At 41.1% G+C, this 57,978-nt stretch overlaps 5 protein-coding genes across 6 annotated transcripts; 2 read left to right on the forward strand and 3 right to left on the reverse strand.

Annotated features, from left to right (window-relative positions):
- Nucleotides 1–4,183: 4,183 nt before the first annotated feature.
- On the forward strand, nt 4,184–23,191 carry LOC135239187 (SWI/SNF-related matrix-associated actin-dependent regulator of chromatin subfamily A containing DEAD/H box 1B-like). Of its 2 annotated transcripts, XM_064307696.1 has the most exons (23): nt 4,184–4,670; nt 5,277–5,403; nt 6,469–6,595; nt 7,262–7,328; nt 7,974–8,062; nt 8,963–9,061; nt 9,523–9,601; nt 10,691–11,214; nt 13,661–13,857; nt 14,318–14,408; nt 15,495–15,594; nt 15,708–15,767; nt 15,919–15,994; nt 16,786–16,921; nt 17,623–17,754; nt 18,340–18,435; nt 19,105–19,222; nt 19,818–19,933; nt 20,777–20,965; nt 21,301–21,419; nt 21,695–21,877; nt 21,999–22,108; nt 22,330–23,191. In XM_064307696.1, exons 1-23 carry the CDS (start codon nt 4,613–4,615, stop codon nt 22,389–22,391), a joined length of 2,955 nt encoding a protein of 984 aa, XP_064163766.1. In that variant the 5' UTR covers nt 4,184–4,612; the 3' UTR covers nt 22,392–23,191. The 2 variants fall into 2 exon arrangements, with proteins under 2 accessions (XP_064163766.1, XP_064163767.1); XM_064307697.1 differs by lacking the exons at nt 4,184–4,670; nt 5,277–5,403; nt 6,469–6,595; ... (2 more) ...; nt 8,963–9,061; nt 9,523–9,601 and adding an exon at nt 12,677–12,738 and having other exon boundaries at nt 11,144–11,214.
- Nucleotides 23,192–24,879: 1,688 nt separating this feature from the next.
- Nucleotides 24,880–29,275, reverse strand: LOC135239188 (galactosylceramide sulfotransferase-like). The gene is made up of 3 exons (XM_064307698.1): nt 29,140–29,275; nt 26,723–26,868; nt 24,880–26,340 (listed from the first exon to the last, which is right to left on the reverse strand). The coding sequence occupies exons 2-3, from the start codon at nt 26,848–26,850 to the stop codon at nt 25,194–25,196; spliced, it is 1,275 nt and encodes a 424-aa protein (XP_064163768.1). The 5' UTR covers nt 26,851–26,868; nt 29,140–29,275; the 3' UTR covers nt 24,880–25,193.
- Nucleotides 29,276–31,382: 2,107 nt separating this feature from the next.
- Nucleotides 31,383–32,359, reverse strand: LOC135239189 (heat shock protein beta-11-like). Its single transcript, XM_064307699.1, has one exon. The coding sequence runs from the start codon at nt 32,264–32,266 to the stop codon at nt 31,643–31,645; it is 624 nt and encodes a 207-aa protein (XP_064163769.1). The 5' UTR covers nt 32,267–32,359; the 3' UTR covers nt 31,383–31,642.
- Nucleotides 32,360–34,522: 2,163 nt separating this feature from the next.
- atp5mea (ATP synthase membrane subunit ea) lies at nt 34,523–38,126 on the forward strand. The gene is made up of 4 exons (XM_064309326.1): nt 34,523–34,676; nt 35,816–35,870; nt 36,536–36,634; nt 38,054–38,126. The coding sequence occupies exons 1-4, from the start codon at nt 34,641–34,643 to the stop codon at nt 38,077–38,079; spliced, it is 216 nt and encodes a 71-aa protein (XP_064165396.1). The 5' UTR covers nt 34,523–34,640; the 3' UTR covers nt 38,080–38,126.
- A 4,017-nt stretch (nt 38,127–42,143) lies between these two features.
- pde6b (phosphodiesterase 6B, cGMP-specific, rod, beta) lies at nt 42,144–57,667 on the reverse strand. The gene is made up of 22 exons (XM_064309325.1): nt 56,686–57,667; nt 54,478–54,630; nt 53,723–53,812; nt 52,904–53,044; nt 51,975–52,049; nt 51,066–51,130; nt 50,907–50,973; nt 50,379–50,426; nt 49,555–49,704; nt 48,972–49,115; nt 48,733–48,798; nt 48,191–48,337; nt 47,704–47,811; nt 47,105–47,214; nt 46,179–46,266; nt 45,932–46,032; nt 45,006–45,113; nt 44,378–44,441; nt 43,880–43,954; nt 43,624–43,707; nt 43,138–43,294; nt 42,144–42,535 (listed from the first exon to the last, which is right to left on the reverse strand). Exons 1-22 carry the CDS (start codon nt 57,154–57,156, stop codon nt 42,480–42,482), a joined length of 2,568 nt encoding a protein of 855 aa, XP_064165395.1. The 5' UTR covers nt 57,157–57,667; the 3' UTR covers nt 42,144–42,479.
- Between the last annotated feature and the right edge of the window lie 311 nt (nt 57,668–57,978).

The raw sequence follows: 57,978 nt of genomic DNA on the forward strand, positions 1-57,978 counted from the left end.
GGTGTGTTCAATTGCTTCTTCAGTACAATTATAAGGTATGCCAATGGAAGGAAGCCATTATGAGGCTGGGATATATGAAAAAACAGACATAGGCCAAACTTAAGCTTACCAAAGTCAACCGCTTGGAACATCATTAAGAACGAGAGCACTGGTGAGCTCAGTAATCACAAAGGGCCTGGTAGGCCAAGGTGGACCTATACAGTTGATGACCAAAGAATTCTCGCTATAATGAAATAACATTAACTCTAAAACAGAGACCTGGACAGTAATATTTGGGGAGGGTTTATATTTTCATGGGAACTGTACATCATGATGCTGTATAAATGGTAGGTTCTTTATGCCCTTGACCTTATGTTTTGTCATTTTGAAACACAACCTTGTGTAGCTCTATCACCCAGTATTATCAAATTCTCAACATGAAAATTATTATTGTTATTATAATGATTTTTCACTGATCTCCCTTTTTTGTGTGCTGTCAATCCAGGGGATAGGGTGGGAGGGGTAGTTAATATGAATTGCATTACACAAATTCTGTATTGTCTGAAGGTGGAGGCAGCAATATTTGTACTGTGTCCTGTTCTATATTGAATAGTTAAAACTGACTGATAATAATAATAATAATAATAATGGTAAGTATATAAACATATAGATAGGAAAGCGTTTGTTAAGATGGCTGAATGACAGTACTGACAATGAACAATTAGAGATGGCATTACTTATTGCCTTGACAGCAATAGTGTAATAAGTAATAATAATTTAAAAAATGTATGTCTAGAACGTGAGGTGTTACACAAGGCACATGTAAAGGGGGCAATACCAATAATGATGATGATACCAGCAATAATATAGTGAGGGGGAAATGAAACATATTGTAAACTAAACCCTAATATGATTGCAGGGCCATGGAAATAATAGCTGGTGTACTGAGACACAAACGTGCACATGTACACATGTCCCATTTACCTGCGATATTCTCACTTAAAAGTGTTATTATGCACGGACAAGCCAACAAACGGGACGTGAAACCCAATAATGAAGTCAAATAGGAAAAATGAAACTACTGGTCTTTTAGCTGAAATAATGACAGAATACCTCGATGACATCAATATAAAACAGGAACCTGTTTGTAATAAATTTATTAAGACTTGCCGAAGCGTAGGTACCACAAAATAACCGCAAAACGCCGTATTTAATATTCGAATTTATTTGTCTATACGCTGTCATTCATTCATTCGGGACGGCAACGTTAAGAACAACCGTTGAGAATGAATGGGGAAAGGTAAAGGCAGAGACGAAAACGGTCTTCCTGCATCCGGGACGGAACAGCGCCGCGAAAAAATACGTGCGGCCGAAAATATATTACATCCGTAGTGTTAAGAACTACCGTTGAGAATGAACGGTAAAAGTTAAGGGAAGTTAAGCGTAACTATCCACGGCTCCCGCGCGGGAGACCGGGGTTCAATTCCCCGACGGGGAGAGCTTTGTTTTGTTACAGTTGAAGACAGGTAAATTCTCAGATTCTGAAAAGGGCTTCTGATCTGCTAATCTATGGAAAGGAAAGAAGAGTTTCCAACGTAGTAGTAACAGCATCTGTTGAAGGGGAATTGGCTCAAGTTGTAGCGTGCTTGTGCAGCATGGTGCATGGGATCCGTGCCTGTGTTTTCCGGCCATATCTGTATGACACCTCTTTTTGGTTGTTTCCTGTGTTCATTACATTACATTACATTACAGGCATTTGGCAGACGCTCTTATCCAGAGCGACGTACAACAAAGTGTATAACCATAACCAGGAACAAGTATGACGAAACCCCTAGAGAGAAGTACCGGTCCAAGTACAGGGAACAACCGCATAGTTCAACTTGGACCCTGGTGGTTAAACTGATTAACACTAACAACGAGAACGGCAACAACGCAATCTATGGAAAAATAAAAATAAATAAAAATACAAGTAGTCGTTAAGACTGGCGCATCAACTAAGTCACCTATTAAACAGCTGCCTAGTTACACCCCTAAGTTTAGTCATTTACGGGGGGGAAGGGAGGGATGGGGAGAGGTGCAGCCTGAAGAGGTGGGTCTTCAGTCGTCGTTTGAAATGGGTCACAGTCTCAGCTGTTCTGACCTCCACAGGGAGGTCATTCCACCATCGTGGGGCCAGAACAGACAGGAGACGTGTTCTGGAAGTGCAGGTGCGAAGAGGGGGAGGTGCTAGGCGTCCTGAGGTAGCAGAACGGAGGGATCTGGCTGGCATGTAGGGTTTGAAAAACTTGTGAAGGTATGCTGGGGCTGATCCCTTGACTGCCTGGTATGCTAGAACCAATGTTTTGAATTTGATGCAAGCTATAACAGGCAGCCAGTGGAGGGTAGTGAGCAGGGGAGTTACGTGGGAGTGTCTGGGGAGGTTGAAGACCAGACGAGCCGCAGCATTCTGGATGAGCTGCAGGGGTCTGGTGGCAGATGCCGGTAGTCCAGCCAGAAGAGAGTTGCAGTAGTCCAAGCGGGATAGAACCATTGCTTGGACCAGGAGCTGGGTTGAGTAGGTGGTGAGAAAGGGGCGGATTCTGCGGATGTTGTATAGGAAAAATCTGCATGCCCGGGTTACTGCTGCAATGTTGTTGGAGAGGGACAGCCTGTTGTCCATCATCACTCCGAGATTCTTGGCGCAGGGTGATGATGTCACTACGGTGTCCCCTAAGGAAATGGAAAAGTCGAGGAGGGGAGAGGATAGAGCAGGAATAAAGATTAGCTCCGTCTTTCCCGGGTTGAGCTTCAGGTGGTGATTGTCCATCCAGCTCTGTATGTCCCTCAGGCAAGCGGAGATGCGGGCGGGGACCTGTGTGTCCGATGGGGAGAAGGAGAGAAAGAGTTGCGTGTCGTCGGCATAGGAATGATAGGACAAGCCATGTTCAGACAACTGAATGTGTTAAGCCTGGGAACCAGAATTCAAGCCGCTAGAAGTGTTGAAATAAACACACCTGAAAACCATCTAAAACCATCTTAGAATCCCAGTTGGTTTTGTTTCACCCCCCTCATATGTGAAACATGGTGGAGATTGTGTTATGACTTGGGCATGTATAGCTGCTATTGCAACTGGCTCACCTGTCTTCATTGATGATGTTGCTGATGGTGGCAGCAGTGGGATGAATTCCAATTGAACATGGGTTTCACTTCATGAAGACAAGACTGAAGGCAAAACACCGTAGAAACAAACAAGAATTGAAGGTCGCCGCAGGATAAACCTGGCAGAGCATCATCAAGGAAGATACCCAATGTCTGGTCACAGACTTCAGACAGTTATCAAATGCAAAAGATTTATTGAATGCAAAGAATTTGCAACTGAGTACAAAATATGACTATTTCAGATTATGTTAATTTCTCCAATTACATTTGCTCCAATTGCTCCCTTAAAATGAGGGACTATGTATAAAAAGGGCTGTAATTCCTACAAGGATAACCTGATATGGTTGTAAATACACTCAAATTAAAGCTGACAGTCTGCACTTTAAGATCCAAAAACAACAAAAATTATGTCACTGTCAGAATACTTTCAAACTGCACTGTAAATCCATTAAAATGAAGGTGTGGGGGGCATAAATCATGTTTGTCTGTGCAAAATGTAAATGAAACGTTTCCATTCAGTAGATTATTGATATGTTTTGAACTGACATTCTATTTTTTTAAATCTTTACCTTACATTCAAAAAACCATTTTAGCAAAAAGACAAAGCAGATAATAAACAACAAATGGAAACATGAAACAAATTCACTGGGGTCAATTGTGGCAAGTTTAGCTGGAGTTTAAACCTCATGTTTAAGTCCCCCAAACCACAGAACTAAATTACAACGGGAACATCTGTCCAAATCTGTGAAATAAGGGTGAGCTCTTCTAATTGTATTGTAGTTCTGTGGTGTAGGAGTTTAAACCTGAGGCTAAACTTCAACTAAGCACACTGCAATTGATGCCAGGAGTTTAGCCACTGGTTATATTTTTTAAAAAAATTTCATTGAACCTTCATTTACCCTGGGTAGTCACAACGAGATTGACATATATTTAGCAATGAGCTCTGGAGCCTCCGTGTCTTTGGACTGTTATATGAAATACATTACATTGCTTGAAAATACAACGTATTTGTAATTCCCATTTCTCATTTAAGATGTTTTACCTTTGGCACAAGCATGACGCCGTCCTATACGCGCACATTCTTGGTTTCACGCATACCTCACGCACGCTGCTACGCAGATTTCGAGGCGACCTGGTAACATGCCGGGTTCAGCTCGCCAGTTCCGAAGCTAGCTTTCGTAAATGTAACAATAGCTATACATTTACAGAAGACACATTTATTGCACAAGTATTTCATTTGAACAAAGTTAGTTTGTTTCCAGGGCTGCTTTTGCCAGAATGATCAGTACAATGGCTACCTAAAGCTGCTAACTAATTAGCCAGATAACTGACATGCTAGGTAGCTATAGTATCAAGAAAATATTGATATAGCTGTTGCTTACAACATTTCTCTGGCCGCGCAGCTGCCCAATCTCTTCAGGGTGGAGAGAACAACGAATTCACGGTTCTAGATCGGAAATTGCGGAAGGATTTAAGAGAAAAAGAATCCCCAACGATGAAGGAATGCAAAGACTCCACCAGTACCGACTCCGAAAAGGAGAATAACATATCAGGTATGCTGCAATTGGCTAACTCTGGAGACTTGGCAGACTATTGTGTCTGATATCCAGCTAAAATACCACTGGGGCTGCTGCTTGCCATGCAGTGTGCACAATGCAACGCTGCCATATTTCAGCAATTTAGCAGTAGATGTTATTTGCAAGTGATTTAGATAACTAGCTAGCTAGCTACTTAGCCAGTAGGCATCCCACGTTTCCTACAATCACCCCCCCTCCATTCTCCGAAGACCCTATTCAGTCCCTGGCAACAGTGTAGCTGTACAATTAGACAAGTTATTTGTTATTTATTCAAGAGACAAGTATATACTATATTGGGAAAGGGTCCCGAGTGTGTATTCCTAATATTGCAGCAAATTTACATTGATATTTAGCTTCGCATTTTAACCCTTTAATCCGTAGTGTGCGCTTGTACTCCAGGTGTACTAACATGAACGCCCCCTTTGTGACAGTGTCTGTAAAAACGCATATACAAAAAGAATTGAATTGAAGAGATACCACTCTGTGAATCTAGAACGAGATCAATTACAGTCAAAGCACATCGGAGCACTCAGAGAGATTGCACACATCCCGTACCCGCTGTGTCATCTTTTTGGTCTACAGTGATCACTGTCCCTGAAACAACGGAGACCAAACGGCCGTGTGCTTCACAGCTGGGAAGAGATGTGGTGGTGCTGGACTCGGATTCGGATGATTCTGTATGTGGCGGGATATTGGTGACGAAGCCAAGGTAAGTGGGAATGCATCTCAGTTACTACGTCTGAAAGCATCTGCATCCCCTGTTTTCATAGAGACCACGTTGCTTAATAATAATAGTAATAATAATAACAACAGCTTATTTATTGAAATGACTGTTTGTTTGAAGACCACGTTGCTTAATAATAATAATAATAATAATAATAATAATAATAATAATAATAATAACTTATTTATTGAAATAACTTGTGCACATTTATCCTTAAGGCTTACATGGTGCACAGAACTACACAAAAGTATAGATTAAGCGATTAAGCAGAATTGATTCTACTAAAAGTTGTTACATATGGTTTTAAGTCAGTTTTAAACATGCATTTTAAGCAAGATTTAGAATGACAGAGAATCAGCAACTTTGACAAAATCCATAGATTATTTTTATGGATTTTAACCTTAAAATTAGATTATTCTATGAAATTGGAGCCCTAGCTGCACATACCATGTTCTCTTTGTTTTAAAATTTGTGACTGGGACAGTGAGGCGGTCTCTCATTGAGGATCTAAGGGAGTGTAAGTAAGTAAAAATCTAGGATGTTGGATATATGAGATCTCTTTATTTGTTTTGAGAAGCCTAGCAGCAACATTTTGGACAAACTGCAGATGGGATATTTTGGCTCAGACATGTTCTTATTACAGTTATCAGACAAAGAAGAAATAGAAGCATGTGACCTTCGTTCTCAGAGTTAACCACAGTCAGCCTAATCTTAGATCTATTTATCATACGCTGCGTGTGTGCTGGGGTGTACTAACATTTGTGTACGCTGCTCAAATCTCAGGCCTTTGTCAGAAAGTGGTGCCAAGGTACTTGGAGGCAGGTTTCACGTTTATGCACAAGCACAAACACAAATACGTATTTGTATTTGACCCCTAGTGTGCACACAGTGTTTTCAGGTGAAACCTGTGAGTGCTCATACCACTTTCTGGAGAATTATTATTTTCATTTAACATCGGTCACATGTTAAATGAACTGGTTTCATTAAAACTTGATTCATTAAGATTCCCAGGTCATGTCTTGCTGAGTGTTTTTGATGTGCCTTGTCGAGGGTGTGGAGGCGGAGAGAGGTGGATCCTGATGTCTCGGAGGTGATTGTATTGTCAGACGAGGAGGAAGAGGATGAGCCGTCGGGGGAGAAACCGCAGGCGGTGTCCACGCGCAGGGCCAGGAAGCAGGTAATGTCTGACCACACCTGGCCAACATTGCTGTAGCACCTGTTTTCTTTCATTTGTTATTAACCTTTTATTTAACCATAAATAGTCATTGGTGTTTTCACCTCGTGCATAGAAACCAGAGAGCAGCTCCACCAATCACAGTATGGTTGTAACAGTAAATGGACAAAGGCCAAAGGTGATCGGTGGATGATTTATGGCTGTGCTTCCTGGATACCCTCAGGGACCCTGCGGGTATAGCCGAAAACAATACACCAGTACCCCTCAACATTGTTCTGTTTATTGGTGTAGCTCCTTTATGGTTTCTATAGGAAAGTGAAGATGCCAGTGTCCTATCCTGATTGTCTTATCCCTATATTTTACCAGGAAGTCCCCTGAGATGCAAGATCTTTTTCTGAGTGATAATTGGCTGACATAGCAGCGATATAATACAGTGCGTCAAACAAGGTTTTTTTCTTGGCCTCAAAATTTGTTTTAGAAATTAAACCCAATTTCAATTTAAGTTTCTTCTGGAGATTATTAGCATACGCATCGTCTGCCCTTATGTCCAAATGTTTTCCAGAGCCAGGCATTTTTTTGCTGCTGATCCCCTAGCATAAGAATACTGCCATTTCCGTTTGGCTGTACATGCCAGTGTGCTCTGTCAGGTATTCTTTTGCTGTGTTTTAGATTTTCGAAAACAGGAACACTTTGGGCGGACCAGTGGCTTCCTGCATGTCAAAGTGTGGCTGTTCAGGTAATGGCCGTACCCAGCTTTTACATTCTCTGCTCTGAGGGTGGAATAGGAATTGAGATGCAGCTATACCATGCCTGCAAAGCTACAAAGGTTATTTTACAATTTTGCCAGAAGAGTGTAATAAATTGAACATTGTTAATGGCTCCTGGGAAAAGGGGGGAAAAAGGAGAGAAATGGGAGTAGAAATGGTGTTGCCACAAACTGCAAAAAACAAAATGGATTACTGCAATAACATGAGGTGGCAATCGTGAGGTAGAGCACAGGTTTAAAATCTTATCTGACTGAGGGACCCGCACTCAGGCTCAAAGGCAGGCAGAAGACCCCCATCACAAGTTTAAACGGGTTATATTTAAAAATGTTTTACCAAATCTATTGTCTATCAGTTCTGGCCAGGGCCCCCATACTGCACCTTCAAGGACCCCCAGGGGTCTACGAACCTGTTGAAAACCTTGGGTGTAGTGTATTAGTAAAGCGAGTGTGTGTGTTGCTCTCTGACACCATCTTACACCACAGTCCAACACCTCTCCTGCCAGGCAGGAAGCTGGAGTGGAGAGTTACACATCATGTTTATCTGTAATGGAATATTTTATCCAGTGCTTTTTTTTTTTTAATTGAGAAATTATCTGGACATGTATTTCTGTTTAGAGACGACCCTTAAGAGGAAACAGGGCGGGTCCTCTTGTGACTCCCAGGACAGCTGTGCTCAGGCCGTTAAGAAGAGGCGGGATTCTCTGGTAGGTGCCACCTCTTTTTCCAGGTTCTTTATTGTAAATTAATGGATAGGAAGATGATGGTGTTATTTTTATTACTGTTATTATTTTCAGTCTGCAGCAGCTGATGAGCAGCGATTCTGTTGCTAAATTGTGGTGGGGAGCTCATTGCTCCACTGGGGGGCCAGGATTGACAAGGGGGGGTGTACGTGATAGTGTGGGCTTTCATTACGTGGGTGGTTTTGCCCAAGAGCATTTTAAGAGAAAGCTCAAAAAATACATACATTGTCACTGACAGCCATATTCTCCTTCGTCACAGTAGTTGTACAGCGGCCAATGATAGAACTAGATCAAGAGTTTAACCACATATGTGGCAGCGCAGCATAATAGTTAGTAAACTGGGCTTGTAAAAGGTCAAAGGTTGTGGGTTCAGTGCCCTGCTGGGGTGCGGCCATTCTGCCCTTGTGGAAGGCATTTAGCATAGAATTGCATAGAATACCCAGCTCTAGGCCAATCCAGGATTGTGTGCAAAAAAAGAAAAAATGTCATTTTTGTAAGTTGCTCTGGATAATAGCCTGTGCTAAATGTCAGTGTGTGAGTAGGCCCTCACAAGCAGAATAAAACGAAATGGTTCCACAGTGTTTGAAAACTATGGCCTGTGAATGTGAATAATTAATACAAATCAGAATACAAATTAGATTATATTCATTGCAATGTCTTTGCAGATGCTCTTACCCATTGAGCAGATCCTAGCCTGTTATACATTATTTAAAAAAATAAATAAATAAAAATCATTTGCTGTAAACTATTTACAGTTATCCTGATCCGTCATCTTGTCTAGCTTGATAGGAGTTTTTGTACTAAGAGGATGAAATCCTGGCCTTGTCTATTGGTGTGTACATGCATTTTTTGACCAATCGTCAGACTGATGACTCTGAGGCGGAGGGACCAGAACCTAGCTGGAAAAATCAAGAAGACATGGTGAAGAAACTACAGAGGAAATTTCCCACCCTTGAGAAGGAAGTGAGTGACCAATCAGCTCTCAGTTCAGAACTACATAACACCAGGTTCCCATGTTCCATCAAATCATAGAAGGTCTTTTGAAAAATAAAATCAAAGAAAAATAACAAATTTCTGGATGACAAAAGTCCTCAGGTTTTTTGTTGAAAGACTTTACACATTACACAATTATGCTTCATGTCTGAGTGTTACATAATCACATACGAATTAGGCTGTTAAAACAAAGGTGATCAGAATCTACATTGGACTTGAAAAGGAAATTAATATTTTCGGTCAATGATTTTTGAGAGAAAATAAACTAGGTGGGGGTTTTTAAACTAGGCTCATTATTTAAAATGGTGGTGGGCCAACACCCTTTTAAATAGCTCTAAATTGGTGTTTACATAGCTTTTCTCACCCACCTGTAGGTGGCAATGAGCTCCTGTTAGTGGTGCAATGTGCTTGTTTTTCTGGGTTCCTTACAGGAACTTAGGGATGTGCTCCAGGAACATGATTGGCTCTTTGAAGACACACTGGAGGCACTGCGCATGTTTACTGAACCAGGTGAGATCACCTTCTGTTATTGGCATATGTGCCATATGTCATCACCTTTCCAGTGTGAAACACAAGGTGACTCTCAGAAAATTGCATCCCTGACCAACACTATGGTAATGTGAGAACTTTAGAACGTGAGAAAACAAAATGACAAGAGCAGGCCACTCAGCCCATTTAGGTTTGTTATTTACCTACAGATCCAGCACTGCATGAAGCCTGGACTTTCACACCCTCAGGGCCTCTGCCTCATCTATATGACCTGGCAAGCTGTTTCACATACTGGGAACTTACAATACTTGCAATACTTCCTGATATCAATGCCAACTGTCCCTTGTTATTCTGAGATCACCTCAACTTGAAAAGTAATCTGTAGAAGTTCACTTTAGCAGTACTTTTTATACATTTAAAAACTTTAATCAAATTCCCCCTTAGTCTAATTTTTCTGTAGAGGAAGAGGTTTGAAGAGGAAGTATTTTTATTTATTTTTTTGCCATTTTCTCCCCAATTTAGTTGTTATACCAATTCCCTGTGTGTATCGCACAGTCCTGGTCGATGCACTATCCTCTGTTGGTCTGGGGACGGTGTAGACTACCACATGCCTCCTCCGATACATGTGGAGTCGCCAGCCGCTTCTTTTCACCTGACAGTGAGGAGTTTCACTGGGAGAGTGTGACGCGAGTGGAGGTTCAAGCTATCTCCCCCAGATCCCCTCTCCGCTGAACAGGCGCCCCGACCAAACAGTAGGAGTCGCTAACGCAACGATCAGGACTCATTCCCTCACCGCCTTCCCACCCGCAACACTGCCAATTGTGTTCGTAGGAACGTCTGACCAAGCCGGAAGTACCGCTGCCAGGGAAGAGGAAGTATTTTAAGTCTTTCCTCATAACTTATATTTTATACAAGGAGCCAGTTTAGTTGCCCTGCTTTGTACTTTTTTTGTACTTCTTTGTGCTTTGTACTTCTTTCTGTGTTTGCAACAAAACAGGGTGGCCAGGTTACAGCTTGCTAAGAAGCACCTAAAAGAGCCTGAGAGCCTGCAAAAATGTCTAGTGTGTCCATACTCAAACACTTTTTTCCTCCTAACCTGTTTCCCTACAGTTGATGACTCCAGCTTACCTGAAGATAGTGCCAAGGAATCTGAAAGCCCAAATGACAGTGGACAGCCGACAGCCTCTGAATTTATACATGATGCAGAGCCAATTGCAGGCTGCAGGGATGCCAGCAAAAACAGGAGGGGGAGCATCCGTGGTGGCAGGAGGACTTCTTGCAAACCGAGGGGACGGAAAGCAGAAACTCCCTCACGCTCCTCCTGCACGGACCCCGATACGCACAATGGGGATGGCAAGCCGACCAGGGTGTCCCAGAGGACGAGGCGACCGCGGGTGATGGTGGACCGCTACAGCGGGTCGGAACGTGACAGCGCGGTCAGCAGTGACCCTGAGGAACACTCCGAGTACTCTGACTCGGATAAGGAGGAGAGGGCGGACCATGGACTAAACGATCGGATTCTGGGCTTCTTCCAGGAGGCACTGGTGGACGAGCTGATGCTCATAGTGGGGTGCTCAGCAAAGAAAGCCCAAAAGATCGTGGATCTGCGGCCCTTCGGGACTTGGGAAGACCTGGTGAGATAATCTGAAGCTTGCTTCGCTTGTCCTGTCCACCTGGCGCTGAGGCCTACGGCCCCCACGGGGTGGCGTGTGATTGGCTGTAGCGTCGCCAAGGGAGGGAAGAATCCATTCGGCCGGGATGCATGTGTCCCATAGAGCCATTGCGCACCGGTCGCTCCTTTTACTCAGTCAGCCACATGCAGTCTGTTTGCTGAATTGAAATATCATTCTCCAGCGCTTGCCTGTGCAATCTCAGCTTTAAACTTTGTTTAATAAGATAAATGTCTTATTTAAATTTTAAAATGTATTTTCAAAGAAGTTGCGTTCTTGTGCAGGCCTTGCCATTTGAGCTGTTATTTTTATTTCAGCAGTAAGAGGGGTACTATGACATTGGCATTGGATAATGCCTTATGTTGGATATGCAGGGGACAGATAAATGGGATTATGCAGCGCTGCAATTTTACTAAGGCTACAGTACTGAAGTAGAAATTTGATTGCCTAAAAGTTATGCACTAAAGGTGATAAATACAATACTATAAAATATACTATTTATATATATAATATTATGTATATAGTATATATATATATATATATATATATATATATATATATATATATATATACACTATATTTTTTATATTTTATATATGTATATAATATGTAAATACACTACAATCGATTTGACCATGTAGATCAAAGTTAGATTGTTTTTTCAGTGAGACCTCAGCCTAACTGCTTGCATGACAGGTCAGCTCTTGATGTTTGACACGATTTTTGAAGCTTGAAAATAGTCCCAGTCAATCCAGAGAAACCAGAAATCAAGCTGTCCTCTCCTGTGTAGCCAATGAGGATATTATTCCTCACATTCAGGGCTGAACCATGAAAAAAATACTGAATAAAAATTAAAGCCACATTTTGCACAGCCATTTGCGTGCAATAAAACCGTATACAGAAGCATCATTAACAGAATAAGGCTATATGTGCCAGACACCCAGTCTGTCAGAGTGAACTGGAGTGGGAAGTCGTATTTTCGAAGTGCTACACGCCAACATTCAGATATTCATATTGTACTTTTTAAGGGGCCCTCAAAAATATATGAAGATAGGACTAATAGGTTTTTCTACAAGCCTGCAAAGGTAGTATAGAGTTATTTAAAGTATTCAATGGGTTGATTATTAAGTCCTGGAGGCATGGTTACAGTAATTGTGCATGGAGTTGCCTAAAGTGGTGTGACCAAATGTGAGATCTTTTCATGGGGCCCAAAATCTCTGCCAACGCCCCTGCTTCTCCTCCTGCCACTTTCAGTGCTACTACTAAAGTAACTAAACTAACCGGTTGTAGTAATATGTTACATTATTAAATAAATATTAATCCTTTGGAAACAGAGTTTCCTTTGGAACTGTGTAAACATGTTAACTTATTAGCTAGCTAAAAACTGACGTTACCAAACTAATATCTCTCCATCCTTACAATATAGCTAACAAACTACATTTACTCTCAGAATTTGATGAGCCACATCCACTGCCAGATTTTGTTATGGTAAGTATTACTTACTTTGCTTGCTACAAGCTCCTGCAATTTGAAAAAGAAAAAAGAAAAGAAAACCCGGTCTTTCAATAGTTGCGTATGCCATAATGAACTACTTTCTGGCCAGAATTTTTTGGACTAGCAGTAACCACTTGGAAAAAGCTTTGCTCATTCTGACTCACTTAGAGCTGTTATGCCTGCCTATTTGTCAATCTCTGTAGAGCCTAGCTTATTTTAATGCTGAAACCATTTTATTCTGTGTCAAATATCAAAAGCTGTATTTACATTAGCTGTCTTGTGTAGTTATGGCCATGCTACTGGATATGGTTATACACCTTGTTCTTCAGCCCATGCACCGTATGCACGCACACGTGCACACACACACGCGCACACACACAGACAGCTATTACAGCTAGATAGATAACTAGCTTGCTCACGTGATGTGTGTTTCCCCTAGTAGCCTTCACTCCCAGACTCCCATTTGCCTAGCTCGTAAGGCTAGGTAACCAGCATTTGAATGCATTTGTGACATTGGTAGGATCTCATTGGCCAAACGTAGCCTAAAGTGGATCCCTTTTGCAATTGACCACCTGCCTGATGCCTTGCATTCTCTATGGTTATTTCCAAATGTAGGTTTAGGCTTGCTACCGGTTGTTTGTCTCTTGACCTGCTGTGTTAGATTTCCATTGGATTAGTTTAACTTTTTAGTTTAACCTGCTAAGCTATCATGAGTGTTTTCTTTTTCCATTTTTTTTAATGATACTCTGACAAAGGCTTTGTGACAGAATACATTATTTATTTCATTAAACTGTCATTCAAAGTGTAGCTGTAATGTATGATCCCTGTTTTGTGTGGTACGGAGCATACCAGCTTGTGATGTATTTGGGTTCGTTTCTCCCGTAGCTGAGCTGGTGTGTGTGCCTGTGCTCCCCAGGTTCAAGCCCTTCACAAGGGGAATGGGCTGTCCCTGGAGCTGCTGCGGGGCTGCCGGAGGGTCATCCGGGAGCGGGACGTCATCCTGGGCCTGATGACCCGGTGCGAGGACGCTAGCGAGACGCTGACCAGGGCTGCGACGCAGGTCATCAAGGGAGGGGAGGGCTCTGCCGTGCAGCCCGAAATCCTCAACAGCAAGTGAGTTCAGTGCAGCCTTCACATGCTGCCCATTCCAGAATAAAACTGATCAAGCGATGATCAAACAAGGATACATACCAGAACATATTGAGTGTGAATCGAAGGAAGTTATACTGACGTTACAAAATGCCTTTGTCAGAGCACATTTTGAGTGTTGTGTGCAGTTCTGGGCACCAACCTATAAGAAAGATAAAGAACCTCTGGAAAAAGTGCAAAGAAGGGCAACTAAAATGGTTACTGGTAGTAAAAAGTTGCGAATAGCCAGTTTTCATCATTATTTGTTCTTATGTATTTAAGATGGATAGAATGATCTATTCTCCTCATGGATTTGTGTGTTCTTATGTTCTAGATGGGCTAAATGGCTGGTTCTCCATATTGCATGTTTAAAAAAAAATGTTTTTAGAATGTTTACAAAGCTGTGAAAGCTTACTGATCATTTTCCGTGGTGTGGTGATTTAAGGTTTCAGCTGAAGCCGTACCAGCTGGTTGGACTGAACTGGCTTATTATGCTGTACCAGAACAACCTGAACGGGATCCTGGCAGATGAGATGGTGAGGAAAATGTTTGCTTATTTGAGTTGCTATAGCATGTCTGTGTGGCCTATATGTATTGATATGTGATGGTCTGCGTTATTTAATATTCAGTATTGCTTCAGAGAGAGGAATTATTGAAATGTGTGTCCTGAAATCTTTTTTAAAGTTAAACATATGAGCAGACTGAGAGCACTACACTCCTCTCAGTGGCTGTACATGACATTCCAGGACCTGTAGATTACATTTTTACACAAAATCCCATTATACAACTGCATTTTGCACTGAAGCAATTAAGGTTAGTGCTCAGAGGTACTGCGACAGTGCCCCACCTGGGAATCAAACCCACAACCTCTGTGTTCCAAGAACAGTAGCACTGCATTCTACAGCATAGGCCTCTTTACCTAACTGCAGAGACTGGGTTTGGGTGGTAGTCACAAGCAAGACCACACTCCTTGGTGCTGGGTTATGATTGAAAAAGTGGACTCATGGACAGTGTTATATAAGCAATTACATAAAATGTCATATTGACCTTATGGTAACCTGATAAGTTTATTTCGCTGTGCTGAATGTTTACTTTTACTAGCCTATAGCCTATATCTAACTGTATGCCGTTTCACCTCATATCATGTGTCTGTTGGAATGTGAGCTAGAGGAGATAGACTCCAGCTGTGGTATAAATCAAGTGCATTGTACCTCTAGGCCCGCATGGTCAGTCTTGGTATGGATTCCCTGATCCAAACTTTTGATTGGCTGACAATTGAAATCTTTGCATATGGTGGTTAAATGAATCTCATAGGCTGGAACAACAAACAGTTCTTTGTCTCTAAAAACTATATAAACTCATGTATTGGACTTCATATAGACTACTTGTACCTCTTCCTGACCAGTCGTTTCATTAAATTATAAAAGGGAGCTTCTGACTCTGATGTTTGTTATCTTTATCTTCAATACCACCATTTTTGTGAAGAAATTCCTGCATTGGTCAGTAAATTTCCTTCATAATCTTTGATGGGAAAGCTGTAGTGTTGTTTGCAGGTGTATTGTATTTCTGAGCTCCTGATTTAGAGTAGCAGAGCTGTGTAACTTCCTGTTTCCTGTACGCAGGGGTTGGGGAAAACGATCCAGGCCATCTCCTTCCTGGCCAGCCTGTATGAAGACGGCGTTTGCGGCCCCCATCTTATCGTTGTGCCCGCCTCTACCCTGGGTGAGAGCTGGGGGGCCTTTATGGGCTGTGCGTTCCGCGGGCGGGGCGGCACACTCAGGATTTCGGGTTTGCTTACGCTGTAGTAATGAAAACTCCCCCCCCTTGCGTTGCAGATAACTGGGTCCGGGAGCTGAATCTTTGGTGTCCCAGTCTTAAGGTGCTCGTCTATAATGGTGAGTAAGATATTCATCTCTGCTATTGTCCTTTCTGCTGTGATTTTTTCAGTTACCTGTACTTTACATCCTTGATGTAAGGCCATCCTTGTAACTGACGCGTCCTGAGAAAATGGAACATGTGCAAAATGATTGACGGGTGTGTTCTTAGGGTCCATCGAGGAGCGCAAATCCCTTCGACACAACATTCTCAACAATCAAGTGGAGTACAACGTCATCATGTCTACGTGAGCGCTGTCCATTGCATGACTCAGCATTTTATGACATCCACAATTTAAAAAAATTGTTAATGTTAATCTTTTGGAAGAATGAAAATAGTTGATAGTTATAAATCCTGATCTTTGACAACTGAATAGAATGCAGATTAGCAGTCTCTGACATCTCCTGTTTTGGAGAACAGCGTTTGTTTGCCCACTCTCCCAATTTGACACAGGAGCCTGTTGTACGGTTGCAAAAATGAAAACAAAAATGCAATAATTTGGCAAAATTATGAGGAAAAACAGAGGGGTGCATTAAAAAAATTAAAAAAATAAAATACACAAAATGTAGAAAAAAGCGTGTTCATGCTTCAGGGTTTTCTGGCAGTGACCCAGATCTCCAAGCTAGAGTGGTGGCAGAGTGTGTCATTGAAATGCAAATTGGCAACCAAAATTTCTGCTGGGTTATTTATTCTGACTTTATTTGTCGAAAAATACCAGTCTTGATCATATGAGCATAGAAGCAACTTGCATACTAAGACGTGCTAAACGAAAATGGTCACAGGTGCACAACATAAAAAGTCAAGTTATGCAAACATTTAATCTCATTCGGACCTTCATCAGTGCTGTGACATTAATTGTTCAACATGAGGCTCAGTTGTTTCATGGTGATTTGAGAGTGCTTCGATATAAACAAGCAAACTGGTGGCTGGAAATTAATACCGGCTCTTAAGTTTTGGGAATTGTATATTGGGTTGTATACATACTCGAGTACCCGAGTCTGTGGCAGTGTTTCCTTACCATGTTGTTCCTCCCGCCAGGTACAACCTGACAATCGGGACGGACAGTGACCGCAGTCTGTTTCGGAAACTGGAGCTGAAGTACGCCGTATTTGACGAGGGCCACATGCTGAAGAACATGAACTCGCTGCGCTATCGCCACCTCATGGCCATCAACGTAAGTGTGTCCTCACGTGTTTATCTATATGAACATAACATTACATAATGACGAGAACAGGCCATTCAGCCCAACAATGCTCGCCATTTTCCTGACTAAATTAGTGTTCTGATTACCTACAGAGTAGATAGTATCAAACTCTGTATCAAGCCTAGTCTTGAAAATCCTCTTCTGCCTCTACTACATGATATTCACTGAGGTTGGCCATGTTGGCTCTGGGGGTATAAAGATGCATCGATCCGGTTCGCTGTTTCGGTTCAAAGGGCAACAATGTTCAATCCAAATGATACAACGTGCAGAAAATAGATCCATATGATTATGAAAATACCCGTTTAATTGCCCGTAATCTTAGGCCAGTTTTCTCTCTCTCGCAGCACTGCCAACATCATTGTTTATGTTTCTGGCTCGACCTCATCATTACTTGCAGTAGCACTGTGTTAGCTGGATCATGTATATTGATCGTTTCATATTATATCGGATTGTTTTGGACCGTATCGTAGCCAAATGAATGATGTTGTCTCAAGAATCAAATTCATATTCTGTCATGGTGAAGCCTGAGTTTCACACCCCTAGTTGGCTCCATGCTTCATCTTGATGTTAGAACACCAAGTAAAGAAATGTAAAGAGATGTGTAATTTACATAATTCGATTGCATGTAGGTATTCTCTAATCGATTTTCCCGTCTGTGCCTAACCCCCCAGGCACAGCATCGATTGCTCCTCACCGGCACCCCTCTCCAGAACAACCTGTTGGAACTCATGTCCCTCCTCAATTTCATCATGCCGTCCATGTTCTCCAACAGCACCTCACAGATCACCAAGATGTTCTCCATGGTATGGACGAGGGTTTGCGTGCAGCATAGCTAAAAGTCTTAAAAAACCCAGTCCAATCAAAATGATCATCTTTGTATAGTTTTGACACATAAAGATCTAAAGAACCACTGATACTACAGTGTATGACACTATACAAAGTGGATACACTGCCCAGTACCACAGTAGTCAGAGACCGTGTCGTGTATGATGCCTTTTATATTTTGCCAATCAGCAGTGAATCCATTTAGTGGGCTGCCAATCAGAAGTGAATATCTATTACAGAGTGGACACACTTTCTCAGACCTCCAGCTCTTGTGTTTAGAAATGACAAACTTCATATGGGCTCCCTGCAGAGAACCTGCATCCTCATCCTGTTTTGAATATCTATTATATGAAGCATGTTGGGAGAATAAGTGAAATAATTATATAATTGCAAACATGGAGGCAGTCTGGGGATATGCATTGGTATTGAATTTAGTTAGCCATAGCTGTTATTAATTTGTACTGTAAAAATTAATATTGACATAGGTCACAGTGGGCTTTGTTTCCCCTCAGTCAGCATGCATGCTGGTCATATTTTTTTATCCCTATTGTATTTGTCACCAGAAATCGTCGGAGGAACAGAACATCTTTGAGAAGGAGCGGATCGCCCAGGCCAAGCTCATAATGAAACCCTTCATTCTAAGGCGTGTCAAGAGTGAAGTATGACACTCGGTTTCCTAAACTCTGACTGTAGGAATGGTGCATGCTACAGTTCAGGTTAACCACATTGTAGTGCACCATGGGATATGGTGTTTTAAGTAATTTAGGTCAGCATTACCATTTGCTATATTTGCCTATTCACCAGAATTTCTGGAACATATTCCTCACAGCTGAGGAGAGATGGGCAGAGAGATATTCAGTGCCCTGCCAAAAAGTTATCATGCTTGCAGTGAAGACATTTAAATTGAAATTAATATTTCTGAACAGCACTCCCTACTCAGACTGTTAGGCATTGTTTTTTAAGAAATAACTAACTGAAAATGTCTTGATTGCATAAATCAGGGGTGTTGAACTCCAGTCCTCAAGTGCCTCAGTGTCTGCAGGTTTCCTTTTAGTCAGCAACCAATTAAGACCTTCAGAGGTGTGTGGACTTCTTAGCCAAATAGTGACTTAAATGAATTACTCGGGCTGAAATACACCGAAAACCAGCAGACACTGCAACCCTCCTGGCCCGAAGTTTGACGCCCCTTGCATGAGTATTTAACTCCTTTGCTATGGCAAACCTCATTTATTTGAGGCGTTTGACTGTGATTTGCCGTCTGTTTCTCAGAGTTGGCTTGGATTGTATGTTGGGTTGCAAGTGACCCTAGCTTACTGTGTCTGTATCAGGTCCTGAAACAGCTGCCCCAGAAGGAGGAGTCAGTGGAGTTCTGTGCCATGACTGAGAAACAGGAAATGTTCTACACCACATTATTCCAGAAGCTTAAGGGAACCACCAATGGAGAGAGTAAGGGCAGTGATCTATGTGGGGACTGGGGCATCTGCAACCCCATAATTAGTTAGTGAGATCTGAAAATAGATAATTGTAATCGTTTGCATGATTGGAATGTGATCCTGATCTGAACAGGCTGGTACTTTTGGCGTTTTTCTTCTGTCTCACTTTTTTTGAGGTCGTGTTATGATTTAATCATTTATCTTGCTGCTGAGTTTAAGACCTTTGCTTAAAAAATGAAATCATTTTAAAAAGTAGTGTGAAATGCAGATTCTAAGGATATTAAATAAAAAGGTATATACATAAAATAAATGTATACAGTATACTCATATAAACCCTGTCTTAATTACACCAGTAATTCAGAACTATCTGAAGCTGTGTTCACATAAACTCAGTTAGCCATGCAAGGCTGTGTATGGCTTATACCATGCATGGTATAAACACTGAAACATACAAAATGTTGCAAAATAATGTTCTCACCTTTGCCTGAAGGAAGTTTATTACTTTGGCCTGTGGGGTCATTGCTGAGATTCTGGTATGGCCTACTGTCCCCATATCTTTGGGCATGTCTGCTACACACTAACGATCCAGACCTCTCCTCTCCTTTCAGAGCGGGCGCTCAACAATGTGATGATGCAGCTGAGGAAGATGGCCAATCACCCGCTGCTACACCGGCAGTACTACACATCTGATAGGCTGGCGACCATGAGCCAGCTCATGCTGAAGGTCAGGACTCCTCCCACTAGAGGGCGCAGCTCCACATGCATGTATATATGTGTCACATATGTGTCCTTCTGAAAAATATTTACCATGCCTATACTGTTTTGCCTGTATTTAATGTACCTGGAAAAGAACTGTTGAAGAACTATGTTGCACTAGATCTATTCGAGTTCAGATTTTGAATGTATTGGAATAATCAAACAAAGCAAAGCATCAGTTGAATATGTCTAATAAGATCAACATTACTTTGCTTGGGGGAGAGAATGCTGCCAAATTACTACAGATAACATAAAAATGCACACGCATACATATGACATCATTCACAGGATAGATCATCACCTTCATAGTACACGCAGTGTATGCGTATAAAACTGCTGCAGTGATACTAACTCTCGTTATGCTTCAGAAATCAATAAGCCTAATAGCAGGATTGTTAATAGCTTTGTGTTAAACAGTTTAATTGACATGAGGACAAAGGAATGCTTGTTTCTGTGGACACTTAACTGTGGGAGTCTGCCACATGTGTGAGAGCACATGGTTTAAAGTGCAACCAGTTTTGTGCAACCAGTACCATGGATTTTTAATTAGAAAAGTTGTCTAAAACTGTCTAAAAACAGATAAGGGTTGTGTTATACCTATAATATTCATAGTGTGTGATTGAGGCTGAGCTGATAGATTTGCAAACCAAGTAGTGATTCCATAGCACAAGATGTAAACCAAGTAGTGAGTCCATAGCACTGTCAACCACAATGGGTGAATGATCAGCGATGGATTTGTGATCAGAAGCCATTTCCTGGATTACCCTAGGACTGATTTTGTGCTTTTGTCCCTGTCCCTTCCCCTTCTCAGGAGCCCAGCCACCGTGACGCCAGCCCCGCCCTGATCCAGGAGGACATGGAAGTGATGTCGGACTTTGAGCTTCACCGTCTCTGCCTGCAGTACCCCTCTTTACAGGGCCTACAGCTGGACCAGAGCGTCCTGCTGGACTCAGGAAAGTTCCAACTGCTCACCAAGCTGCTGGCTTCTCTCAAGGACCAGGTAAACAGCGGGACGGGCCTTGCAAGGGGTAACACCCTCATGGGTTATGGCTGTCTGAGTATTGCTGTAGTACTTCCCTGTGGTGTGTGAGAGTACTGCTGTTATACTTCCAGTGCTCTGTGCGTACTGCTGTTATACTCCCAGTGCTGTGTGAGTAATACTGTAATACTCTCCAGAACTGTGTGAGTACTGCTGTAATACTCCAGGTGTTGTGAGAGTACTGCTGTTAATACTCCCGATGCTCTGTGCGTACTGCTGTAATACTCCCAGTGTTGTGTGAGTACTGATGTTATACTCCCAGTACTGTGACAGTTCCCTGTGTGCTGACTCCGTAGGGTGACCGGGTGGTGTTGTTTAGCCAGTTCACCATGGTGCTGGACATTGTGGAGGTTCTGCTGAAACACCTGGGCCATTCCTACCTCCGTCTGGATGGCTCCACACCCATAGCTGACCGGTATGTGGAGCACGTCTCTCTGCATGCAGCTCTTCTTTCTCTGTTTCTCAAGAGTCTTCACATTTGTTGTGAATTTGTCCTACATTCTGTGTTCAGTATATCAGACATTTCCTTTTGTGTTGTTTGTATGTGGGCTTCCTAAGGGGTGTGAAAACATATGATGTTCACCAATCAGCCCTAGGACACCATTGGAAGGGTATGAATCTCACAGGATGAAGGCACAGTGCACACATATGATGGACACGTCTCTCTCCCCTCCCTCTCCACGCCTGCAGGATCGTTTTAATTGACAGTTTCAACACGGACGCAGAGATCTTTGTGTTCCTGCTGTCCACGAGGGCTGGAGGCCTAGGCATCAACCTCACCTCTGCCAATGTTGTCATTCTGCACGATATCGACTGCAACCCATATAATGACAAGCAAGCTGAGGACCGCTGCCATCGAGTCGGACAGACCAGGTGAGGGTGGGAAAAGGTTGGGGCGGGACGAGGTAAAGGCAGGTGAAGAGGCGGGGGCGGGGGGCAGAGTGTAAACTTGTGTGGAAAATGGAAGACACTATACCTGTTTCTCCAATTTTAGGACGGTAAAAGTGATCAGGCTCATCAGCAAGGACTCGATTGAGGACTGCATGCTGCGTGTTGGGCAGAAAAAGCTGAAACTAGAACAGGATATGACCGCTTCTGCAGAAGGTGAGCTCAGCTGTCACTCCCAGGTCCAGGATTGGAATTGCCCACCCAATTCCATTGGCTTATTGGATCCAGTTCTGGTTTTGCCTGTTTCCATGAGGTTGAAAGTTTCGTATGAGGACATTCCTGAGGGGTCGATGATGTCGGTGATGGAGGAGAAATGGACAACTGTGCAGTGGGAAGTCTATGACCACATTTATACGTTTATGTTCTTTCTTTACTAGGTGAGGAGGGTTCGATGCCTGAAGACATGGCAACTCTGCTAAGAGCCTCTCTAGGACTGTAATGGACTCCACACTCCGCCTTTTGAGTTTCAACAGACAGGGTGTGGAACTCCACCTTTGAACCTGAGGTGCAGAGCTCCCATTGGACTGGCCCAGCAGCCAATGACATTGCACCCCCGTCGATGAATCCCTGTGTTACAATTTTTACTGTACAGGATCAGCTAAATCCTGTGAAAACTGTGCTGCTTTTACCAATCATTATTATTTCCTAATTGGGGACTTTGCACAACAGAAATAAATGTTGTTTTTGTTACATACTGGCTTCTGTAAAACACCACTCTGCCTTAAATATTGTCGCTGAAAGTTTTTGTTTTGTGGAGCTGCTGAAGATTCTGAAGTCTGTGTTCAAAAAAAAGAAAAAGGTTTTTGCCATTGCTAGTTTCTCTTCAAATTATTCAATGTTTCAGAGCCACAGCTAGGACGTGAAGGAGGGACAGGGATTTTTTCCCCCCAGTTAATTTGGAAACACCGATTTTTCATATCTAAATGTCTAAAGGAGAGGTAGAGGATTTGGATATGTCAGTAAAGCTTTTTTCATCTTGACAGCTGATAGCTGGACAGGATGTTCAGCATTAAATCCAAATACTTGTGATGTGAGACATTTAGGGTCTAAAAATCCAGAGGAATCGCATCAGAGTAAGCTTTTTGTCTTTCCTACGATTCATTTTTCCTCATTTCTCTTGAGGGACAGAGGAAGCAATCTACATGGTCTTTTTTATAAAACAGTTTTCTTTTTAATTGTGTTTTTTATTTTGTCTTTCCAGCTGAGAGATTTTCCATTAAAACACTGAGCCATTTCGCAGATTGTTGTGATGAGTTCTGAAGATCCTAAATGTAAAGTGATTTGCTGAGCACTTTTAAAATGACGCTGGCACAGACCTGTCCTCTTAAAAATATGTTTTAAATCATCCTAAAAGTAAAGCTTTTCACTGCATCCATGATAGATTCTCCAAAACAAGTTTAGGACTTTATCTGGTGGTCTAAACAGTTTTATCTCTAGGATATTGAAATGCAGGTAAGGATTTGTTTTTTCATTGCAAGAGTTTCTCTGTGCCATTCACTGCTACCATTTTAATGTGCTGGTGTTCCCAGTTTGTATCCGTGTAGTTCAGCATAGAAAATGTTCGCTTATTCTTCCTACGCAAGTACATTTGACTTATCTCCACATAAATTATGGCTGATGATTATCTGTTTCAGATGGTTATGACTGTTGCCCTCGGTGGTGCTGCAGGTAAGTGTGTTCAGATCTCTGTCCTACCTGAACCCTGAGGTAGATCTTTGGGATTAACGGTGTTTTCCTGGTGCCCAACAGACTCTGCCAGCCAGGTTGATGTGAGGTGAAGAACAGATTTTAATCCTGTGAGATACTAAATGTATTTTCAAACTCTTTTTAAAGTGTTCCTTTCTGCTGATCATGTAAGTGTTAACACATGAAATTTTTAGAATGATAGAAATGCATGGGTAAGCATTTCACAAAAAGCTGTAATTTCTCTAGGTTAAATTGTTAAAACTGGGGGAAATAAAACAGAATTCATTGTATTAAAGACAAATCAAAGAACAATAACTGGTGTTTCAGAATTAAAAATCAAAGTTAAGTCAAGAGAAACAGCTTACGTGAATTGAATGCAATTATAATATTAATACTATATATACTGGGGCGACATAGCTCAGGAGGTAAGACCGATTGTCTGGCAGTTGGAGGGTTGCCAGTTCAAACCCCGCCCTGGGCGTGTCGAAGTGTCCTTGAGCAAGACACCTAATCCCTAACTGCTCTGGCGAATGAGAGGCATCAATTGTAAAGCGCTTTGGATAAAAGCGCTATATAAATTCAGTCCATTTACCATGAACTAGACAAATCATGCATTCTACACTGTGCTTAACCCCTCGCTGTCTGAGAAATGTTCCTATGCAGGTCTGGCCAGCACTACTGCTAATAACTGGGTGGTTGAACTTGTTTTTTTACACTGAAATTTGATCTGGCAGAGAGCATCAATTGAATTACTGTAATGTAAGGGCCGTCCCTGTCGTTGTCACAATAACTGAATTATTTGTGGTCATCAATTCAGTGCTTCAGTACATGTTCACCATGGCTACGTATTAAAAATGTATCTTAATGGCAAGTAAATCCACTGTTGCAAAGAATATTAAACAGGCGACAACAGGAGACAAATTTGTTATTCCTGTGGTGACTGTTTCTTCTTCTTTGGTTTTGTTTAACACCGGTTTACAAACAGCAAAAAGGTGCATTACTGCCACCCACTGATCATTTTTATGAGGATGTGGGGGGAATATATTAGGGTGGGAAAGACAAGTAGATGTGGAAACAGGGTTGATCCTTCGTGATCATAAATTACTGGACAAAGGATGTTTCGGATTTAAAGATACTATACTATTGGTGGAAACGTTATGGTCTCTATATGTTGGTCAGGATGTGTACCCCTCATTCTCATTTAAACCTAAATGACATTTATATAATAACCAGGACCAAAGTTTAAGCAAGATCACAGTTCCTGCTTTTTTTATGATGTAATTATTCTGTGCAAACCAGGTATGTTTGTCCATGATGCACCATTATTTATTTTAAGTGGTTCACAGCATCAAGCATCTGTGCTTGATTTTAGCATCTTGAGATCATGGAACATTCAGTACATTTGAATTCTACCTCATTTTCCTTTACAGAAATTCTGTATGAAACAACCAAGTTACGCAGACCCACGTACTGTACAGAGCACTCAAATTACAAAATAAATGTGTTACAAAAACAAATACAGCAGTCACAGCAGTCCCTGGGCGGTCTGGCACTGTTACCAGTTGATGAGATGGCGGATGTGCCCCCAGAGCTGCGTGATCCACAGGTCCCCGCCAAGCAGGGAGAGGTATTGTATCTCCGGGGTGAGCATGCGGAGGCAGAGCTGTCTCTGAGCCTCGTCTACGTCCTGACGGAGGTTGTACCCCATGATGGAGTGCTCCCCGACCGGCTGCCAGGGCTGCATGTACGGGTCCCGGATGCGGGTGGGCTCCACGGCGAAGCCCCCCTCGATGCAGGCGTCCGCCAAGCGCCGGTTCCTCTGCCGCAGCTCCTGCACCTCCCGCCGCATGCGAGCGTGCCCGAACGCCTCCACCCGCGCCCAGAAGCTGGCGTTGAAGTGGCGGTAGAGCCGCCAGTCCGCGCCGTTCCACTGGCGCGCGCGCTCCCTCTGCTCGGCGCTCAGCGGCGACACGGCGGCCTCCTTGCGCATGTTCAGCCTGAAGAACTGCAGGTCCTCCGCCTCCCAGCAGAGGGCGTCCCTGAGCAGCACCAGCGACTCCTCGAAGTGCTCAGCCAGCAGCACCAGCTGGAAGCGCTGCTCGATGTGGCTGATGGCGAGCCCCACCTGGGAGTCCTCTGGCCCCAGGGCGTGGTCGTACCCCAGGTCGAAGAGCTGCAGGTTATGCAGGAAGAAGGCGTTGTAACCGCCAGGGCGGTAGTAACGGCGGGGCTGGCGCAAAAACTCGGCCAGCTTGTCCCGGCCCGGGATGGTCCAGGTGAGGGGCACCAGCCGGCCGTAGTAGTGGAAGGAGGACTCGAAGACGCGGGCGGGGTCACGCAGGATGGTGATGTAAGCGGCTTGGGGTGGCAGCAGGCGGGCGACCTCGGCAGCATTGAAACGCATGTGGCTGCCGATGATGTTGAAGCAGAGTCCCGGGCGGTAGCCCTCCACCTGCCAGCGCTCGAACGCCCGGGGGTAGAAGAAGTCGTTGCGTCCGTGCGGCAGCGCGATCCTGAGCCCGTGCTTCTCCCCGAAGCGGAGCAGGATGTTGAGCACCGTGCTGCTGGCGGTCTTGTGAGTCTTCAGGAACATAATGTCTACCTTCGGCCTGCAGGCTCTCGCCTTCCCCGAGGCATTCTGGGAGGCGTTGGATTCTTGTTCAGCCGGTGGGTGTTGCGCACAGGAGAGCGGCACCAAGATCCTGCAGGAACATATGAGTGAAGCCCAGTCTCTTCTTTCATGATTTTAATGACCAAACGAATATGCTCTGTGTGAGAAGAATAGACCTGGGTCAAAGGTCAAATATGCATATCTGCAATACTTCACATGCCAGGATAATTTAAAACAAAATTCCAGTGAAACATGTCATGAAACATGGGTATAATCACTTAAAAAAAGAAGATTTAATTTGTTTTGAATATTGATGTAAATTTAGATTTTTAATTCTCAGTAATCTGCAGGAATTATATTGGTGCCTAAAGGGTTGTAAAGTATCATAAATTGCTATGGATAAAACCAATTTTTTTGAACACTTTTGGCATGGAATTGGGTAATCAGTGGAAATGCTGCAGTTTCATACTCACTCCTGTGGGTGGCGCTGGTGAATAGGTCCAGACAGGCAGGACAGCAGCATCGCCAGGCTGGTCATCAAGACTACCAGAAGTAACCCTGTGCCCAATGATCTGTGCCGCCTAAAACACCTTACAGCCATGCTCCCTACAAAGCACACCTGTGGCAGAAAACACACCTGGAGCTCAAAACACACCTGTGGCTGAAAACACACCTGCAGCTCAAAACACACCTGTGGCTCAAAACATACCTGTGGCTCAAAAAATGCATCTTCAGCTCAAAACACACCTAGAGCTCAAAACACACCTGTGGCTCAAACACACCTGCAGCTCAAAGCACACCTGTGGCTCAAAACGTACCTAGAGCTCAAAACACACCTGTGGCTCAAAACACACCTGCAGCTCAAAACACAGAATGCAGAATGCACATGACTAGATCAGGCCGCTCGTCCCTCCCCCCTCATGAGTCATTCTTTCTAAGAATTGTGAGATGTTTTATAAAGGTGTGTCAAGTTCTTTAAAGTGGTTTAGCAGTGTGTAATGAGCGTGAAGTGTGTGTTGTTGCTTACAGGTGTGTAAAGTCGGTTAAAGGTTTGGTAAGAGGAAGAGACAATGCTGAAATGCCACCAGCATGTTTGCAGTTAAAACAATGTGAAACCAAACATTCCACAAAGAGAATACACTTCGTGGAAATGGTCGGTCACATTGTCATGCTTTTGTGTGTAGTACATTTCACCTGGCCATCAAACCACATGAAACATACCATTGACTAATCAGCTCTGTGCAGTCACACAGGTGTGCTTACCCTCCCAGCCAGATGATCTAAAGTTAATACGAGTGCCAACACTAAATTTATTATACTAGCAATGCTCTGCTTTGTGACAATTAAATCTTAATTAATGAAGATCAGCCAGCTGCATGTGTAGTTACAGTAGCAGTGGAGATGTGCATTATGTAAGATACAAGATTTTATTTATTTATTTGACGTACTGATTGTTGCTAGGCTACTATGTTACTTTGCTGAGTGTTTAAACCTTCACGTATGCATTTTTGGCTCTGAATGTAAACGCAATGTAAGTGTGAAGTAAATATAATTGTGTACATATGAGGCTTTTCAATGAATGTAAATGTAAATATTGTGTATGTAAATGTAGATGTGGTGTTAATATGAATGCAGTGTAAATGCCAATTCACTGCAAATGTACTGTCAATCTTATGTACATTGAATGTAAATGTGGGCTAAATGGAAGCCTCAGGTTTGTTAATGAGCTGTTCCTCATCCATTTAGCTACTGGTCATCGAAGCTGCAGGTTCTGATTGAAAGAGCATTCCGACCACGCTCACTAGCTTAGCACCAGCACATGAATTCCACACTGACAATAAAAAAACAAACTGTTCTAGGCTACAGGTGCTATATTTAGTGAATAAATTAATTATAATAAATAAATGAATCTGTCACTGCAAGTTTGATAATGTAATAGTTGTTTGTTTTCAAGTGAAGAATGGAGATGAATGTCCTATCACAGCCTGTGAAGCTATGTAAAGCAGAGTTGGTCCTGGTTTGTGTGGGTAATGATGTTTTTGCATGACAGTGCAGACAGGCGAATCCTCTCTTCTCTCCTGCATGTGATATGCCAGGTGTTTGGGAAAGTACTGGTGCTGCTCTAATCCCGTTCTGACTGCTTGTTTGTGCATTTACAGTTTCCACAGTAAAGGTGATATGGGTTTGCTCTCAGTGTTTGTTTTTGGAATCGGGTGTTGTAACCATTAACACCAGTGACACGTTTATCTGTGTATTAAGCAAATTCGAAAGTCTCTACTGAGCTGAGAGAGATCTTCGCTGAGGTTTTATATTGTAGGTTCTCTAAGAAGTAGGGAAATACACCACAAAGCCTCGTCTCTGAAATCTGACCTCTGTCCCTCTTTAACCCTATGTCCTATTTGCTCTCATCCACAACAAAGGCAACACTGACCACTAATCTCCATGCACATGCAGAAACAGTACTGACATGCACACATTCAGCTACAGCACTGAGGTACACACACTGATACATTACTGACGTGCACACATAAAGCAAACACACAAGGCATCGACACACACAGAGACGAACACACATGACCAGCACACTAACATTACGACACTGAGTACACAAAATACAGCAAACACACAAGCGTAACACACACAGAGCTAAAGACACAGTGACACACACATTGACACACTGATGCAACACTGAAGTACATGCAAACATACACACAGATAAACACAGCAGTGAAGCGCGCACACACACACACCTACATACATTTAATTATCAGGTTCCTCATTACCAACACACTATCACTCTCATTACTAACACATTACAGCCTTCTACAAACTGCTACACAGTACTAATAAATGCATACATACAGTATAATTACCTGCCCAAGGTTCTCACCTGAGGTTGTAATTTGCAGTTGTTGGCAGCGACAGTGCAGAGATGGAATGGGCTTTCCTTCAGTCTCCAGCCAGGGCCAGCATGTGCCCTGCTCCACACATTCAGCTCTAATCTGCCCTGGAACCTGCTCTGTGAGTTCCCCTCTACTACTACTGCTGCTGCGAAACACCCACCATTACCTCTGTCTCCTCCCACTTGCATGTGCACTCATCTAATCTCCAAATATCACATCAATGAGGAAACGCAAACAACTCAAAAAGGAGAAAAATTAAAAGCAGAATGTGCACACATCTGACAGGTTATACATGCAGAGGTACATTGTGTTCATTTATCATTCTGACTGTCAAAATAGTCCTAAACAGATTGGGTTTTAAATTCAGGGACTTGTACTATGTCACTCAGCAGTCTGCTGATTTCCTGACAGTCTGGAGTATTAAATCCTCACTGTGCTGTATCTTTCTGAAGAGTAGGGCAATAGGATCCATGGTGTACAGCACAATGACGAGTGATCTGTACACCTTGTTCTGATGTGTCTTTGAATTATTCGTGTATGGGCCAAGAGTTTACTATGCTTTGTCAGTGAACAGAACAAAATCACGTTTTTCTTGTCGGGGAATCGAATACCTGACTCCTGCATGGCAGGCAGGGATACAGGCCACTATACTAACAAGGACAAAGCACTTTGTCCCCCTGTCAGTAGACCCACACCTCATCGCCAATGACACTTCACTCAAAATGTCTGAACACCAAAATGTACACTTTAATTACAAAGTATAAATTTGACTTTTAAAATGTTTTATTTAAGTTCATATATTTTACCTTTTAATTTTTTTAAGCCTACACTGCTGAAGACTGTTTAAATGTCATGATTCAACAGAATGAAGAAGAAAAAAAATACTGCTCTCAGCACAGTAAATGTCTGCTGCATGCCTGTGGTTTGATGCACTAAAATCAGCCCGTGGCGATTTTGGAAAATCACTGCTGGTGGCTCTTGATGTAGATTACTTGGGGCAATGTAATAAATGACTGTCAAGTGAGACAATTGCCCGGAAATGTGCCAACATTTGCCAAAATACCTGAGCTGGGAGTCCGTTAGACAGAAGATCTGAAGGTCCCTGGTTCATACCTGGGTTTTGCCATTTTGACCTTGTGTGAGTGGAGTTGACCCCACCACTTGAGTTCACTAACAGCCCAGCCTCCTAGCCAGTGCTGAAACAACACAGTTGGCAATCGTAAAATCTGAGACAGCTTTCTCATTTAGGACTGTTGGTTATTTGTGCAAACCTATTCCTGAGATGTGGACCTGCACTAAAGGCCATGTGTGGCACTGTGGGAACATTGCTGTCAATCATTCATTGTGTTTAAATGTAATTGTAATTACAATTCAAACACAATTTGATAAATGACCATGAAGAAGGCTGTATTGACCTCTTGCTGAGGAATGACTGAATTACAGGTCAGAAAACTTTAATATATGCAAAATAATATTGGATACTGGAACTTGTATACCAGTATATATATATCAAAATATCATGTCTGGTTTATTGCCTGAAAAATCAAAATGACTTTTCACACAACCATGTAATCTACTGCCACATGAAATATCCAGACCTAAGCATTGAAATTGTGCATTATTATAAAACCAGATCATATATTCCTGTAAACAGAAGTAAACCACACAAGGAATGACAGAAAGTTATTATAAACACAAATTTTACAAAGCTGTTATCTGAAATTAAAGCAAAACTTCATTTTGAGCTGGGATTGAGATCAAAGAGAAAGTTTGTTGAGATGCCTGTGTTAACTGTTTTGAGAACATGGACCTTAATGAACTGTAACTTTTTTAATGAAAAATTTGTGAACAATGAAATGTCATTTTAACATTCACACACGGTAGATCCAATCAAGTAGTTAAGCATCACCACTTACATTGAATGTCATTTGGAAATTTTAATCAAATTTGTCTTTGCAAAGGTGAACAAGGATTCATTTAGTTTTTTGCTCTTGAAAATGCAATTAACTGTTGCTGTGATCCTCATGTTACCTTCTCTCTTCAGAATACATTGTGGACAGTTCTGTAGGTGTTCGTCAAAATTTGGACCAGAGCCACAATCACCATCCCTAGAGCTTCATTAGTATCTCTTCAACAAGTATGTGATTATTTTCTCCACAACTGATACACCTCTGAGGTATTTCCATTCACTCAGTGAAAGTAAATGTCAACAAGTAAACAACACAAATACTTCACATTGAAGCAAGTAATTTATTCATAGAAGTCACTGCAACAAACAAGGTGCCAAACCTCTATATTTTCTCTCCATGGCAAATACTCCAAGAATTGCTCTCTCTTGAATTGTTTGGGTAAAAAACATTAATCTTTATAAACGACAGTAATACAGCTCATGAAGTCATTTGTTAAAGGAAAATGAAAGAGTAAAGGAATATTTTTTGAATTGTAGATATTGGGCCCATATTAATCCCTGTGGTACTTTTTCCTGTCAGATCAGTCCTTGGAGGAATCCACTGTGGTGACATTGTTGTCACTCTCTGAGCTGAGGGGCTGTGGGGCCTTCACAGAGGGTACGCAGTCAATGGGCACCACTCTCTCAGAGTGACCAGCCAGCGCCTCCGTTGGCGCCTGTATCCGAAGCTGCCCGTCCGACAGGGAGCACGTCACCGAGCTGGGGTTCACACCTTCAGGCAGATCAAACTCCTGTCTGAACTCTTGTCTTTTATAAGAGTAGGAGCCCTTTCCATCATCCTGCTTCTTCTCCGTCTTCCCACACACCCGCAGCTTCCTTCCCACCTGCTTGACTGTCAGGTCCTCTGGTGAGAAGTCCTTAGTGTCCAGTGTGAGGGCGAAACGGTCTCCCTCGTTCTCCGAGGTGAAGGAGATGGGCTGGACGGCCAGAGACTGGGCAGATGGAAGCGGATCGATCTCTTCGAAAATCTTCCTGTGGAGCTGCTCCATGAACTCCAAGCTCTGCTTCATCTCCTGCATGTGTCTCATCATCTCTTGCTCCATCTGGTAGAAGAGAGGCTGTGTCTCTGGCCAGAGGCTGCGTACGGGCCAGTGGAAGTCCATCAGTGGGCTGTAGGAAGGCTGGAATGCACGGGGGCACAGCATTTCTCTGAGCGTCCTTGGCGTTTTTTTTCGAGCTTCTTCCTCTGAGGTTGTGCTGCCTTTCCCTATCTGTGCAGACAGTTTTCTGTTTCGGCTGTGCAGGCTCACAGCTTATATAGCCCGGTCTTGTGGAATGTTCCAGATGCCTTCCAGTCACTGCACTGGCAATCTGATCTGTGCCGTACCTCTCTAGAGTGTTATGACAACCCCAGTTCAGTCATACTCCAAAATAAGCTTATTACAATGTGGCCATCAAATGCCTGTCTAAGTAAGTATTGTTCTATTTAAAGAGGCTACACAAACATACTGAGGGGGCTTCATAACTTTTGTTATCGGCAAGTGCTATTTCAGTGGAATGAATCAACAGCTGCTTGGTCACATATGAAATTTGGACGACGATGCTAAACGTTGGTTCTCTTAAAATGTTTCACAAAAAAATGTGATCATTAAATTCTTTAAATTAATAATATTTGTCAAAAATATTTACACAAACAATATCACAGAATTTTATGTCAGTTGTATTTTGTATTTTGTTGCTGATCAAATATTTATCCCATTGTGTGGTAGCTGGTTCACTTATAACTTTGTTTCCGGAACGTATGTGTCACGGTCTTGAATTTAGCAAGAGCAGTTCATGCCAACATTCGCTTGTGAAACCCGAACCTCTGACATAACTTGTAACCAGCGCCTCAGTCTCAGTGAAGACTTTCTGTCTAATAGATACCAATTTCATATTACATTACATTTATTTGGCAAACACTTTTATCCAAAGCGCCGTGCAATAAGTGCATACTGAAGGTCATTGGAACAACTATAAAACACAGGTCCGATAAGGTGCAAAACTCATTTTGTAACAGTTATTCATAGCCATGAACACATTAAGTCCAGTTCACCCACTAAACATTACTCTGACCTAACCTATGCTGAGTCAAACTAGGAGGCATGACAAACTACAACATCAAGATAATGATACAAAGTACAATAAGTGCTGGATGGAGGTATGTGTAACAGGAAAGTGGATTTCTTATCAAAGTGGATAAGAAAGTGATTTCTTTTCAAAACCTCTGAAATACTGTGCGTCTAATGCATTAATGTACAACACGACACGATACAGATAGCTAAATGGCATTAATATAAATATATGAATAAATAAATCAGCATGTTTCACCTGTTTATTTTTATTGCAATATTATATTTATGTTGCATACAACTTTTCAATGCTTAAATACATTTAATGAATATGATAGAGTATACAGTTTGTAGCTGCATGTCTGTGGTATTTGTCCACTTGCATGACCCCTAGTGGAAACACTGATTTCACTGTGCGGCAAACTTCCAGTCAGAGAAGATTTTCTCTTTACTAGGATGATACACATGATGCCTTGAAAACTATTGAGTAATTGATAAAATTGCTCCAAAAAAAATAGCACAGTTCAAAGCACTTGCAACATCTACATTAGCTGGCCAATGTCAATGTTTACCTGTGGGCACACATTTATTTCTGAACAAGCTTTTTGCAGCTTTTGTCATTTGGAATCACTGATGTATCAAATCAGATGTATTTCAGATTAATTCCAATAAATCTCTGATTAACAAAATGTGTCATGGAGAGGTGCATATGCCTTGTCTTTGGATTTCTTTTGTGTCATATGGTTGTTATCCAAATCATTCAATGAAAAAACTGAAATTGATTTTTATACTAATAATTATTATAACATGCATAACTGTTGCCTATTACAGTGCTAATATACTTATATACAAATACAAATATACAAAAGTTTAGAACTAAACATTTAAATTAAAAATTTCTATTTGAAAAACAAATAACAATCTTGTGAACATGTCAGAAAGTGTATATTTTGTTTTGTGTTGTTATTTTATTTTGTTACTGAAAGCAAAATAGCAATGAAATAAAGAATTAAAGGTCAATCTTCTTGCTGGAGGAAGGGCATGTTAACTGCTGTTGCATACACAGGCAACGTTATAACTAGTGGATTAATATTATGTTTAATTATATTTTTTATATTCTGCTCATTTAATTTATTCACTGTTGAAACAAAACACTCTGCAAACGTAAAAACCCATAAACTGTCAATAACTGAAGTTACTGTCAATAACTTATTACTATTTCATGTAGTGTCAAATAATATTCAGAGAAACATTTTGTGTTTCATTTGGAAATAAAGAAAACAATAAAGAAAATAACAATAAAAAGGAAACTAAAAATAAAAGGGATGAAGTGATTCTCTATTAATGTGCACAACGTCACGACTGTGACGCAGGTGGCGCAAGAGTTCAAAATTTCCCATCTTCCTCTTCTGCCCATCTCTGATTAGCCCCGCCCACCGTCTCTCAAACAGCCACAGAAAACAACAAAATGGTTCCTCCGGTGCAGGTGTCGTCGCTTATTAAGGTAACTTGCGTTGTTCCGATACATTGTACAACCCATGATAATTAGGTATTTTTTATTTTTTCTTGGTAACGTTTTCACTACATTACAAATTTATTTTTCAGTCATGTTGCGACTAAATTTCTTACAACTCAGTTGACATTGAATGATTGGGCGCTAGCATAGCTAGCCGGCAAGATAACGAGACTACATAGCTTGGCTACATAGGTTTGTATGAAAGATTATACTTGCTAGCTATCTGACGTTCGCTAATGGCTAATTGTCGTTGGCTAAACATCAAAGTCCTGTTCCATAAGCCGAACAAGCTGCTTTGTATCCATGCAGGTGGTTAGCTCACGTCAGTACTCTGGAGTGTTTAGTATGCTAGCTAATGGCAAACGTTGTAATGACCATGCTAATTAGCCTTGGACCGAATTGAAGGTCAATACGACAGGCCGACCAGTATCTAGCAAACATTTTTTTCGTTAGCATAAACAACATTTAATCGCCTGGCTATTGAATAAGATCGCGTAGTTCTTCCTTCCCGAGACGAGGAAATCGAATGTCATGATTTAACTGGTCGTGTGCATCCGAATGCTATATCGTTCAGTTGAGGTTCTGCAGACTGTCTTGCTGTACATGCAGTTGTCTTTCCAAAACTGTTATCGTAGTATTCGAGAAGCAATGGTTGCATCATGTCTTTCATTCAACGCTACTGAACTGTATCATTGAATAGACTTTGGTATCAGTACTGAAAACTCTCATAGCCTCAGCAGGAAGTCTGGTTTTTGTAGTACTGTACGAGAACATGCATGCATACCACAGAGCTAGCCCCGTTCATTTGGAAAAGTGCGAAACTGCTAACTTGCCAAAAGAGACATTAGGGGCCCACGATTTATTTAATACGTGAATACATTAACTGGTTATATCCTAATGTGAAAATATGGGAATTTTCAAAAATTGTAATAGACAGTGCATGAATGCAGTGCATCTGACTGGTGCCAAGTTTAATTTGAGCGTAGATGGAAAGTGCCTTTGCACACTTGTTATCCCTTTGCAACAACCTCTCGCAGCCCTCCTTCACCACACCACACAGTTCACAGTTAGTTAGTTAGTTTGGAAACCCCTGCTTTATGTAACGTCTGTTTTTCTGCTGTTTACAGACGGCCAGATGGTCAGCCTTGCTGGTTGGTGTGATCTATGGCAAAAAGAGATACGGTAAGTTACAGCACACATACAAAACTGTATAGCACCCAATAACTTCATAAGCTATGGTGTTGTCTAGTGATGGTAGTGTATATCAATAAAATACTAACGTTTAAGCTGTATATTGTTCAAGTGACCATTTTAATTTAATGTGCTTTGCAGGTGTTGTTTATGAGGGTGTAGGTTCTTAAATTGATATTAAGCAAATTATTTTTCAACACCTGCAACTAGACATGCCCATTCTTTAATAACAGCACTGTAGCGCAGTTGTGAAAAACTTAACAACCTAGTTCCTAGTTGATGAATTTATAAGATTTTTTTCAATTTAAACTCTGTAAGTCTAGTTATAACTGTAACTGTTTTAAATCTGTAATTTGATTGTATTTTTAACATTGTTACATTGTTAGGTTGAGTGTTGTCTTGATGTGAATTTTATCTTTGTGTCTGAAATTATGTACTGCTGCCCTTCTTGGCCAGGTCTCTTTTGGAAAAGATATTTTAATCACTGTGGGATTAACCTGGTTAAATAAAGGCAAATAAATAATCAATAAAAATGTCTGGTGATTGGCATTGGTTTGTAACCTCCAGTATTTTCATTTTTTCTTATTTTGATTTGACACTGCATTATTTTGATGGAACTGTTCATTTGACGTTGCATTCTTTGCTTTAAATGCCAGACTACTTGAAGCCCATCGCTGAGGAGGAGAGGCGGGTGGAGGAGGAGGAGAAGAAGGTCAGGGAAGAACAGGAGCGCATTGCCAAGCAGCTGGCTGAAGGTATCCCTGATAAACACACACACCCATACCCACGGCATCCATATTAGCCTCCTGCACATCGATACCCCTGTGCTGTTCGTATTAACCACCGGCATACTCATACATGTGCAGCAGTCACATCAGCCTCCTGCACTTCAGTACCACTATGCTGTTCATATTAACCACCTGCATACTCGTACATGTAAAGCAGTCATGTCAACCACCACCAACCTGCACTCTCTATTAAAATTGTAATTACTTTGAGACCTTGGATGCTACCGCACCATATATTTGAGGTACAGTGCCCTCAGAATGTATTAGCCCCCCATTGATTATTTCTGGTTTTGCTGCGTTGCAAAGTCAAATTACATTAATATATTTTTTTCTGGTTCTTTAAAAGCCGGTCTCTATAATTGAAAATAAAATTAGTTTATAGGTGTCTTCATAATCCCCCCCTCCCTGTTTCGCTGACATTGTGAGGTCTTGTGACTGAAGGAGCTGATCAGATCAGTTATGCATTCATGAAGAACTGCCTTCAGAACTTTGAGATGAAGTTGTTTGGAGGCAAATAGCTGGAGAAGGTTATGAATAGATTGCAAAACTTGGAACATTCCTGTTAAGTGAACTGTAACAAAACTGAGAATATGTGGCACAACCCAGGCGGGGAAGCCTGCTATTGTTAAGGAAAAGATGCCTAGAGAAGAATACTGGAAAATCATTGAGGAGAACCAGTTTCAGTCCACAATGATCTGCATTTAGATTGAACATGTTCTAACAAAGCAATGACCCAGTCACATGGCAAAATGTTAAAAGGAATGGCTTAAAAGACAGGAGGTCAGTGTTCTCGATTGGCCCAGCCAAAGCCCAGATTTCGCATTGGAAGATATATGGTATGACATGAAAATTGCTGTTTGCCTATGTGATTCAGCTGATTTTCATGGAGGAATGGGGTGGAAAAACTCCCAGGTCTGAATGTCTAAATTCCATGCAGTCACCTGAGAAGATTCAGAGCTGTAATAACCAAAGTCCTATCTACAAATTGTAGATTGGGTGGGGTGTAAATATTTCTAAATCAGAAATGTCTTTCATTTTTGGAAAACAAATATTGGTGATTTTTGAAATGTATTGAAACTTTTAAAATTTGTAACTGGGCAAGATTTTTGAAGTTCAAGAAAGCTGAATACTTTCTGAAGGCACTGTACATGGAGTTAAACTGTTGTTCTTATGAAGTACATTGAAACAAGTAGGCCTACATTTAAAGAGTTCATGTGGAGCTGAGGGCAGTTTTGAGCCGGTCTTTAGTGAAAGATAGCATGCACTCAAATAGGTTGTGATCTTGAGAAATGTAGGCGCTTAAGAAAATGCAGTGAAATTACTGAAATAAGTGAAATGTGCTTAATTTATTCTCTAATGTTTCCTTCTTTTTTCTTTTGAACACAGCCAGTGAAGACACCATTCTGAAGTAAATGCACTGGAATTGAATTTGTTTATTGGAATAAAGATGAAAAATGAGGACTTGTTTTCTTACTTTGTTTGAAGGATAAATGGGTCTTTCACACTATAGGTTCAGAGGTGTCCTTGTGTTTTTAGTGAACAGGGAAGAGCAGCAGTAGAATGGATATGAAGCAGACCCAGTGCAGCATGGGGTAGGGTGCCCTCTTGTGTCTGAACTACGGATGCACATCCACTGACAGTATTGCGGTTCCCACGAAGACGTGTTGGCGCTAAATGGGGTGTTGTTATAAATACAGTGGTAATGTTTCTTTACCTGTGTTTTATTGTATGTCCAACTATTTGAGTAAGTTAACACCTTTAATTCTATAGGCTTTAATTCAATTGGCCACTTATGAAAAGGAATAAGCTTTTCACTAAAACTTATAGATACTGTTGCCCTCTACATACTCAGTTTGACAGTGTTGGTTTAGCTTCATTGTGAACTATCACTATGTGAAAATGGTATTGATCACTTTGTATCAGTAATGCAAATTCCAACACAGAATGCACATCTGGGTGCACAACTTGGAAGGCTGGTGTGTTCACTGGTTTTTCTTCCAACCAATTTTTCTGACTTCATTTTCTAATTATTGGTCTACACCAATGCTGATTCAATCCTATGCTGCACCAGAGTAAAATATTTTCGTTAAGGATGTGATGTCTCGAGTTGTCTCATGGAAAAAAAAGAGATTAACAAATGTCACATCAAGCCAGAAATGGGGTTATAAGCAGAATATGATATGGAACTCCACAATATCGGCCCTCATTGTTCACCACTGGAGTAAATTGACAATAAAAAGTTGCTTTCTAAGAATCGCGCTGCATCGCCGTGTTCCCGCGAAGGGGAGCCACAGACAGGCCCAAGAGGTACGCCCATCGGCCCCGTCCTTCAGCGCTGTGGCTCAGAGCTTATCGGAGAGACGGGGGCGGCCTAATCCTCACAGAGCTCAGCGCAAATCCCTGGATTCAGGTCAGGGGCCCCAATTACAAAGTGCTGAGTGAACACAACTCTCTGCTCCTCCCGGTCAGAAGACATACAGAGATATACTATACTGGCCAAAGAGATACTACACCTCTACTATTGAGCCCTGGTCAAAGAGATACTATACCTCTGCTATTGATCCCTTGTCAGAGAGATACTGCACCTCTGCCATTGAGCCCTGGTCAAAGAGATACTGTACCTCTGCTATTGATACCTTGTCAGAGAGATACTACACCTCTGCTATTGAGCTCTGGTTGATGAGATACTACACCTCTGCTATTGAGCCCTGGTCTAAGAGAGACTACACCTCTCCTATTGAGCTCTGGTCAAAGAGATACTATACATTTGCTATTGAGCTCTGGTCAAAGAGATACTACACCTCTGCTATTGAGTTCTGGTTAAAGAGATACTACACCTCTACTATTGAGCTCTGGTCAAAGAGATACTACACCTCTTCCATTGGTGTAATAATAATGCTTAAAAAGGTGCCCAACATGACCCTGACTTGCATTAAAAATAAGTCATTTGTACATCTCAAATTAATATTTACCTCATCTTATTTTATCCATTAACCAGCAGAGAATGTTCAAAAGGATGCTTTGCTAAATGCTTTCCTTGGAAATAACTGAACAAAGTGAGTGCTGTGCTAATAGACCTTATCTGATTAAATATGGACACTCTGCTGCAGATCTGTGGAAAACACGGAGAGTCTGAGCGGTTAAGAGGCTTTATTCCAGAGTGAATCACCGGTCCTGATAAAGAAATGATGAAGAACCGCAGACGAGTGGCCAAATACAGCGTGGCAAACTGAAGAGCTCGCCTGTTTTCTCACCAGTACATCTCACAGCACTTTCACTTCTTAATCTGAACTATCTGATTTATTTTACCTTCACTGACCCCCTGTTTTTAACATGCCACGCACACACACTCACAGGACAATGTAAACAAGCTTTGTTTCCAACAGTTTTTATCATTGCTTTATGTAAAAACATTTGTGCTTGTTGGGGTTATTCAAGATTCATACATCATTTTGTTTTGTGTTATTTTGCATAAACATACAGGCCTAGCCTCACAATAACCCTAAATATTAAGCTGTTTATTTAGCATGTAATATTCTTCAAAAGCAAAAAGAAAACATGATATGTATTTGACATAAAAATGTTACAGGTATTGCCTGCTTTTTTTAATTCTTAAAACGTCAGAAATGGGCTTGGTATGAAATTATAAATTTAAAACAGCTACATAAAAGACTTGAAAAAATACTCAATAAATTGTCATTGACTGTACAGAAGTTCATGATTACTTTGTTACCATACATGGGAGATGCATAATATGAGGAATATTTACTGCTATACATTAAATTTTTAGTATTTCATGATTGTTTAACGCTAATAGTTTAGCTAATTTAAAGGAGAAAGAAATATAATGTAGTTAAAATACAATAATATTATTCTATACTTTAAAGATATTTACATGTGGAATGTATTTACAGTAAATGTATATTCTCATTTGAAAATATTTCCCAAGTATAACTTATAGAATATATTCAGTCTGGTGTGGAATCCTTTGACCCTCCCCCACAGTCACACACACAGACACACTCTTGGGTGTAAAAATGTAGAACTGTAGAAGCAATCACTTAAAGACATTCTGAGTGCAATAACATAAAAATTTAGTGTAATGACACACACACATGTTGTTACTATTCAGTTACAATTAGTTCCCCTCACTAACACTAGATGTTTCAAGGCCACTGGCTTTTATATTTCTACAGCAGTGATTCTCAAACATGTTCACACTAGGGGGTACTGAAAAGTTCTCATTGGACCTAATTTTGAGTGGGTATACATTATGACTAAAGAACTTGTTTGATCACCACTGGCCATGTAAATGAACATGCTTAAACCAATAATGTTTTTCAGCAGTTGTGTTTCGTACGGTCTTATTTCTAAAAATCTAAAATCATTGTTGCACAACTTTCCTCTGTCCACTTGATAGCATTGACAGTACGGTAAGTCTGAGAAAATCACAGTAATGTGTGAGCGACACCATACATTTACATGAGTTTCAAAAACATTGATCACCTGCAGAACGTGATCACTGTATGTGATCGTTAATATTTTCTGGCCCACAAAAGAGTTTGTTCATACTGATAATTTACTTTACGGCAAAAACAGCAACCGCACGACATGTTCTATGTTGTAGCCAATAAGCAATTGCATTTCATACACCCCTTCTAGAGGGCCAGCTTTTATACACATCCCAGACATGCTTGCACCCCCTTGTAAAATCTCACAGTGCTTGATGTTGCTAACCAGTGAATCTATTGTTCTACAGAGGAATCAGTATTACTATTAGCAGCCATTTTCACATCAGAAATTATACAGCAAATACAACCTGTCATTTAAAGTGCAAACATTCTAGATTTGCTGAGCCTTTCCTTTTTTCCTAAATGTAAATGTTTTATGACTGGAAGGATAGAGAACCACAAGTCACGGTGATTATGTCATGAAAAAATATAACCATTTTTAAAATGCATAGATGTTAAACCAAAATCGTTCATCCACGTTCTAAATCTAGATTCTAGCAACAAAATGCCCCACCGGTTCAGGAATGATTCAATTTTAACTTATCGATATACAGAATTATATAATATATGTATAAAATTTATACTAAAACATATACACCCTATTATTTAATTTGTTGTGCCATCCAACAAGACATCTGCGGCACAACAGTCCATATACAGGAATATAATTGCATGCATTTTTAGATTTTTTTTAAACAAGGACATAGCTGTTGTGTTAATAACATACCACCTTTGCACCACCTAGTCACCATGTACAGGGTTCTCCCTAACAGTGACAGCATCTTCAATAACTCTGACTGATTGTGGGATAGAAACAATGGATGTCATAACTAGTGACATAGATTGGTATGACCTGGAGAAATGTTTTTTTTTTGTTTTTTTTAATGTGAGGGAATGCCTTCTGATAAAGGAAAGCAATGAGTTGTATGGCGATGGCCATACCGGCATGGTTGTGTGGCTGGCTAGTGTGTGTCCGGGTGTCTGTGTCCAGGTGGCTGTGTATCTAGGTGGCTGTGTGTCCGGGTGTCTGTGTCCAGGTGGCTGTGTATCTAGGTGGCTGTGTGTCCGGGTGTCTGTGTCCAGGTGGCTGTGTATCTAGGTGGCTGTGTGTCCGGGTGTCTGTGTCCAGGTGGCTGTGTATCTAGGTGGCTGTGTGTCCGGGTGTCTGGACAGTAGGATGAGGTCCGGCGTGGGTCCTGTGGTTCTGAGGGGCGGAGGCTTGGCTCTATCCCCTGTGCAGTTCAGACTGAATGGGCGTGTTGTCAGCGGCGTGTCCCTCAGTTTATGCCCATCCCAGACCTCTAGCTGACTGAGCATGTCTTGGACCCAGCGCCTCCATTTTGTTGGCTGTTAGCAGCTACGGAGTACATAATGACACAAAATCATTATAACACACACACTCACACAATATTTATCTTACTAATTAATAGACAACATGCAAGTAAACCAGGTTAAACCCTAGTATATGGCTGGACCTAACACACGTAATCCGGCTGACCAATGGTGTGACTAAATAACTCGGCCGACCAATGGTGTAACTTCATCATTCACTCAGTCACGCACTCAGTCAGTCGCAGACATTCGCGTTTTGTTGCGGTTCAGCCAAAATGAGGTTGCAGGTTGAAATCTTCCACAGAACAAAGGGATGTATATGGAACTTGGATTAATATTTTCCCACACACATATATTGTTTGGTATACACATATACTTTACACCCATCTGGGCTTGTCAGTTGCCTACATATATGGACTAGAGTATCCTGCGCTGCGTCAAGCCAGGGCTTAAAAACACCCTGAAGGTCCCCAAGAATCTCTGCCTCTACAACATGACCTGGCAGGCTGTTCCGTGTCAGGTGACAACTCTGCGACCTCAACTCTGCAACCTCATCACTCCTTATTGGTTTCTTTGAGCCTGGTTGCCTGGATACACAGAATGGCAAGCGAACGTTGACCCCCTTACTGGTTTTGGCTCCGACTGCCGCCTGCTTCGCTGCCGCCTCCTCCTCCATGGCCTTCAGCTTGGCCTCGTACTCCTCCTGCCTGGCCTTCCACTCTTTCCTGTTGTTCAGGATGCCGTCATACATGGGCTGGATGGTCGGGTGAAACCGGGAGAACTCCTGTGGTACAAGGAAGAGGAGGGGGGGCTCGTCCGGGATTGTTTGCAACAAAGGGTGGATTCCTATGTCACTCGTACAGACAAGCTGCACTATAATTCCCAAAAAAATGTTCACAAAAATGTCTGGATTTATGCATCCCGTAAAACAGTGCATCTTAACCCCAATCCCACAGGGCTACAAAGGGCTAACGCAGGGTATATTCTACATACAGGACCAAAAATCATACAATTATGGAAATTGCACAGTGCACGTGGCCTGACTGTTTCATTTATTTTTCAACTTTTAAGTGGTGATGCAGATGAACTATGGCCATTATGAGATTTGTGTACCTTGTAGACAAAGGTACAGACGAAGTCGATGAAACCACACTGGAGCTTTGGCAGTTCAGCAGCCTTGTTTCTGTCCATCATGGGCTGGAAGGTGGAGATGGAAAGGATAAGGCTCATATGGAGCACGCACACACGCACACACACTCACACTCACTCACGCACACACACACACACACACACACACGCACACACACACTCACACGCACACACACTCATACACACACACACACAAACACATAGAATGAAAGACACTCACAATGGGCTGCTGCTCCAGAACAGTCCTCTCCAGGTCACCTTGCTCCCAGAACTCGGCTGCCACAGATAGAGCCACCTAAAGAAGGGCCAAACAGTTTGGCCAGTGTTACAACAGGACTACAGCCGTCTCTATGTCAGGATTATAGTCATCATGTCTATGTTACAACAACAGGGCTCCAGCTGTGTCTGTGTCACAACAGAACTTCAGCCATGTCTATGTCACAACAGGGCTATTCATTTTTCTACCATAATAGCATTGCTGCCACATTTATGTCAAAACAGAGCTGCTGTCACATGTAGGGCTACAGCTGTGCTTGTGTCACAACAGGTTGACAGTTTAATCTGTGTCACCTCACAGACAGTGTCACATCTACATCACAACAGGGCTACAGTCACGTAAGGGCTACTGTCACATGTGAGTCATAAATAGGGGTGCTGTCACGTCTTTACCACACCAGAGCCACCGTCACATTTATACCAACAGAGTGGAGTTCCTCACCTTGCTCTGCACCTCCCAGGGCTTGGTGATGGCTGACAGATCGCACGCTGTCATCATCATTGCCCTGTAGGAGCGAAAACCGAAACAATTCATTTGTTTTGGGCAGCATTGCAGTATAATGGGTAAGGAGTTGGTCTTGTAAGCTACAGGTCACAGGTTTGATTCCTTGGTAGGACATTGCTGTTGTACCCCTGAGCAAGGTATACAACCTGCATTGCTTCAGTACATATCCATCTGTATAATTGGATACAATGTAAATGCTATGTAAAAAGTTGTGTAAGTCGTACTGGATAACAGCGTCTGCTAAATGCCTGTAATGTAATGTTTTTGTTTTATTCAGAGCCAAATATTATTTTAAAATCGAGAAAACTGTTTTACTTGAACGCGTTTATGTATGTGTGGCGTGTGTGTATCTCATTTTAGCATATGAATAGTGAATGCATTTTGGAATAGTGTATCACCATTTTGCCATTTCAATAACAGTATCCAAATAGCATATCGATGTTTCACCAGTTCAGCAACAGTATTGAAGTAATGTGCCACCATTTTCCAGTTCATTAACAGTACTGAAGGAGTGTACAATGTTTTGCCAGTTTAGTGACAGCATGTAGATAGAGTATCCACTCACATCACAATCTCTTTCCTTGTTGTCTCTAGGGACATGAAATCCACCCACTTCTTTTCATCTTCATACGTCTTTGAGAGGTCAACTATTTTCTGGAACATTGTCCTCTTTCTATAAGGTAAAACCAAAGAAAAACACGTAAGGATAGTGATAATTATTGAGTAAATTGTGTGTTGTTTTAAGCCTTTTCTGAAAGCACAATCCACAAAGTTTTCTTCATGCTGAAAGAGAGGAAATAATGGACAACACAATTAAAACCCAATTAGGTATATTTTAATTAATAGCCTTCTTAAAAATGATTAAGTAGAGATCAAATCAGGTAAGCAGGCAAGCATGCTTCCTGATTAAAGGCTGTGAGAAATTTCTTCTTCTCAGTATTGTGTCAGTATGTATAGGTTCTTCTTTAGAAGTCTCTGTGAAATAATGGCACAAAAGTAACAAAACACCAAACAAGCTGTGTTAATTATGTTCCTAAAGTAGAACAATGAAGCTTCAAAGAAGCCTTGGCAAAGATGGCCAAACAAATCTGTAACAGGAATGCTCACAAAACAATTGATCACACTGCATAGATATGAAACCGTTTAGATGTACAATATCCTGGTCCTGGTTAAGTGCTATTTAACCTGCACACCAGTAAAATTCTTGTAGATTGCTGACCATATAGAATATGGCAGACATTTGGCCAAGGTTGGACAGAATCTACTAGATAGACAGACCTGTGAAAGGGAGAACAGTATCCAATGATGTCATTAAGCACACACACACCAAGAGCTTCTGTGCTAGAACAGCTAATAGCTAGAGTTTTCAGCAATAAAGCAAAATACCACCGTCCCGCAGAGACAATTAGCGTCTGAAAATCAATATTGTCTGATTAATTATTAATGACATGTCTGATCAGGGCACAAAAAGAAGAGCACAACGGCACTTACTTGAAGTACAGTGCCAGGTCTGTTGCTATGATGGCGATGTCAATCAGATGAAAGACATGCTCCATCTGTCGCCTGTTGAGGTTCTGGAAAATATTCAAGGACTGGGGTGTGGGGTGGGGGAGTGTGTGGAACAGAGCACATGATTAACAGAATAGTTGCCTTTTCCTTGAGAAAGTTATTGCACTTTAAAACGGTTCAACAATTATTCAGTGGTAATGGACACATGCGTTTCACGGGATGAACTTACGTCTTGTCCCAGCAAAAACTTTCCAAAATCTAAATGGTGCCTTTCCAGAATAGATGATCCATGAAGCTTTGCAAGAGGGTTTTGTGATCTGCCCGTGAGCACACACACACACACACACACACACACACAAACAAACACAGGACAAACACTGTAATGCGAGGCCATACATGTGGTAAATTCATGTTGCTCTGTAAGTACCTGTGTCTCACTAGTGCGCAGTAAATTGTGATATGCAGTTATTACAGGAATTGAGATACAGCCTCCTAAAATCTTGCATCAATTTAAATGTTTTGGTTGTACATGAGAAATATGCAGAAATATGTCCCAAAATATAAAATATTTTATAATATAGAAATACATTATATATTTTTTTCTCTATTTAGTAGTAATAGTATTAATTGTGGTCAGTATGATTTTTCTCTCAGTCTTTTGTCCTTTTGAGCTAATTATTTATGAATGTCTAATATGCTTGTTCCTCTTCTCATGACCTCATGCTACAGTTAGCTGCTACCCGCTTGCATCCTTCTTGTGCAGTTATTTGTGTTGTATGTTCCTGTAATTTTCTGAGATTTATACTGTACACACTGGTTACAAGAATATTGTACACTCAGAATCTGTGTTTCAAATAAGGACTAATTTGCTAATTTACAACTTATTAATTAGCAAATGACGGACTAGTGAAGAGAAGATATATAAAAATATTTTATGGAAGTGTGGTCCTTATCTCTTTTTCACAGTTTAATTACAATGACAGAATTGACACTGAGACCAGAAAGATGCCAGGCTTATCAAAGGCAGAACGATACCAGGCTTACCAAAAGCAGAAAGATGCCAGGCTTCCTAAATATTGCACTTGAGCCCATGCACATTTGAGCCAGAGCCCCAATGGAGATGGTAAAAGAAGGGGAGTTGAAAGACATACTCACTTCACCTGGTAGAGGTTATTGGTGCCCCTGTGGTCGATGTCGTGCAGGAAGCCAGCGGTGATCATGGCCATCACCTCCAGGTCTGTGTAATACCGCTTCAACAGCCCTGTCTGCCCCCCATAGGAAAAACAGCCCTGTCAGTGCAGATCCTATGCAGCAGAGGTGGCCATCGAGGGCCGTATCTGTTCCTGGGTTTGCATGCCAATGTCTGGCCTTAATTACACTAACATTTACGGCATCTGACTTTGTAGCTACATTTCTCTATAAGCGCATGAATGACAGCTGAAGGCATGTTTTACTGTGATCTAATCTAGAAGTGAACTAGCGTTGGCATATACAGCCAGTTAGCTCATTTAGCCAGAGTAACTGGCGGAAAACAAAACTTGCATATACACTGGCCCCCCAGCACCAGAATTCCCCATCGCTGCTCTATAATATATTTATCAGGTGCATTTACCAGGTCTATCAATACAGATCCAGTTTAGAACAGTTCCTTTCCATGTAAAGCAGAAAACAAACTATCCTGAGGAATTCTCAGGACTCAGAATACAGTTCCCTTTTGTACTCATACACTCTGTGTTGACCAAATATGTACCCACCGTTAATAATGTGAACATGGTTTGTCCCACATTGAAGCCATGCCGCCAGTTGTGATAGGTAATTCTCCTGTAGCCTTTGCTGACTGAGTACATGAACCGCACTAAAACCTGTTGAAGGGAAACAAGTGGAGTATGTTCTGTATATATTTATGTTTATGGCTTGTTAAAAAGCTTCAAGGGTGGTTAAATAAGACACTAAGGTAATTAGAGATGTTCCGTGACGCTGATGATGTACACTGCCCACACATTTTTCCAATAAACATTAGGTGCTTGCAAGAGCATGTGATGCTATCAGATCTACACTACTCATTGAGCTGCATTCAATCAAAAACAGTGGAAATTTCAAATTCACGGCCAAATTCAATTTCAAATTAAGTTATACTATACATTTTTTAAATACAATAATTCAGTTTAAATATTAGAAATCCGAATTATTACAAAACAAATCCAATTTTTGTTGGCACTAATTTTTGTTATTTTCTGTTACCTCTTGTGGAATCTGGAACTTCTTGACCACACCGACCTCGTAGTACATCTGAATACCACACTTCACCAGGTCCAGCTCTGTACAGTCAAAGTCAGAGAACCTGAACTCATAGATCTCAAACTTCTTTGGACCTGGCAGTTCTTTTTTCTGAAAAATTGTGCAGTTTAAATTGGTGAAGTCATTTTCATATCATAACCAAAACATTCATGCTTATTCAGTAAGTATTTCAAGGACTGTACACTTTTTTGCTGTGGAATTCAGCTTGTGCTGAAAATAGTGTAGACTGCTCATTACGGAAACACTTTACAATCCATGTTGATATGGCTGATTCAGCCTCAACCTTCAAATTAATATTAACTCACATTTTTAACTGGAGCTACAGGTAGTTCTCAGTGTTTTTATTTTTATGTATTTATATTATGTTTTTTTCTTTATTCATCCCAATGTGAAAGGTGTTGGGATATGTATATATATATATATATATAATACAAAATTGTAAAACTAACACACAAAATCCCAAACCAGATTTGGAGCATAGTTACCAGGATTTGTAAAAGCTCGTCCTCTTCACAGTCTGCAGGCTCTTTGCCAAAATATTCCCGTGTTTTCTATAAACAAAATGGAAAAAACCCTGCATCACAACAGAACTGAACTGTGCAAAAATAATAGACCAAAAAAGTGAAACAAAATAATCACCTATAGCCAGGAATGAAAACGCAAAGAGCTTTGCTATGGGTTATAATTCTCTTATAATTCTGTTTCTTTCTGGCTGTATACCCACCAAGATGTCCTGTATCTCGTCATCACGGCATTTAACGTGGTAGAGCACCATGTCCTGGGCGATGTCCTTCCTGTTTTCCAGCTTGTTCATCCGGTCATAGGTGTCTGTGTTGAGCACTGACCAGCCCAGGAACTGTGTAAGAGACTAGGGGGAGATCAAGGGGTCTTAGAGGTCGTCTGTTTGTTTATTCCAGTAGCTTTGGTAGTCTTCCATTTAATTTTTCTTTGTCAAAAAACAGGAAAGGGGCAAAAATATACGAAAATATTTCTTCTTATACAATATTGAAAATAACCACCTCACAGGCAAATATGTCTGTATACCAATCAAAACGATGTAGTGGTTGTTCACAGGTCGTCATAGAGGTATTAGCCACACAAAACAAGGCCAACAATCATTATTATGAATAAAGTACATTAATGAAAATGTATGCTTCAAATACACGTGTTTACAACACTACCACAGCCTGTGGAAAAGTACATAGAAAAGGTATAATCATGGCGGAACTTCCCTTAAGGAATATTTTACAATAACTCCATGACATACTCATTCTGGCAGACTGGACTATCGGGTAATGAAGCGCTACCTCCATGATGACCTCATCCTGTTCATCGAATGGCTTGCCATCCTTCCTGTTATAAAACGTGGCCACGCCCACAATTTCTTCCTTCTTGTTGACAATGGGTAAGGACAGCACATTCTTTATGGTCCAGCCACTACCATCCAGGGCTTCTGTCTGCATCATGAGGGAATTATAATAATGATAATTAAAATGAAGAACTATGACAATAATGACAATAATCAATAATAATCTTACCAATAACTTACCAATAAATTTTTGTTTATTAATGTGACATAACTGACACCTCTTTCCACAAATCGCGCTTTAACTTTGTTTTTGTCATTGTAGAGAAACCTACTAGTAATAAAGTTTTTATAAAAACTGTTATATAATAATATTTGATTATATAGTAACTATCCATTAAATATACAATAATCGTATATAGTGTAAAAATATTGTAATAGTAAATACAGTAATAATCATTGATTTAATCAGCTACTCTGCCATTTTTAAGGTGCCTGCTGTACCTTTTTAGTGGTACTACTGTAGTACGTTACATTGGGCTGTATTCAGTCAACATTTGTCCTTAATTTTGACTTCATATCTTGTGCAATGTTTTATCATCAAAATTGATTGACCATCAAACTGAAGGTGTTGTGCCAAATAATCACACTGTGGGCTACTGATTGTAACTCTGGTTAGGTGTTAAATTAGCTACACCCAGTAAGTCACCACACATGTCAAACAAGCACGCGGTTCAACGTTCATGTGAATGTGAACATCGCCTTTCACCAGTCTAACAGGTACCTGCTTACAACATGTATTTCATTTTTATTTTCCTTTTTTACCTGAAATTGGAACATGTCTTCAGATGGTGCGTTCATGATATTGCAGATCTGTAAGATCACAAGAAGATGGAAGATGCTGGATTTGTTTTTTTTAAATTATTTTTTAGAAACAATACACATGAAATCATCATTACATCATTATTTGAACCACTTCTATGTCCATATATGTGTGTGTGTGTGTGTGTGATATACAGCACTGTTATTTTAAATAAGGTTCAATATGACAGTTACTAACAGTTACTTTTTTATATGGGTATTCCTTTGTCCATGTAGTGACAAATATGGAATAACGGAGTAAATCAAGACAAGGGGTGAATACTTTTTCATGGCATTGTGTGTATGTAGAGATTATATATATACACACACACACACACATATATATATTATATATATATATGTAGGTACATATATATATATATGTACACTACATACATATCATGTTATATATATATATTAGTTAATTGATATATAATATATATTATTAATATATGTTATTAATATATCAGTAACATTAGAGGATACACTTACAAAACCGCTTTCTGCGACATATGTGGGTAGCCCACTCGCTAATGCCCAGTGATCTGCAGGTGGAGTTCTGTTGAGAAGGAAACATAGATTGAGAATAATAAAACCAGAGGAAGAAATAAAAATAAAACAAAATGAAAAAAACAAGAAAAAATAACCTACGGAATGACTTTGATCTCCTCCTTTCCATGTAGAATATAGTCAATGACCTTGTAGAATATAATTTCCTGAAATGATAAAATAGAATGATGCACCACATCGCACTGACGTCTTTATTAAATGTTAATTTCGGTTATGATAATATTCCTTGTGACTTAAAACAACGTTGAAAGGACATCCAGGAAAGTGGGCCAATTCTATAAATGTTTATCCACATATGTTATTAAAGAAAAACATGTTCTATTTCTCTTAACTACAGGGGGCTTTAGAAGTTTCTGATGCTTCTGTTTACAGAAACTATATTGAACTTGACCGATATTGAACATTGAATGAATGTTCACAAGATGCATCAGATTATTTTGACATCAGCAGAAGGAATACAGAAGTATGATATAATAAATGTATTATATGAACATTATAATAATGATAATTAAGAATAAGGGGGAAAAGAACAATAATCATTATAGTAATATGAAAAAATATATATTTTGTGGTGACCTAACTGAACCAAGAATGTGGTGGATGCACTAGGTTTTACTGACATCCTTATTAAATGTACTAATAGTTCAGCCTGGACTATTACAGTGGATGTGTTAGTACAGACATGGTAAGCACTAGGCTGACTCTAAGTGTGTCTGGTCTCAGAGGTACTAGTGTGCTTCGTATACTTGATGAAAGCACTTATGTGCTTCAGTGGATAAGAATATCCACCATATTCTACATGAAATGGTGTAACTGATCATATCTTGCATGGCATGGGAAAAATGTGAATGAGTATGAGCTAAAGTGTGCATCTGACTGTTGTGTTTTAATGGTATAGACTATAATAATTACACAGCATAAGAGAGGAGACAAGCTGATGAATAATATGAAACAGTGAGCGGAGGAGTGAAGGCTGTGTTTTACACTCACCCTCCCGTCAGGAGTGACAGGTCCGGAGTACGGTGGCTGCTCCCCCATCAGCACCGGCCAGATGTCAAAAAATTCCTGCAGGGCCATCAGTACTGCCGTTAGCACTTCTGTTACTTATACCGCTTCTGTTTGTTTTACCACTTCACTTGATTTTAGCACTTCACTTGATTTTACCACTTCACTTGCTTTTACCACTTCACTTACTTTTACAAGTTCTCTTGTTTTTACCAGTTCTCTACCACCTTTTTTGTCAAGTTGTTATACTTTTTTTATAGTATATGGATTTTCATGACTACTTATGCATTTTATTTGCTTTATAAGATCTCATTCTTTTTGTGTCTTTGTGAAGCACTTAGGGTTGTTTCTCTACTATACATTGCTATATGAATAAAGATGGTTATGAATTATTGTTAAAGATTACTATTATTACAGGAGTAAACATATGAGAATTCAACAAAGCGAAAGCAAATTTTTTTTTTTTTAAATGCATTTTTGCATAGATACCTCAGATGGAATAAATTGCATAATGTCATAGAGCAGAGAAGGTTTTAATAATACTGCCATTCTTTTTTTCTAAAACCTTTTAAGTCAACTCTTTGGAAACTACATGTGAGAATTGTGGCAAGACTTTCAGCAATGCTAAATCTGAAGAATAACTAAGATTTGAAATGCATCCATCTGGAAACTATTAGATAGGAAATTTAGTGTCAGAGCAGAAGTAAAATAAGCCAGAATAGTTCCATTTGATATGAAAAAATAATGCGGGGGGAATAAGCTAATAATAAACACAATGCATGAATAAATAAAACATTATAGCAATTATGTTGATTGTAAATAATCAGTTTTGAAAGGTAAAATGTTTAAGCTAGATATGTTTGCAGTATACAGGATGTACCATGCGATGTCATTAACAGGAAATGCACACACACCTTTTCCTTTGTCATGTCCAGAAGGCCCACTGAGTACCTGTCGCAGTTCAGGTACGCTCTCACTGTGTACAAGGCCTTGTGAAACTGTCGCTCGATGTCAGTCAGCTCCTCAAACACCTTGTTGGCCGACCAAAGCAGGACCTGATCAGGGACAGAACCAGGGACATGGTTGAAACCACACTGGGAGACACCAGACTTGGTGAACTAATCTGCCGTTTGCCCTTGAATTCTACATTTAAGCGTGCATCCATTTTACATGATTTCTCTACTTTTCAGTGTGGGTTTGTAAAATAATAGGTACAAAGATTATTGCTTTAAGTGAAGTGTAGCCCTGCTAAGAACCTTTGCGGGTGAACATTTGTCGAATTGGTCTACTTTCCTGGAAGTCCTTTGAATGTTATTTTAAGTCACAAGGATTATTACAGTAACTGAAATATTTTCTGTGACTTAGACTGAAGTTGTTTGTAACAATAAATATGCTTGGGGAATGTTGCCATCATAACGTTATCTCTCAACCAAATTCCCTAAATGTTCTTGAAATATTTTATGTTCGCTGGGAAGGAGAAATTACCAGAACTTCCTCAAATTTGTGTGTCAGTTCACAGAAACAAAGAACAAGGTGGCAACGGCATCATAAAAGAGTGGAATAAGAACCGACATGTAAAGGACTTACATACTGTTCTGATGATCACTAGGCAGACTTTTATTATTATGCTTTATAAGTTACAAAAAAAACATTCATTGATCTGTTAATCAGAACTAAAGACACTTCACTTTGCAGACAAAGTGAATGAGACCCTCGGTTATTTCTGTACCCACCTGACCTCGCCGTGTCTCACAGTTGTGGAGGTAGCTCAGCTGGAAGATCTTTAGGTTCAAAGAGGCAAAGCTCAGATACTTTAAAAAAAGCTGCAAGACAAAATCAAGAGCAGGCATGTTGAGTGAGACTCTTCAGGGGCCCTGTGGTGAGCGTGGATTCTGGTGAATTCTTGTGGATTTTGTGTGTATGCATTGCTGGGACACAACAGGCCGCAAGATCTACAGACAGAAATATATAGTCTGCTGCACTGTGTGAGACTATGATACAGGTGGTGTGTGTAGTTTGAATTCTGTTAAAGGGAACTCCACTCAATATTCATCAGTTGGTATTTTCTGTCATACCCTCAGAATAATTGGTGTGTCCCAGGTCTCACTAGATAAAATCAAGTCTTTTGCCTGTATCTGCAAAAGAACGTTTTAAGTTATGATGTCAGTGGGATATAACGTCTCCTCCTCAAATCATTTAAGTGGCTGGAGGTGTCTTTTAAATGGCAGAATATCATGTACTGGTAAAGAGTCTATTGTTGTTTCTGAATTTTTGAAGTTCAATATTTAATTTTTTTTCAGAATTGCAATATTTAAGATGTAATTGATGGGGGAAGGGGGAGAATATATACTCAAGTGACATCATTGTTTGGGGGTCAGGCATTTTCTTTGTTGTGAGATAAAGTATTATATGAAATACGGATTTTTGGCTGGAATTCCCCATTACATAAATCAGATCCCTTGTCCTTACGTGTATATTCAGTACTCACGTCTTCATCCTCAGGAGTAAAGTAGGGTCCATTTGTCTTGTTGACTGCCATGACTACTCCCACCACATCTTTTCCGTTCATGATGGGCGTTGCTAGGATGTTCTTGGTGGTGTAGTCTGTCAATTCGTCAACAAACGGACTGAAATAACTGTTCTGGGGCGACGGAACAAAAAAAAAAAAAAGAAATGTTAAAAATTTGAAGCATGTTTGCTTTTCCAATTGTTCTGAAGCTGATTGTACTACCAGAACATGGCCTTTTTCACAGTTAGGTGCAAGTTCTGGTCTTTTATTCACTAACACATTTGGGTGATTTTAGAGATTACCATGATCAAATATATGTTCTGTTTTCACTTAAAATAGTAACACAGTTTTTAGTAAGCTAATCATGATCTTCTACCTAAAATTGAAAGCAAAAAAACAACATGGTCTTTTTATCTTTGTAATGTATCTTTGTAAAGCAGAATATTAACTATGAAAGGTTGGGTTGGGTTGGGGTGGGGGGGAGGGGGGAGTTATTTTACAAGACACTGATTACTATGCTGATGACTCTAAACTCATTTACTTCAATGCCTAAGTATCTCTGCATGCCTGGCTGACATTGCAGCCAGGATGTTCACCACCTGAAGCACAATACAGGGAATGCAGAACTCCTTTCTACATGCACTGGTGCTGGAAGGAACAGGGGTTCTGCCTTCCTCGGGCTCTACTGTGCTTCCCCCCCACTTAGCTAAGAATCCTCATGTGACCCTAAGTGACCAGTTGTGCTGATCTGCACCCCTTTTGGCAAGCACCTGGTTCTGCAACTTCTTTCTTCACAACATCGGGAGAATCCATCTCTTCCTCATCCAAGAGGCCACACAACTTCTTCTATAATCCTTTGTAATCTCTTGTCTGGACTACTGTAACACCTTGTTAGCATGCTTACTGGGCTGTCCCTTAAGGCCTGTGTGACATTCCACCTGTTCTTCAACCCTCTAATGTTCACACATGCTACACCACTTTTGAACATCCATCGCTGGATTCCTTATTGCTGTGTGCATTCAGTTATGCTTGCCAAGCAGCCAATGGTGCTGCCCTTTCCAGTCTTCAGACAATGCTCACACCACACACTCTACCAGAACTCTCTGTTCAGTGTCCTCCCACCAGTTAGCGGTCCAATCACATTTCACATGGTGGAACAACCTTCCCCGGGCAGCAGATTCGCTGGCTCTCTCACACAAATGCCTCAGAACTCCTCTTTACATATCACACCTCAATCTTTCCATTACATGTTTTTTTTCTGACTCTGTTCAGAATTACATGAAATGTGTTTGCAATCTCTAACATGAGGGCATGGTCTTCTGAATGATCAGAAATATATCGAACAGAATTTTGATCATTTCATAATTTTGTTGACCTCTGTAAATGTCCCCTGAGTTGCTGTAATCCTCGATATGACAGCAGGGTCATGGGATATGTAAGTGAGATTATAGCAAGAGGATTTCCCTTGCCTCCTTACATGCACTGACACAATTACATATTTCTATCTGTGTATGTTTATATATTACATATTATAGTATTAAAAAAGTGAATAGCACTAACTATGAAAGAAAAGCAAATGGCTTTTAAAATATCATAGAATTCTCACCATAGAAATGTTAAAATAAAATATGTGTTAATAAAATAAAATAACTGCTATGTCAGAACACAGTTATTTGTAGTATATTGCTGTCCGTTAAACTAAATGCCTCCACTAACTTCACATTCACTACATTACGTCTTTTATGGCGGGAATGCATTTTAATGCAATTTTGTCACTGCTCTGGGTGACATGGTATAATATTAATAATAAGTAATATGCCCATTAATGAAGAAAATGAGTGAAATATGTCATCCCCTCTCTCAGATTTACCCCTGGTAAAGTGGAGGAATCCTCAACCAAATGACACATTACCACTGGCAATTTATACAACTGCATCTTGGCTCCTACCATCTCCACCCCTAGCACTTATTACTGGATAAATTCAGTGGTTATTAAGGGGTATGCATTACCTCTTGTGTTTTTGCATGTAAGAGTGCACCATGTTGGGTTATCAGGTCTGTATAACTACTACACATACAGCATAACTCAGGTGGATACACTCATATTGACCGGCACTTGAAGTCACTCTGAGTAAGAGTGTCTGCTAAACAAATGCTAAGTTTACTGCATAGATGGAGAGGCCTTACCTCTGAGACATCTTTGACATTGACCGTTTTCTTGGTCTGGGCTACGTGGCCCACGACCCCGATGTCGAGAGGGAAGACGATCTCGGAGTCGGGCTGCACCAGGCAGTCCTCCAGCGCGGCGCCGCTGTGCACGTTGAAGAGGCGCGTGGCGAGCTCGGCGATGCCGTTCCGCTGGCGGTACATGAACAGGCTGCAGCGGTCGGCGCCGATCAGGAAGCTGATCCTCTTCAGGACCTTGAAGACCACCTTCTCCATGTTGATGCTCTCCTGCATGTCGCTCACCAGTTCCCACAGGATCTCGCCCTCCTCCACCTGACTGAGGGCCTTGAAGGTGTCGAAGTCCACCTTGGACTCCGGTCGGCCAATCATGGCCGCGATGGATCCCGGCTTCAGCTTCTTGTTGAAATAAACATTGGCGAAATCTGGGTTTTCATCCAGGAACTTTTGCACATCTTTCTTGGTGATGCTCATCTTGAATTAGGGATCTTCTGCCCCCACCACCAAGTCCAAGTGACTGGTGTCGGAATCAGTAAAGGTTATGAAATAAGGTTATTGCTGATTAATGCCAAAAGTCAAGGGTTTTGGCCTTTGTAATCTTCAAAATATTGGGGAGACGATCAGAAGAAACCCTGTTTGTACGAGAAACACCTGCAGCTGCAGGGAGAGCCCGACTCCAGTCCAACTGGCATCAGCAAGGATCCCTTAATAGTATTGAAGGTGAACCTGGATCTGCTCACACAAAACTGATCAGGTGACCCGTGCCAAAGCTGGTGCCCAATCCTGCGCCGTGCTAACCTCTTCCCTCCTCACAAACCTCGCACTTTGTCCTATCAAAACGATACAGCAAAAAAAAAAAAAAAAAACAAGTTCCCAAAAAATAGACCCCCCTGTCGGCCGCAGTCTTGTTTGTGAAAGATGTTCTGCTTGGTTTTGTTCTCACAGTTACTCCTCCTGGCTGGCTTCCTTTGGTTCGCAAGCTCTTTATGTTCTTATTAAAAACACACTCCTCATTCCTAAGCCCTATTTAGCCGGGCCACTAGCTGCTTATCTCAGCACCCAAATTCTTCCCTCCATCACTGCCGCGGGAGCGTCCCCAGCCACAGGACGCCCAGAGGACCACAGCATCATCACAGTCGGGAAACAAACGCAATGTTATCACAGTCGGGAAACAAACGCAATATTATCACAAAGCAGGACACGGTCAAAAACTTTCACAGTTGTTGTTGAGAAGTGTTCAATGTAGAATTTCATTTTACTTTTTTCATTTTAGAATATTTTACTTTTATCAAAGCA

Source organism: Anguilla rostrata, chromosome 14 (genome assembly GCF_018555375.3).
Source record: "Anguilla rostrata isolate EN2019 chromosome 14, ASM1855537v3, whole genome shotgun sequence".
NCBI classification, from domain to species: Eukaryota; Metazoa; Chordata; class Actinopteri; order Anguilliformes; family Anguillidae; genus Anguilla; species Anguilla rostrata.

Excerpts from the sequence above, each read along its gene's own strand:
- LOC135239187 (XM_064307696.1), top strand. The coding sequence starts at position 4,613 with ATGAAGGAATGCAAAGACTCCACCAGTACCGACTCCGAAAAGGAGAAT. Across the intron at positions 8,063-8,962 it reads AGAAGAGGCGGGATTCTCTG|ACTGATGACTCTGAGGCGGA; the intron begins GTAGGTGCCACC and ends ACCAATCGTCAG. Across the intron at positions 19,934-20,776 it reads TGAGCCAGCTCATGCTGAAG|GAGCCCAGCCACCGTGACGC; the intron begins GTCAGGACTCCT and ends TCCCCTTCTCAG.
- LOC135239188 (XM_064307698.1), bottom strand. The coding sequence starts at position 26,850 with ATGGCTGTAAGGTGTTTTAGGCGGCACAGATCATTGGGCACAGGGTTA. Across the intron at positions 26,341-26,722 it reads CACCAGCGCCACCCACAGGA|GATCTTGGTGCCGCTCTCCT; the intron begins GTGAGTATGAAA and ends ATGTTCCTGCAG.
- LOC135239189 (XM_064307699.1), bottom strand. The coding sequence starts at position 32,266 with ATGCTGTGCCCCCGTGCATTCCAGCCTTCCTACAGCCCACTGATGGAC.
- atp5mea (XM_064309326.1), top strand. The coding sequence starts at position 34,641 with ATGGTTCCTCCGGTGCAGGTGTCGTCGCTTATTAAG. Across the intron at positions 35,871-36,535 it reads CTATGGCAAAAAGAGATACG|ACTACTTGAAGCCCATCGCT; the intron begins GTAAGTTACAGC and ends TTTAAATGCCAG. Across the intron at positions 36,635-38,053 it reads TGCCAAGCAGCTGGCTGAAG|CCAGTGAAGACACCATTCTG; the intron begins GTATCCCTGATA and ends TTTTGAACACAG.
- pde6b (XM_064309325.1), bottom strand. The coding sequence starts at position 57,156 with ATGAGCATCACCAAGAAAGATGTGCAAAAGTTCCTGGATGAAAACCCA. Across the intron at positions 53,813-54,477 it reads TTACTCCTGAGGATGAAGAC|CTTTTTTTAAAGTATCTGAG; the intron begins GTGAGTACTGAA and ends TTTGTCTTGCAG. Across the intron at positions 50,427-50,906 it reads ATGTCGCAGAAAGCGGTTTT|ATCTGCAATATCATGAACGC; the intron begins GTAAGTGTATCC and ends GTGATCTTACAG.